This window comes from Sturnira hondurensis, unplaced genomic scaffold (assembly GCF_014824575.4).
Source record: "Sturnira hondurensis isolate 20B ecotype Veracruz unplaced genomic scaffold, ASM1482457v3 Scaffold0003874, whole genome shotgun sequence".
NCBI classification, from domain to species: Eukaryota; Metazoa; Chordata; class Mammalia; order Chiroptera; family Phyllostomidae; genus Sturnira; species Sturnira hondurensis.
The window spans coordinates 2,300,176-2,371,128 of NW_028076505.1; the positions used below are offsets into that span (position 1 = coordinate 2,300,176).

At 54.0% G+C, this 70,953-nt stretch overlaps 1 long non-coding RNA gene across 1 annotated transcript; it reads left to right on the forward strand.

Annotated features, from left to right (window-relative positions):
• The first annotated feature begins 29,505 nt into the window (after positions 1-29,505).
• On the forward strand, positions 29,506-32,436 carry LOC118984901 (uncharacterized). Its single transcript, XR_005066009.1, has 3 exons — positions 29,506-29,939; positions 30,216-30,290; positions 32,239-32,436. It is a non-coding gene; the product is annotated as an uncharacterized LOC118984901 (long non-coding RNA).
• The last annotated feature ends 38,517 nt before the right edge of the window (positions 32,437-70,953 follow it).

The following is a 70,953-nucleotide window of genomic DNA, read 5'->3' on the forward strand; positions in this document are numbered from 1 at the left end:
GACTTTGGTGAAAAGGAAAGGAACTATTTATTCAAGAGCTATACAGGTTTAGAGCAATGGCAGAATGTCGCCGTTAAAATCCCAAAGTCCCTTTAAAACACACACACAGTCCTGCCTTCCCCACTTTGCCCAACCAGGCCAGTCAGGGGTGCCCGATCTCAGGAAAAGAGGTCTGTGGCTCCTCCCAGCAAGCCGTGCTCCGCCGGGCAGGCCTCCCACAGTCCCCAGCACCATCAGCTGTGTCGCCACCACAGTCTCCAGTTCTTCATCCAAAAGCACGTGGCACCCCCTTATGGCCCACCAATGAGGGTCCTTTCACCCCTTTTTTCCTGCTTGGACTCGTATTGTCCTCCTGCATAGCCCTGCATGGTCTCTCCCGCGTTCTTCCAAACCTCCAAGAGAGAGCTCTGCGTGGCTGCTTCATCTTGCTTTCCTGCTTCCTGAGCCCCGTGGTCAAGGGAGCCCCCTCTCTGCTCCCAAGACTGTGTGGTTAATGCCCAGCATGGCTGCTGCACCTGGGTTCCAACCCCGGCTCTAGTCTTCCTCTGTAACCCCATTTCCGACTCCTCCCACAGTTGGCTACACCTGGCAGCCCTCCCGCATTTTTCAGCCTTTCCTGCTACCGTAGTTTGTCCCGACGGGCGACCCTGTGGTGTGGGGCGAACCATCTCCAAACTCTCCGGTGGGCACTGTAACCAGGGGGCGCTGTTTCCCAGTTACATCACCGGTCAAAGTCAAGCCCATCTCCCTAGCTAGCCTGCTGTTGCTATGCAAAATAACTGGTTTTGAATATCAGATATGAAGCTGGTCTGCTGTTACTGATATGCAAAATAACTCTCAATGGCCCTGCCAGCCAGGCCTATGGGGGATATCCTATATTTCCACACACTCCAAGTTCTGGACCCCATTACAAATGCCCCCTTTGGGGAACCCTGGGGCCTCCCAGCCTACACCCCATTACAAATGGACTGAAGCATCAGCAGATTTTGGTATTTGCAGGGGTCCTGGAACCAATCCCCCATAGAAACCGAGGGGCGAAGTTTTGGGGGGAGTCAGAAGTTGTACTTGGATTTTCGACTAGGCAGGGGGTTGACACCCTAGCCCCAGTGTTGTTCAAGGCTCAACTTTTCTCCAGTGCTGTGCGCTTATGGTCAGCATCGCAAGGAATATTCTTGTCCGTTCATCTTGAAGCCCTTAAGTAACTTTTCTGTAGAATGGATTCCAGGAACCGGGCTGTCCCGCCGGAGGGTATGGATGTACTTAACTTTGAGGGAAATAGAAACATCACCCAGAAAGGGGCTCCCACGCCCATCCCCTCACACCGAGTGGTACCTGAGAGGCTAACTGTAGGTCCCAGGGCACCAGGAGCACCAGATGGAGAGTTTCCAGGGGTTAGGGCGCCCCCCAGAGGCTTTCTGGAGGAGGTGGGCTATAGGTCTGCGGGAGTACAGGGGGGTTCATGTAACGACTATTAAGATGAAAATAGAATGTTAATAGCCATTTATTCATAACAGCCCCAAACTGCAAACAATCCAAAATGGCATTAACAATAGAATGGATACATGTGGGAATAGGCACCTGGTGGAATATTACACAGCCCCCAAAAGGAACGGCGTACCGCCACACATAACATCGCGAAGGGATGGGGGCGCAGGGGCAATTCTGAGGGCTGGCAAGGTCCTGGCGCCTGTGCGCCTCCCCCAACCTGAGCTTCCCCCCTCACTTTCCTCCTTTCTACTCCCTTGCTTTGGGCGGGAATAACTTCCTGGTCATAATTAGTACCTAAGTGCACCTCCCTAAAAAGCAAGACTTCTTTTTCTTTTAGCGGGTGTTTTTTTTCTTTCTTTCTTAAGGCAACGTGGATGGACTCCCACAGCAGTGGCCGGGTGATGTGAACTTGTGCTGCTCTGCGCTTTTTCATTCTGTGCATGTTCCTCTGTGTATGTCGTACTTCTCAGTAAAGAAAGTCCTCCAGCTTTAAAAACCTGAAAACCACTGCTTTAGCCCCACTAATTATACTATATCTACAGTATATGNCATAACATCGCGAAGGGATGGGGGCGCAGGGGCAATTCTGAGGGCTGGCAAGGTCCTGGCGCCTGTGCGCCTCCCCCAACCTGAGCTTCCCCCCTCACTTTCCTCCTTTCTACTCCCTTGCTTTGGGCGGGAATAACTTCCTGGTCATAATTAGTACCTAAGTGCACCTCCCTAAAAAGCAAGACTTCTTTTTCTTTTAGCGGGTGTTTTTTTTTTTCTTTCTTAAGGCAACGTGGATGGACTCCCACAGCAGTGGCCGGGTGATGTGAACTTGCGCTGCTCTGCGCTTTTTCATTCTGTGCATGTCCCTCGGTGTATGTCGTACTTCTCAGTAAAGAAAGTCCTCCAGCTTTAAAAACCTGAAAACCACTGCTTTAGCCCCACTAATTATACTATATCTACAGTATATGCAATACATAGTGTACCTATGTAAGTGGGTGTGTATATAAATATATATATACACATACACAGAGAAAGGAACGGAGACAAGCATATATATATATATATATATATATATATATATATATATATATATATACTGGTAAATACCTATGTCTATGGGATATCTCTATTTCTATACTGTATATGACAATGAAAAGAAACAACAAAATGGAGAAACGCTCTCACACGTGTGGACACGGTGGGTGCTCCGCTTTCAGGGCCCTGGGTCGGGCCGCCTGACCCTGTGTTCGGCCCCAGTGAGTCAGCTCTGCGGTGCCCAGCCCGGCAAGCACAGCCGTGACCTACAGCTAATCTCCCTGAGAAGCCGCTCACCAGCCGCTCACCCGTAAAAGCCCTCGAGTGACTCAGGATGCTCCTCGCAGGCCTCCGGAGACGTTCGTGAGGCAGCGTGTCTGCCTCCTGTTCTCAGGCCCTCTAAGAAATGATGAGCAATCCAGGCAGCTACGATGAAAAAGAAATAAAAGTGTTTCCATGCCCCAGCGTTCCTGACGGAGCACGAGGGCGTGGAGGTTGTGTTGACAGGATCTGTGCTGTTTTGTTCCTAGGGGTTTAACCTTGTCGCTCAATCCTCAGTGCAAATCCTGGCCTCGCTACAGCCGCCGCTGGAGAGTGAGTACGGCCACTCCATAGCCTCGTGCGAGCTGCTGACGGGCCAAAATGCTTTGCCCTAAAAGCTGGGATTTCATTGCGGGCTTAGAGCTCCCTCCTTCCCCCTACAAAGGCGTTAGACCCTAGGGCTGCTTCGTTGCAAAGTACCTCAGAGTGGGTGGCTTAAAGGAACAGATACTGATTCTGTCTGGGTCTGGAGGCCAGAGTCCAGAACCAGGGAGCAGGCAGGGATGGTTCCTTCTGGAGGCCTCGGCGGAGAGGGGGCGGTGGGATGTGCTCCTGTCTCGGTCCCAGTTTCTGGTGGCTGCCAGCTGTTCTCGGCATTTCTTGGCTGGTAGAGACATCCCTCCAGCCTCTGTCCCCGCCTTCACATGGCAGTGCCCCGATGTCTCTGTCCAAATTTCCTTCTTTTTGGGAGGACACCAATTTTATTGGACTTAGGAGCCACCCTAATCCAGCCTGACCTCATCTTACTTCAATGACCTCTGCAAAGACCCTATTATTTCCAAATAAGGTCACATTCACAGGTTAGGGGGGGTAAGACGTGGACATATCTTCAGGGGACACCAACCCATATCTTCGGGAGGGGCCAATAAGGGATAGCTGAGCTGCTGGCCTGGAGCACGTGGCAGGGAGGCCCGTGTTCCGTGGCGTCAAAAAGGCATCTCTGAGCGTCAAGGGAGCTTCAGCTTCCCAGGCAGCCTCTCTGGCCCCGAGAGTGCAGAGCTGGCTGGGACAGAGGCCCGAGGAGGCCCAGGTTGTGTGTGGCCACACAGCTCCACACGGGGAGGAGCCCAGCAGAGGAGGACAGCAGCCTGCACGGTCCCCGTCCTTGAGCAAAATGCAAAGTTGCGCTGCAGGCTCAGCGCCCTGTGTGGTTGAAGGGGTCCGTGGTCCCAGGACCGTCAGGGTGGGTCTCACCTCAAGCTTGCCACGGTGTGCTGCCGAAATACGGGTGGGCCTGCAGTCAGGAGCTCATCTAGGTTTGTAGGTCTGTGTGGTTTGTGGGGCCTCTGTAAGGCAACAAAAACAACAAGGATTAAATCAAAATTAGGTACAAATATGAATTCCTTTTAAGAATGCTAACAAATCTCAAGAAATTATGAGAGCTGTAGAAATTCAGGTGACTTCTGTGTGCAATCTCTTTAGGCAATTTACCAGAAATGCTTCCATAAATTGCATTCTGCCTTCTCCTCTGCACCTGCAATTCTCTGTAGCTCCCAGCTCTGCGCACCCCCGGGGCCTGCAGACGAGGGCCCCGGGGCTCACCCTCATTCGTCCCCAGGTAAGCCTCTCTCTGCCTGGAAAGGAGGTGTGCTTTCAGGCCCTCCAGGCAGGAAGGGAGCAGAGGGGCGGGGTGGGTACCAGACTCTCACAGCAGGAAGGAGCAGCACTCTGGCTCGGCCTGGAGGTTGGAGGCAGCCGAAGCCTGGGAGCCAGGCTGCCTCCGGCCCTGTTCCTCCTTCGCCTTCCAGCCTCTGCCTGGTTCCCAGGCACCCGACGCTGCAGAACCAACTACCAGGGAAGGGGGCTCGCAATTAGTGCCCTCTTCCCCCTCACCCCCCAAATTCCCAGAACTTCCCTGGCAGCTCGTAAAGTCATGACACGGCTTGAAAGGCATGTTCTGGGCACCCCTGTTTTATACCCCTTCTACGATGGGGCTATAATCACACCCCACTGCTGTAAGTCAGCCAGATGGAAGGTGCCAGAGAGCAGACCGGTGTGGTTGGGCCCCCTGTCGTCAGGGCAGAGCCAGGCCCCAGCTGGATCCTCCCAAGCACAGCCAACCTGGCAGGGGCCAGCTGGCCTGATTTGGGGGGCAGAGGGGAGCACGGCTGGAGGTCAGGGGAGTAGGAAGGCCTTGCTGCCCCAGTTCTCAGCCCTCCCCTCCCTCATTCATTTATCTCCCCAGGGCTCCTAAGGTAGCGGGTTGGCCCCAAAGTCCCAATGGGCTGCTTACGTAAGACATGGTGGCAGGGGTGTACCTTCTACACACCCCATATTTAAGCTTAGCCCTTCGCAGCATGTCACTTATTGATCTGCTGCTACAGTGGGGATTTTGGCAGAATCCCAAATCTCCTTATGTCCCAGAATCCTGTTCATTTGTCCATCCATCCATCCACACATTACCCATCCATTACCCAATCCTTATTCATTACCCATCACCCATTCATCATCTATTTACCACCCATCATTTGCCCATCATCTCTCCATCCATTTCTTTATCCAGCCATCACCTATTTGTCTACTTATCATTCATCCACCATCATCTGTTCACTTAGCCACTATCTGTTCATCGTTCACCACCCACCGGGCTCGCAGAAAGCGCCGAGCATCTGCTCAAGGGCCAGGGCCTGTGCTTGTCCCTGGAGCTACAAAGGGTTTTGAGGCCAGAGTCCTGCTACCACAGAGCCTTTGGTTCACTGAGGAAGCAGACTGAGCACGTTCAACGGGTGTTATCTGCAGTTGTGGGTAAAAGCAGTGTCACAAGCGTGGCACAGCTGGTGAGCTGCCACCTCCACCTTCATTCTCTTGCTCTTAGGCCTGTTTCTCAACAGCGCTGCACTCAAGGTAGGGAGCACCCCTCCACCCTGCTGCCCCCTCCCTGCTCCAAAGCCTGGGAACCTGCTGGAGGAACGGCTCACCTCACACCCTCGGGGGCCGGGGCATTGGCAGCCTGCCTCTGCCAGTCTCCACAGGACTTCCCCTGAGGCCACGGCAGCTCAAGAATGCTCTGCATTCTTCTCATTTCAATAAAGGCACGAAGGGTACTTCTGAAGCTAGGAAACAAGAAATCACGCCCTTTCAGGTACATTCCTGGCTTTGGTGTTGGGGATCGTGGGCGTATGGAGGGAGGGAGCTAGCTTATTTGGGAGTTCACCTCTTTGACTCAGCCTGAGACATGCTACTGCCACCTGCCTGGGAGACCCCTCAGCCAGGGCTTGGTGATGACAAGGAGCATGGTTAAGCATTGGAGGGAGGGAGGTGCGAGGGCAGGCTAAGATGAGGGGAGCTCACCGGAGCAGTAGGAAGGGTGACACGGGGTGCTGAGGCCCAGAGGGGCAAGGTGGCAGGAGGCCCCCTGTAGTAACGGGGCGGGCAGAGGATGAGCCAGTCAGCCCTGCAGGTCCTCTGAGGCCCCCCGGTGCCTGACGCAGTGTTTTCTTCCGCCCAAGGATACACCTTGGCCTCCAAATTCTGAATTGTATCTGTCTCACTTCCAGCCTTGACACACCGAGTGACTTAGGAGGTGTCACCTGCTTCCCACCCGCCAAGTCAGGGCGTCCTCCCCTTGCGTCGTGAGAACCAGGGACTTACTAATTCTTATGAGTACATGGCCGGGTGCTCTCTGAGAGCTTGAGCAAGGCTCTCCCAGGAGGCAGATGTTAACAGAGGGACCAGCTCCCTTAGGCGCTCAGGAGCAGCCGAGACCCTGGGCGAGTCCCTCCATTTCTCCCGTCCCATCACCTTCCCTATCAAACGGTCATGGTGATGGGAGTACCTCCCGCAGTGGGATGTCCTGCAGCTTCACAGTCAGCGGAAGGCTTTGAGCTCCCAGGGGGAAGGCGCCGAGGAGCTAGCGCCGAGCTGTTATTAGAAGTAATCAGGCCTGCGATCGGGTAACCCGTCAAAGCCTCCTGCCTCAGTCCGCTTCACCCAGGGCCTCCGTCTCCCCTCCATGTCTTCTCTCTACTCACCTGGCGAAGGCTCCCCCTTGCCTGCCGCCCCATCCCTTTCTCACCCTGTCTCACCTGCATGTCATTCTCACACTTGCCCTCCCAGTTTAAGACCAACCCCTCTCACCACCAAGCACTCTGCCCCCAAACAACCCCGTACAAGTAGAACCCCAGAGAAGTGGAGCTGACAGGGACCCAGGGAGCACTGGGTCCACATCTCACACCACAGAGGTGGGATCAGCCGGGTGGCTCTTCCGTTAGTCTTTCGGGTGGTCCCCAGTGTGGCCGCATCGAGCTGGCGAGTCGGCTGGAGGCTGGCCAGGGTGGGGTGCCAGATGGGTGGGCGCCTCGCCCACCATGTGGTCCCAGGGCTCTGCCCCTTCCATGCCCTACTGGGAGTTTCTGTACATAACTCTCGGGAAGACTAGCCAGCCTGCTTCTCTGGGGGCTCAGAGGTCGGTCGGGTGTGCGAGAGCAGAGGCTGCCACAATCTTCTTAAGGCTTAGGCCCACAAATGGCCACTTCTGTCACATTCTACGATTAAAGTGCGTGAAGGACCAGCCAGATTCCAAAGGAGGGGACTTTGCAGGGGCTTGGCCATGAACGCTGCAAGGTGTGGTCCATGGGGAGCCACAAAAGCAACGGGTGGCTCACAGCAAAGGGACTCACAGAAGGCACAGACCACCGGCAGCAGCCTGACCTGGGTGGGCCCCTGGTAGAAAGGCAAGTCACCAGGTCTTCCAGGCCTGCACTGGGCCTCAGGGCCTGGTGCCAGGAAGTGGCAGGTGTGCTGGCCCTCCACTTGATTTAGGAGGACCACTGCAGTTTGAGAACAAAACACCCAGGGCCTGGGGTGGCTGAAAGGGCTGCAGCCATGGGGGGTTTGAGTAGAGAGCTAGAAAGAAAGTCACTTCTACCGAAGGGTAAAGGCACGGGAGAGGCCAGAACAGGGGCAGGTGAGAGGGATGGGGACTCAGACCAGGCAATGAGAGATGGTGAGATGAGAGGGGGTCTGCATCTGGCTGAAGGTGGAGCCGGCAGGATTCCCCACTCGTTGGGTGTAGGCTACAGAAGGCAGGAGGGGTCTACAGGCAGGGCCCTGCTCTGGTGCCCCAGAGGCGAGGGACAGTGAAAAGACCAGGTCATGCAGCAGAGTGACTGTCATTTTCAAAAAGCTGTGATGCTCTGGGTGGTGTGCTACCCCCCTGCTTCCTCTCAACTTGAACTAGAGGTATGGGCTTGCTGTGTGCCGAGTCAGGGAAGAAGCGAGTTTGGGGTACAGCAGGTAATGAGGAGTTCAGATTATACCCATTAAACATGACATTCTCATAAGTCATGGGACACACATACAGGACACAAATTTGGGGGGGTCTATCCTGGAGAGAGAGAGATGCTGGAGTCACACGAAGATGTGCAAAGTTCTGAGATGCATGAATCTGCTAGGGAGTGGTCCTAGAGAAGACAAGAAGGGAGCTGATGTGAGGTGGGTAAACCAGGAGATGGAGAAGGCGTGGCCCCTGGGGTGGAAGGAGAACAGAGAATGATACCCTTGATGAAGTCGATGAAGTCGAGGGTGTGTTTTTTTTAGATTTTAGATTTTTATTTATTTTTTAGAGAGTGGGGAAAGGAGGGAGAAAGAGAGGGAGAGAAACATCAATGTGTGGTTGCCTCTTGAGCGCCCCCTACTGGAGACCTGGCCTGAAACCCAGGCATGTGACTGACTAGGAATTGAACCGGTGACCCTTTGGTTTGCAAGCCTGCTCTCAAACTACGGAGCCATACCAGCCAGGCGGTGAAGCAGAATTTTTAAAAAGTCAAAAGATGACTCTTGTACACAGTCAGCATCTGTCAATCATTTATTGATCTCAATAACAAGGAGTCAGCAGGGCAGTCAAACAGGTCCCAAAACGATAGAAAAAATGAAAGACCACAGCATCTGAAAGGAGGTGTGTTGCCGTACTGCAGAGGGCTCCCAATGCAACCGACTGTTCCCCGTGGGTGGTCTGTGGGTCAATAAACTGCTACCATCTCTACAGGCTGAAATGCAGTTGTGTTGTGCCACCAGACAGAATCACCTGCATCACCATCGCTTTCCTGCAAGTTCATAGGAACCCAGCGGAGCTGTCAGCCCCTCCAACTGACAGAGAATAGCACAAAAGGCACGTGCCCATGGGGTGCGGGTGGTCTCCAGCGTGTTTCAGGGTGGCCCTCTTGCGGAGCTGTGAGACCACTCTCCACCCTGTTAGACCAGGAGCAGCTTACCTACCCTTCAGCCTGGGAGCTCCTGGGGGCAGCACAGAGGGACCACCAAAGCTTCCCTGAGGGGCCTGGCTTTCTAGGAGGGATGGTTGGGTCTGAACCAGCCAGACTCAGAAGAAAAGGATTTTTCTCCTGGAATAGTGTTTAAGGAATTTTATCAAAAAGGCACATTTTCCACTCAAACCGCAGGGCAACTCTCCAATGACCGCAGAATTAACTCAGATGAGAGGTGAGATCTCTGCGGGTGACCTCAGGTGGCCTGCCTGGCCTGCGGGCTGTGGTCTGAGGGCAGAGATGACAGGAAAACCGTCAAGGGGAGACCTGGGACGTCCTTGGGGCAGTTTTTGTGACAAAAAGACCATTGGTGGTTTGTTTTGTTTTTTTAATTCAAGATTACTATCAAGTGCATTGTTTCACATTTTCATAACCAGTTCTCCTGGGTTTTAAAGTTCAACCTACAAATCAAATTATTTTGTTACAAATTCAGGAAATGCATCATCACTTTTAAGGAGGCTTAGCTCGATTTGCGTTTGAACGACCCAGCCTGAACTACCGAACTCCCTGAGCTGCCAGCCGCCTCCCAAACCCGGCAGAACTTTAGCCTCTCAAACTGCAAGTGGGATACATCGACCATCTCACTGCACATGGCGCAAAGGAGCCAATCTTCCCAGGAACTGAAGTCTTGCCAGGTCTGCCCCCAGTACTGTATATAAATTTAGTAAAATACGCCGACACTTTTCCACTTAAATCCCAGGTCTAACATCAAATACTCAATAACACAATTTAAACCCAAATCCCCAGGGTCATCCGATGGGCCTCACAATGGGCCACATTCTCTTAATTCTTCAAACACTTTATAGGCCAAAGGTGCCTGGTATTTTTACTGTAAACTTAATCTGCCAAAATGGACATTTGTGGTTGATGTACTCATCATTTACATATTTAATTCTAAGCCTTCCCAGTATTTAAAAAAAAAAAAGCTCTTGTCAAACAAGAAAAATGTACCTTCGGAGGCAGCCTCTGCTCCCCCTTGAGAAGTTGCTCATCCACCGGAGACTCTCAGCGTGGAGCCCAGACCCTCCCGGAGACGTGGGCAGCCCTGTGGAGCTCTTCGGGTGGTGGCACCCGCGGGTGGGCGGCCTCGGACCCCTGCATTCTCCTCGAGCCCCACTCCTGCCCGGCTGGAGCCGGCACCGCCCCTGTGGTGGTTCCCCCACTGTCTCTTGCCTTCTCCCTCCTGTGTCGTCACCCCTCTCCACTTTCTGGCTGGACATACAGCCATGCAGATGGCCTCCCCACCCCCACTCCCTGCGACAAAGGCCTGGCCATGGAAGGAAGGGGGAGTGGAACGGGCAACGTCCAGATCGTTCCTTTCCGGGAGCTGGAGCCGCCAGCTGGACCCCAGGGTGGAGGCCACAGGCTGAGCAAGCCAGACCCAGACATCCCTCTGACCGGACTCAGCCAGTCGGCTCACTTCCTCACCTTGCTGTCTAGCAGGGCCACGACAGGTGTGGGTATCAAAATGGTGTCCCCAGGGATCCAGCACATCTTTCTAGCTGTCTGGCTTCACATTGACAACAGTAAAGTCACATTGTCAACAGGGTCAGTGGGTGCAAACCCAGGTAAAGCGATGCCAAGGTGGAGTGACGGATTGGTGGACATCCGAGGCCAGGAGATGGGGACCAACAGGGTCTGCAGTGGGAGCAGCAGAGAAGTGTCTGCTATTGGGGACAACAAACAACTGACCATCCGGAGAAAGTGTGGGGGTAAGAGAGGACTGCGATAGGAAACCCCAGCGCCAAGGAGAAAGACCCCTGGAGCCCGGGCTCCTCTGCTCGCCCTCCGACCAGCAGAGTTCCCAGCACACGAGGGCAGAGCCACCGCGCTCTGCGCTGCAGGTGGGAGAATTATTCACACACGGAGGCGCTTTTCGTTGTTATGGGGTCCTGGACCTAGCTCAGCCTCAATACTGAATGTGCTTCCGAAATTCCTGTTTTTCAAAAGTCCCGAGTTAAGGAACCTCACTCAGGAATTGTTCAAATAAAATGGCTTTACTTAAACGGATAGAATCATGGACGTGTGAGGGAAACATCGATGGTTTGGGCGCCTATTACACGCGCCCAACAGGGTGGAGCCTGGCCTGCAGCCCAGGCATGTACCCCGACCAGGAATGGAACCGGCGGCCCCTTCGGTTGGCAGGACGACACTCAACCCGCTGAGCCACACCAGCCGAGGTCGGGGGCTATTTAATAAGAAAAAATGTTCATGATCTATGAAAACAATTACTTTATGTACAGCATGATCCCAGTTTTGTATGAACATTTATTTGTAGTTTTTAAAAGCTAAATTTTAAGCAACAACAACAGCAAAAAGATTCAGCAATAACAATTAATTATAAGCCCTGGCTGGTGTGGCTCAATGGACTAAGCACTGACCTGAACCTAAAGGTCATGGGTTCAACTCCCAGTCAGGGCACATGCCTGGGTTGTAGGCCAGGTCCCCAGTAGGGGGCAAACAAGGACAACCACACATTGCTGTTACTCTCCCTCTCTTTCTCCCTCCCTTCCCCTCTCTAAAAATAAATAAAATATATTTTTTAAAGACTATACAATTAAAAAGAAAAACAGTTTGAATCCAGGTTCACCCAAGGAGATTCCCTTGATTCCTGTGGAGACAGCTCCCTGCTCTGTGGAATGAATGGCTTAGAAACCGGCAGAGCCGCGGGGGGAGGGGGGGCAGGGCCCCCCCCCATGCAGTTTGCTCAGCCAGCCTGCAGGCCCCACAGGGAGCAAGCACTTCAAGGCTCCTGACTACAGAACTTACAGGAAGTGTGCTGTTCCCCCCATTCAGCACCTGCAGAAGGAAAGAATGTCTCATGTGCATTCAGGAAATATGGAAAATTTCCCCCTGACTCAGGCATTTCATATTCACTTGACCTTAAGCAAGTTACTTAATCTCAGTTTAGGGAAATGAGGTAACGCAACTTTGCTCCCAACTCCCAGGATGACTGGGAGGATGGAAAGATGGGAGGTGAGTGCAGGCTGTTTGCCGGTGTCGGGTAGGAAGCTCTCTTCTGCAGCTTTGCCACGGCTGGGTCTGTCACTGCCTGGGATGTTTGCCCCCACTGTGTGTCCTCATGGGGTGTTTGCCCCCACTGTGCATGCTCATGGGCTGTTTGCCCCCACTGTGTGTCCTCACCTCAGACTCTGATGTTACCCTGTTAGAGGGGAAAATCCAGTTATTACTGTGTTTTCTAAAAAATGAGCCCTGGCTGGTGTGGCTCAGTGGATTGAGCACTGGCCTGAGAACCAAAAGGTCACTGGTTCGATTCCCAGCCAGCACACACGCCTGGGTTGTGGGTCAGGACCCTGGTTGGCAACACGTGAGAGACAACCAATTGATGTTTCTCTCACACACCAATATTTCTCTCCCTCTCTTTCTCCCTCCCTCCCCTCTCTCTAAAAATAAATAAATAAAATCTTAAAAAAACAAAACACCTGCTCATCACACTGACACCAGTCAGCAAGGGCCCATGACTCCATGTAAACCTCACAAATTGATTTTTGATTATGCACCCCGGCCAGGCCCCAATTCAACTCCCCATGAGGAGGTGCGTGCGGGTGCTTCCCAGGTGCAAACAACACTGTAAATGGAGCCACTTTAAAGCAGCGCTGGAGCTGCTGACCCAGAGGGACGGCCCCGCAGGGCCGATGCCTCAAACCTCTGGAACGGGGCAAAGTCCCCTTGGGCTGAGCCTGAGCCACCCTGTGACCTGAAGGTAACAAGGAAGCAGCTACGATGCTGACTGGACTGAGGATCGCAGGACTGAAAACTAAAAACAGGGTTTAGAATTAGCATCCCTACGTCATGTCGTCTGCACCGATAGAAGCGTCTTCCTTCCACGGACATCCCCTTTCTCCCCCAAACCCCTGGCCTCTGTCTCCTAATCCGAGCACCCTTCAGGCTTCTCCCCGAGTCACTGCTCTCCAAGTAGCTGTGCTCACTGATCTCAAATGAATGCTTCTTGCCTCTCCCTTTGAAAGGCCCTTTTACTTGTGGGTTGACCTGTGTCTGCCTTCTCCACGGGGTGCCCGTGGTCGAGCAGGTGGGTGGGACAGGCGCAGCACCTTCCTTGGGTGTTGCTTAGCTGCGCGAGCACGCATCTCCATGGTACACACAAAACACAAATACACTCTCCCTCTGTTCCTTTCTCGTCTGTTCCTCAGACTGGCAACTCCTACCACTGACCACTGGGGCACATCCAAGAAAGGCCCCGCTCAGAGGGGCACCAAGCTCAGCTTCAGCTCTGCTATCGGCATCTTGACTTTCTTAACACTTTTGGATCAAGGAGCACTGCATTTTTATTCCGTGCCAGGCCCTGCAAATTCTGTAGGTGGCCGCCTGCCACCCCCTTCGGCTAGGCACCGCGCGTCGATTTTGCCGTAAACTGTACAAGCCTGAGGTGCGCCTTAAGGAAGACCCTTAGAGCAGCAGAGGAGGTCACAGAAGAACACCCAAGCCAGCAGAGAAACAGGTTGGGAGCACACGGATGGCGCCTTTGTCCCTGCACCCCTCCTTCCTAATCCCAGGAAGGGACAGGGAGTTGCACCCTTCTTTGCAAAAAGCCGAGGAGAAACAGCTCTGCAGTCCACTGAGACCCCCCCGGCCGCAGTTCTGAAGTCCAAGGGGTACACACGCCTGTTCCACGTTGATCTCAAAATACGAAACAACATCAAATCTGTGTTCTTCCTCCCCGCCGTGAGTGGTCTCCAGCTGTCAGCCAGGGAGTGGAGGTGCGGGGGCAGTGAGCAGTTCAGGGCTTCATGGAGCTTGGCTGCGGCGTCCCAGAGGCTGCTCCCCCAGCCTGGGGCTCTGGCCAGGGCAGAGCCTCTCCGGGAGGCACCTTCTAGAAACTGAGGGTCTCAGAGAAGATCTCTTCCTGGTAAACATCTCACCAATTTATAAAACAGTGATTCTGAAGGAAAGAGAAATAAAATGGTCATGACTCTTCCTCGTTGTTTCCTAACAGACCCACAGACCAAGCAATTAAAATCAGATCTGATGATCACAGACCCAGGGTGCTGTCTCTGATTTACAGGTGAAGAAAGAGAGGACCAACCAGAGAGGTGGAACAAGTTACTTAAGACCACACAGCCCACAGCAGCACTGGGGCTGGAATCCAGTTCTTCAAGATCTCGGGCCTCAGGCACAGTAGTCAGCTGGGTGGGGAGGGGAGGGTCAGAGCCAGGCACTGCACCAGACCCAGTGGCAGGCTCCAGAGACTTGCTGGGGGTGACCCCTCAGGCCGGCTGCCCAGTCCTGGGGGGGCCAGGCCCCACCCCTGTCAGGGTTAAGAGGCAGGGGGCAGCAGGTCAAGAACAGAACACAGTCTGGGTTGGACTTGAGGATCAGTGTCTGTCAGTGTGTTAGTGCTGAGGTTTTATTATGGGTTTTTTTTCATTTTTTTTATTAGACATCATTTTTTAAATAGTTATTGATACACCGTTCACATGCCGTACGCTTTACCCATGTAAAGTACATGATTCGGTGGCTTTTGGCATATTCACAGCTTTGTGGTCATTACCACTATCAATACTGGAATAGTCCCGTCACCTCAGTAGGAAGCCCCGCACCCCAACCCCACCGTCTCCTCACACACGCCTGGGCAGCCACTGACCTACTTTCTATCTCCATGAATTTGTATATTTTTTACATTCCACGTAGATGTGGCCTTCTGTGACTGCTTGCTTTCACTGAGCATGACGTCCTCAAAGCCCATCCATGCTGTAATGTGTGTCAAAATGTCAGCCCTTTCTGGATAACCACCCCCCCAGTGGCTGGACCACCGTATGTCCACTCCCTCCTATGTCCACTCCCTCCTATGGCTACCCACCCTGTGTCTACTGCAGCCCATGGCTATGTCCCATGGACCCATGGACGGATGTCCTGCTTCTCCCAAGTCCAGGCAGCTCACCCAGGGGAGCTTCCCCCCGGCACTGTCTCTGAGTGCCAGGCAGTTCTCTGGGATGCTGGAATGACCCAGCTCTCGGACTCTGGGGGTCTTCTCCAGGACTCACCTACAGAGTCTCACTGGAGGGCCACCTGACATTTCTGTCTACCTTAGATACCTCTAGTGACAAGGGATCTGCCGTGCCCCGTGGCCCAAACGACAGGGCTGCTTACACTTGGCCTAGACCCGCTGCAGCCTTTCTTTACCCTGGCCTTGCTGTCCACCGGCAGCCTTCTACCCCACTTCCCCGGAGGTGTCCCAGGGCACAGAAGGAGTTGTCCCCAAGCCCAGAGGGCCAGTCCAGCACTGTGCTATTGTTTCCACGGCAGGGAGGCCAGGCAATGGCATGTCCTTTACTTTGGAGGAACAGTCCATGGTTCCAGTCACTCTAAAAAACACACCAACGTGACAGGCCCCTGGAACCTTCCCCGTGTTCGCCGCTTTGGGAGGCCTGTGTCTCGTCCAGGCACCTGGAGTACTTGTCACTTCCTCCCCTCGGGCCCAGTCAGCGTGCTCTCCCTGCTAAGCCCCAGGCCAGGTCCTCAGGCTCTGTCACCCCAGAGAAGACTCTCTCTAGACATGTCCCCACGTTGGCCTTCAGTGCCACCTTTTGCTTTAAATTGCTGATTAATAACAACGAGATGATGAGTTTTCTTTCCTTTTTTAAAAGATTATCTATTTATTTATTTATGGAGAGAGAGGAGGGGAGTGAGAAAGAGGGAGAAACATCGGTGTGTGGTTGCCTCTCTCACACCCTCTATCGGAGGCCTGGCTCACAATCCAGGCACGTGCCCTGACTGGGAATTGAACCGGCAACCCTTTGGTTCTCAGGCAAGCACTCAATTCACGGAACCAGCCAGGCATGACTTTTTTTTTGCAGCTGTTACTGCCCACACCCAGTCTTTCCAGTGACCACACGGCCCCCAGACACCTTGATACCTGGCCACATTCCATCCTCGGCACAGCTATCAATATTCCAGACCACACATGCTGGGGTCCTCACTGCCGCCCTGTGGGGGACCCCACCCGGGAGTCTCACTTCTCTGGGGCCAGAGCCTAGGCACGACCCAGGGACACGCTTTGGTGGGGGGAGTGTGCTGTGGGAACCGCTGTGGGCAGCGAGCAGGAGGATGGGGGAAGGGAAGGGACCTGAGAGAGGAGTGAGGAAGGTCACTCCTCAGCCTTGCCCTCCTGGAGGCAAGGGGCGGTCGGTTTTAGTGCTGGCCAGCCAGTGCCGGGCTGTGGGCGGCTGGGAGAGGGAGTTTCATCTCCGGGAAGGACCGGACCTCCTGAGCGTCTGGGCCAGGCACACCTGGCTCAGGGACTCCAGTCTGCAACCTCAGCCAGACACTGTCACGTGTCCTTCTATTTGGCAGCCACTGGCATCACCTTGACTGTGCCAACACTCTGGGGCACACACGTGGTTAATCGGCAGAGCTACCTGAGACGCTCTCTGCGCTTTTTAAAGTTGTTTTTTACAATTAAAAAAAATTCAGAAGCAATGTGCATCTGCTTTTAGAAGTTGAAGCATCCAAGAATACATAAAACCACAGAGGTAAAGCCTCTGATGGCGTGCCTGCTGCTGCCACCCCCCTCGGTGAGCTGTCCCCTGGCTGCCCTCCGACCAGGGTCTGTGCAGGCACACGTGCCCGTGGACGTGGAGTCATTTTTGGTTTTCATTTCCCAAAACCGGACTCAGGCTGCCCCTACTGTTCTGCCATTGGCCTTTTCTCTTACCCACAGCACATTCTTCGTAAAAGGGCCCGGTGCCCAGTGGACCCCCCCTTAGCCGCCATGGCAGGGCCTTGCTGACGGCTCCCACCAGTGACCCCAGGTCTTAGTCTCCATCCCAGGTCCGGCGTCCCAGGATGGACCCGGCACCTGCAATTGCTGGGGGTTTTCCAGGTGAGCCTCAAGATCAGCTGGTTGAGGTCCACCCAGAGAGAATGTCCTCGCCTCCCTCTTGTCCTCCTCCCGTGCCCATCAGCATGTGACAAATGTCATAATGAAACCAAACCCAAGTTCAGCTGCCTGCCAGAGTGAAAGGCAAGCTTGTGAAGTAGGTGCTGGCGAGAAGGAAAGTGGTTTATTCAAGTGCCAGGACTTGAGAAGACGGAGGACTCGTGCCCTCAAAGCTCCTCTTCACATCTCAGCGCAGACAGGGGTGTTATAAGGAGGGGGAGGGGCTGTGGACCAGCAGGCAGTGTCCTTGCTGGTCCGGACGACGTGGATATTTAACGTCAGCATCCTGGAACTGGTCCGTGTCAGCTGAATTCCTGCAGCTGGGCGATCTCGTCACCCACAGTCGTGCTCAAGGTCGTTTCCTGTATAAGCAGGAACCAGGGCTGCTGGCACCGGCCATATGCTCATAAAGAAACTGTCCATGTGTAAGTTCTTTTTATCAGTGTGTGAGTACATCTTTTTGTAATTCTATGTCATGGTAAGTCAGAGTAGCATAAAGTTTTTATTTCCTGTTACAATAACAGCCAGAACTCGGTCACACGGACGGGGCTAGAGAGGAACCTCTGTTGGAGGGCGGAGTGAGGTGCCCAGAGTGCACAACCTCCGGGCTCAAGGTCTCCACACCGTGGGCTTGGAGAGGGTGGTTTCTCCGTTCCTTCAGACAATGCCGGGTGACCTCAGACAGTACCGTAGGGCGGAAGGCCAGTCCGCAGGCAGGGAGCTCGGGCCTGGGTCTGAGCAGAGGACTGGATGTCTGGCTCTCGGGGTTCCTGGCCCCGTCTGTAGAACGGCCGCCTCCACTGAGGCGCGCAGAGGATTGGGGGCTGTCTCTTATTCTCCCCGAGCCTCATGACTCATGACAAAACCTTGCCCTGCATTTTGTGGCCCCACCAAAGCCCCAAGAAAAAATGTGTGTACAAAGGGCCTTCTTTGAAACTCTCCCCTCCTTCCAAGGAGAAAAGCTGAAGTACAAAGAGGGACCTGAAGTGTCCCCTTGTCAGAAGCCTGATACGGGACTGGAATGTTGGCCGGAGCCCAGGAATTCAACAAGAGGAGCCCTCCAAGGGACACGACCTCATGAACCCTTCACCCACAGTCTGACCGGAACCCCTCCTCTCTGGTCCGACTCTCCCTGCTGGGCCTGGAGCCTCTTCCCCGAATTTGCAGCTGCCCGGGAGCCAGGTCTCTGAGGTCAGGGAGCGAGTGCGGTGGTCGGGGCGGCAGGCATCCTGCAGGCCTGACTGTGAATCCACCAACCCCAGTCTCAGGTCCATGGGCAGGATTGTTCCTCCAAATCTCCTTATCTGTCACCTGGGATCATATTGGACTTTTTGGAAAAAGTAGCTTCAGAATTAGGGAATGTTTGTAAGAGTTAGGACAGCACCCAAGGAGAGGGGAATGTCCAAGAAAAGGGCAGAAGGACTGGAGGGAGGGAGGGAGGGAAAACAAGCTTTTCCCTGAGGTCAGGGTGTCAACAGGAAGAAGCAGCTGCCTGGGTGTTCAGTGGCCACAAGCCCTCCAGCCCTGTCCCCTGACATTCTGTCCCGGTCTCCACGGTAGCCTGGATACCTCAGGTACATCACTCCATTTCCAAGAAAGACCCGTGAGATTTGACCCCGCTCTTGAACTTTCCTGTCCGTGCACCCTAGCAATGACCCCTGGCCTTTGTGAGGAGCCTGGTGTGTTCTAGGGACCCAAAGCCACACACAGACGTGGGCGTCTCCTCGGGAGCCACACCTGGAACCGGACACGGTCCTGACCCAGGTCCCCTCGCTCGCCCGGGGCCAGGGCCAGGTGTGAAAGGGCTGCTCCAGGTGGGGTCCCTGGCTCAGAGAGGGGGCGGGAGAGGCCTGCTGCCCGTGGCCTGAAGCCGAGACATCTGGAGCTGAGTGACCGGACCCCTGCAAAGACACTGGTCTTCTTGTCGGGGAAGAGCACATGGCCCCCCTTGTGCCAACGGGGTGTGTTCTTCCTGCCACCAACATTTCCTGTGGACGCACAGGCAACGCAACCGCCAGGCTCCGCTCACACTGCAGAGCCGGACAAAGCGCATTCACGTCCCTTCTGCGTGAGATGAACAGACACATGGGGTGGAAGTGCTTGTCACTAACAGGGTGTCTGTCGCCCACTGACCTCCAAGTCCTCCTGCTCACTCTTCTACACTCAAAGTAAAGACATTTTTTCTCTTAATTAGAGAGATTGATGTGTGTTCTCTGAAATCTGCTGAGGCCGCTGCGGGTGGAATTGCTCCAGGGGACACTGTGGCGCCCATGGGAAGGACTGCCTCACTCTGGGAGACTCTATGCACGCAGGGCATTTCTGCTTGTCCAGCAAGTGTGCAAGAGTGCACTTAGATCATGCACGGCCAGCTCCCGAAGCTGGCACTTCACCCACAGCCTGGCTTCTCGGCCTTTCTGGAGCTGCCCGAAGGCTCAAACGATTTGCCAGAGAAGCAGCATGTGTCCAATCAGAGGCGGTGAGGAGAGGCTTGCACTCTCTCCGGCTCTGTAACTCTCCTCCAGCAAGAGGGCCCTGTGGCCCCTGCACCCTCAGCCATGACCATGGTGACTTCATCAAGGGAAGGCACTGGATCCTGCTAATGGGGCCCCACAGGTTCACACTGTGGAATAAACAGCCCAGACCAAAGATTTTCAAAGCCAGCTCTCAACAGGGCATTTAAAGTTGGGTCTGTCTGGGTCACGGTCAACCACTCCCACCCCAAGCCGTGCCTTCTCCTTCCTGGCTGGCCCACCAGGGCTCTTGCTGGTTTGCTCTCAGCAGGGTTCAGCAAACAGGTCCGGAGTGGCCAGATGCTAAGTACCCACGGGAACCCCCACAACCCCTCGGCTCCGCCGCAGCCACCGTTGTGGGGAGAAAGCAGAGCCAGCCCTAGACAATGCTCGAGACACGGCTGTGCTGGGTTCCAATAAACTTGGGTACAAAATGGGTCATGTCCACCCTGCTGTGTGGGCTCTGGATGGGAGAAGGACCTGCCTTGGGTTGGTCACCTCGCCGGCCTGGGCCTTTATTTCCTCCTGTGCAGACGATACTGTGGGCAAGCTCTGAGGGAGGGCGAGCTGGGGGAGGAGCTGTGTCTGGGGGTGGGGCGGGGAGTCGCCACATCTGCTGTCCCCCACACTGGATGCCCCACCCCCCACCCTGCCGGCTTGCCGGAGCCAGGGGCCCAGTGTTCTGGTTTATGGGGCCATCCAGCCTGCCTTGTCTTGTTGGGACCTGGGGATAATAACACTTACCTCACAGGGAAGGTGTGGGCATTCATGACTTCATGCTGCCGAGTGCCCGGTGTGGGTTTGTGGGTCTGTGGCCCTGCGTGGGGAGCCCAGCATGTAAGGACGCAGGGACACAGCCCCTCTGAATGACTCCCATGGGCAGGCAGGAGCCGGCGGCCTGAGGCCGACCAGCCTCATCCCCTGAGGCCGAACATGGGCCAGTGAGGTTTCTGGCCTTGAGAGTTGGCTCCGGCTCCTCTGCCCTTGGGGCTTTCAGACACCTGTTATCTCCAGCCCCATCCAGAACTTTCCCCTCATGCAGCCGCCAATGCTCAGGCCTGGGAGCACTTATTCAGCTGGACAACAGCCCACCAGGCGGACACGTGAGAGTCCAGGCCTGAGGTTCTGGGGAGCAAGCTCGGCACCCACCTTCCCAGCCTTGTCCTCACCACATGCAGGAGCCCTGGGACATCCTGCTGCCCCTCGGTCTCAGGTCTGGAGAGCACAGGACAGCAGGAAGCTGGCCCTTGCACTCTGAGACCACTGTTTATGGTGCTCCGGACTGTCCTCGATGAAAGGAGTGTTCCCAGTGCCTTAAAGTGACCCAGGAGGGACAGTCCCAGCTCCCCAGGACTCTCATGACCTGCTGGGGCCCAGGACTGTCAGTTTTCAGTCTCTCTCAGGCACTGTCCCATCGCCGAACAATGGAGCTTCCGTGAAAGAAAATGGAGGCTCCCAGATTTCTGCGGGGATGTCTTTCTGCTCTCTGCCCTCCTGGGGCACGGTCTGCAGGGCACAGACCGAGATCCATGGCCGTCCTGGCAGGGACTCCTGTGTCGGTCACCTTGGGCTGCCACAGGCTGGGCCGCTTAAACTGCAGCTGATGTTCTCGCCATTCTGGAGGCTGGAAGTCCAGGCCAAAGGCGTCAGGAGGGCTCGTTCCTTGCGGGGCCTCGCCCCTGGGCTTGTGGACAGCTGTCCCCTCCCTGTGTCCTCACGGGGTTGTTCGTCTCTGTGTGTCTGTGTCCTCATCTCTCTTCTTGTAAGGGCACCAATGGGATCAAATTAGGGCTCTAGGGTCTCATTTTAACTTTATTGCCTCTCTAAAAGGCCCCATCACTAGCCCTGGCTGGGTTGCTCAGCTGCTTAGAGTATCGCCCCGATGCACCCAGGTTGCAGGTTCAATCCCCAGGTCAGGGCACATACGAAATACAACCAGGTGGAACAACAAATTGATGTTTCTCTCTCCCCTCTCTCTCTCCTTCCTCCCCACTCTGAAGTCAACATAAATAAATATAACCCCATCTCCAAACACAGTCACATTCTGAGGTACTGGGGGTCAGGACTCCAACATGTGATTTTCCAGGGATACAATTCAGCCCATAACACTCCCCTCAGAACCTCGACACACCCCTCAGAGAGGGACCTCCCCCACTTTCTCCCACCCAGAAAACCACCCAGGCCTGTACCTATGAGGGTGCCCATGAGCGACTGGGCGTGAGGGAGACGCTGCTGGGCACTGCAGACCCGGAGGGCTGTCGGGCAGGATGCGCTCCCTGAGACCTCTGTTCTGCCTGCTCTCCCCACCCCACTCCTGCCCCAGCACAGTTGTGTCCGCCCCTCGATGCTTGTTGAGTATTGATGCTCGATACTCTGAGCCGCCACCCGCTGGGGAACAGGGAGGATCCTCAGACCCCCATACACTACAGCCACAGCCTCCCCTCAGGAGCCCTCATTACTGTGCCCTTTCTCTGTCTCCCCAGTAAGACTCCGGATTGGGGGGCCTCGGGGTTGCATTGTATAGTTCTCCACAAGTCCCCCAAAGTAGTAGCCAGTGGCAATATGTGGGCTGCTGGCTTTTGTCCATTGTCGCTCAGGTCCAGGGTGGTGAGCCGGAAACCCAGCACCTCTTTCTCCCCAAGAGAAAGCTGGAGAAAGTGAGAACTTATGCCATGTGACAGGGAGAGTGCAACATTTTCAGTGCCAGCAACCCTCTGAAAGCTGCAAGGACTCCCCCGGGGTCAGACCTGGGGAAAGGCCGGCACTGGCAGAGACGAGGGCGAGGGGTGGCAGCTGCCCAGGCCAGGGGCTGGGAATCAACTGTGGGGAAATCGCTCCCTGTCTTTCCTTCTTTTCTCCTCCTTGATGAGACAAGATTGAAAGTGGCCTTGAAACGAGAGCAGGCAGCTCCTAAAGTCTAGTTCCTCCAGAGTCACTTTATCTTCTTAAAAACCCCAGCATTTATCTAGGGTGGAACGCCTGCTCTGAGTGGGTTCACAAAACGGCTCAGCCTCTGGCTGTCACGAGCCTTGGGGCTCCAGCAGCGGGGCTGAGGGTCAAGGACAGTTGGTGGGGAGGTGGGGGGGGGGAGTAAATCTCTGACTCAGCTGACGGACACACCATCCTCTCCACCTCCTCCTCTAGACCACCGCTTCTTTGGGGATGGGAAGACGTCCAACCAAATCCTCACCCCAGACAGGGGGAGGCAACGGGAAGACAGGCCAGTCCCATGGGGCACCTGGGCCTGGAATCAGGAGTAAAGAGACAATTCGTGCCCAGCCAAGCACCAACTGGGCCAGTGCAGAACCCAGGACCAGTCCAAAAGGCACGCCAACTCCAGGTAAGACAGGGCCAGTGCTCACAGGTGGTGGCCAGCTGTCTCTCCAACACAGACGCCCTACCACCTGTCTGTCGGGAGGACCCATCCTCCTGGTTCTGATGGTCTTATAATTAGGCCCTTGCTGTGAGGCCGGTGTTTTATTATAATGACAACTTGGATTTATGAAGCATCTACCTGCAAGGAATGCAGGCTGCTCACAGAACTTTCCTTAGTTCTGGGGCCAAACCCCGGTGGGGTCTGCCTTGGGGCAGGGAGGGGTTAATTGGCCATTAATATGAATGTAAATGAGGCCCGGTCACCCCGGGCAGGAAGGGGTTAAAGCCAAAGACTGGAGCTTAGCTTTCTTTGTCCCATGTGGTTGGTCCTAGGCTGGCTGTGACACCCACTGAGGTTTCTGAAGAAGGCAGGAAATACCTTGGCAAAGGAGGGTGCCCATGGGCACCCCAGAGCACCCAAGAAAATGAAGCTGTGGCAGCTGACAGACCCCGTTTCTGAGACTGGCCCTGGGGGCTCCTGGGCCAGTCTGCCCGCCAGGAGTGTGGTCACTGGGGGAGCGTTGATGTTAGTCCTGGCTTCTCTGTCCTCCTGGGCGTGGTCTATCCACGTCCAGAAGGCCACCTGCAGCAACAGGGCATTTGCCACATGGGAGAATGGGGAGAACGGGAAGAGCACATGACCCCAGTGGGCCAGGACAAAGACAGACGGTGATGCTGGTAAGAGCATCGGTGCGTCTCCTGGAGAAAATCCTCTCCAGCAATAAAGTGACAGGTGGGTCTCCTTTTGCCTCTGACCCTGGATGACACGTGTACAAAACGAAGGTGGGAGGCCAGTTCCTGGCTGTAGCTCCTTTCCCTTCCAAGGTGGGGACATGGCCACTGTGGTCGAGTCTTCCACGTGAGCCTGGCCCCATGTAAGCCCCTGCCCGTGGGCATCACCCATACTCTGCGGCCCCTCCATGGTGCTGTTCCGACCACAGATGCACCAGGCTGCCGAGGGCTGCCTCAGAGAACTGGCCCACACGGAAGCCACTGGAACCACAGGGGTGGGGAGAAGGTCACTGAACATATTCGGTCAGGAGACAGGGCTTGCCACAAGCCAGCACATGACCTCAGATAAGGGAATTCACCTCTCTGGCCATCGGAGTGAAGGGCTTATGCCCTGACTGGGGACCCCACCTCCCACTCTCTGCCATGAGTGCCTGGACAAATGGCTAACTCCAGGTCCAGAGCAGGAATGGCACCAGATGGGCCCGTCCCTTCTGATTGGGCCAGAAAGCAAGGGTGCTGTCAGGCCAGGTCAGGAGGACGAAGGGGCCACCAGGAAAGGGCATCGTCAGCCAAGGATGGGACAATCGACAGAGTGAAATGCACCCAGGCACAACGGGCTCCAGGCAGGAAACCCCCTTCCGTCCTGGGGCTGCCGGGGACAGGGGGGGTTGACATTGCCCCTCCTATGGTCCTGCAGGAGCCGGAACCAGAAAGCTACCCGGCCCCCAGCTGGCCAGGTCGGTGGGCAGCAGCCCGAAAGGACAGGTTGGGTGCTGCGGGGGCGCCCGTTCAGGACATGGAGGCTTGGTCCCGCCTTGGCCCTTACGGAGAGCTGTCGGGTCTCGTCCCCACGGGTCCTTATGTCCTTTACTGTGTAACTGCAACCGTTTGTTTCCCATCATTTTGGAAATTATTTTAAAGATTTTATTTATTTATTTTTAGAGAGAGGGAAAGAGAGGGAGAGAAACATCAATGTGGGGCTGCTTCTCACATGCCCCCGGACTGGGGACTGGGCAACCCAGGCGTGTTGCAGGGAATCAAACCGTCAACCCTTTGGTTCGAAGTCCGATGCTAAATCCACTGAGCCACACGAGCCGGGGCTATTCTTTGTATTTCTAATAAACCCTTTGGGCCACAACTAACTAAAAAATAATAATAAAGTGATATGTTACATCAAAAAGATGATTAGATTTCTGTTTCTCAAGAGAGTTGATGTGAATGCCCAACTTGCACAAAATATTTGTCCGAATTTATGACCCACAGTGTGGGCAGTGACGTCCTGGAGCGTGCGAAAGCTGGAAGACACGGATCTGCCTAATAAACCAGTGTTTACGGCAAAGCCGGGGTCTCCTTGAAGACCATGGAAAGACAAAGACGGACACGCACCTGCGTTTGGCTGCCACTCTGTGAAGATAATGACTTTGTATTTAGTCCAGATGACAACTCTAATTTCGTTCGTTTTCAAGCTTCCCTGTGCCCTGGCGAGATGAAGAGATAGCTATTACTACGTTGGCCGTGCGGGCAGATAGGTTTCACAAACAGTTGGACGATGCCAGTTTAATGTGTTACCAGATAGTTCAGATAGAAAAGCCAATTAAGTTAATTTGAATAATTATTTAATGTTTGCTCCAATTGCTAAATAAAAGTGAAGCTTTTAACATTTATGCTGTTGAAGGTGTGTCGCTTGATGTTTTTAAAAATGCAAAATGCAAGTGTAAATTCAGTTACATATTTACCATTGATAATATCGTTTGTTTTTGTGGTGCTAATATAAATACGAATGTCCTACAGCATCGTCGCAAAAATGCGCTGTCATTAAATTACACAAGCGTGGAGCAGAAACAGCGCCGTAATTACCTGTAGTGAATGTGTAATTCCAAAATGAGCCTTAACAGACTGCAATTTATCTCTAATTGAAATAAAAGCTGCAGATATCAAAACTTACAAATATTTTTACGCATCGAGTTAGAGTAACTCTCTAACAAATATTTTTACCCATAGAGAGTTAGAGTAACTGAACCCCGAAACTTCTGGGATGAAGCTCACATAGATTACGAAAAGACCTACTCCATCAGGGCAGTGCGTGCCTTCCTCCCCGGAGGTCCACCATTAGTCAGGTCATAGCGACACATGGCCTTTGAAACAGCGGTTTGCGAAGCAGTTTGAATTACTCATGATGGCACTGGATTTGCGTGCATGTCTTCTAGACTCGGGTTGCATTTTGGTCAAACTAGCCAACAAATAGCTAGCCCAACCCTTCTTCTTTGGGAACATTTGGCAAACGTTTGCAGTTGTGGAAAACAAGATCATAAGCTGAAAAGAACGTTTAAATCTATAGCTAGGAAAGGAAGAGCTGAGTGAGTCACATGACGCCTGCCCAAACAGTGTGTGGGAACAAGTGGAATTCTGAAATGGCTCCTTGGAATATCCCCATTTATGGGTGGATTTTTAGTAGAGCTCATATTTTAATTGGATGGATATTTTATATCTATATTTACATGCATTTATAAATTTATACCTCATATATATATATATATATATGAGGTATCAGAGTAGAATAAAATTAAGTAGGTAGGCCTATGATTTTCAGCATATAAATTTAACAAAGCATTTCAAAACTCATCGTGAAAAAAGTGCCTATTGGACACATTTCCCCTTATAAAAACATTTATGGAAGAAAGATTCGCCGGATGGAAGCCCAGACACAGACCCTGTGAAAGCATCTGGGCTGAGTCATCGAGACTTTTCTGACAAAAACCACGAGACCGTCCCTCCAGCAGCAGGGCCTCCAGAGGCAGCGGGCAGCGTGCACAGGCCGCCTGCGCTCCTGAAAACAGCAGGCTCCCGGAGAAAGCTCCAGCAAACTCCAATCATTCGTCACTACATGCCTTCTTCGAGAAGTCAAAGACTCCAGGCAGCTTTGTGAAAAATTAGAAGTAGCAAGGCAATTCTGAAAATAATACACGGCTCTGAAAAATTCCACTGAGGCAGCAATTCAAGCAAGCAAGGTTAAAACTGATGAAAAGATGTGAATATTTATCAATAGGTTGTTTTTAATGTCTAGATAAGTAATGCAGAGAAGGCTTTTTTGGCTTCAAGGTAACAAATGTTATTTTTATTTTGTAGAAAGTATTTCCTTTCTACAGGAGAGGAAGTACTCTGTATTTCCTGTAAGTACAGTTTTCACTTTATTAGAAAGACAGTTACATAGCACCATTGTATTTTCCCCTGTCTTTATAAGCTAAGTTTTCTTGTAGAACAAATTTATTTTCCCCCGGCTTTATTGAGTTATGATTTACACCCAATTAAATCCACGCATTCTGAGTGTGCAGTTTGGTGAGCTGGGCAATTGTAAACATCACGCGGCCGCTGCCACAGGCAGACAGAGGACTACCCACCCCCATCCCGCTCCTGGGGTTTCCTGAGTTGCTTGCATTCCTCTCCTGAGCCCTGCCCCTAAGGACCACTCACTTTGGCTGCATTTAAACAAATATTTGAACCACTTTATTGAGGTATAATTGCCAGTAGTAGTCTGAACCTGGGGAAAGTACGTGTTTTTGACACACATACACGCAGTTGACACTGTCACCCCGGTCAGGAGAGTAACCGTGTCATAGTCATTCTCCCATTGAGGGTAGACATGGTGTGTCCATCCATGTGGCCTGGGGATGAGTGGTTTCTGCTCTTGGCGATCACAAGAGAAGCTGCTGTAAACATCTGAGCAAAAGTCTTCAGGGGACATGTGCCCTCATTTCTCTCGGTCAACACCTAGCAGGGGAGTGACTGGCTCATGTTGTAGGTGTAGGTTCAGCTCTTAAAGAAACCCTCACATGGTTTTCCAAAGGGGTTGTGCCGCTTCAGATTCCTGAGAGCAGTGCGTGAGAGTTCTGGTTCTTGAGCATCCTTGCCAGCCCTCGGCATGGCCATTCAAAACAGGAACTCAAAGCAAACGAGACAGAGGTGTGCGCAAGTGATCAGTTCTGTCCCACGAGACCCAGAGACCTAGTGGGGGCTTCTGGGAGAATATGTCCCTCATTCTTAAAAAGGGACACAGGATGGAGATTTCCTCTTCCACTCTGAACATTATTATCTGCGCCTGATGCTGGGAGCAGAGGCAGCTGTCGGGGCAACAGGAGAGAGAATCTGCTAAAAAGGACAAGCCAGACGCAGGGGCAGGAGGGTGGCAGAGGGAACCCAGTCCGTGTGGATGTTACTGAGCCAGTGAAGTGACCATCCTACTTCGAGACTGAGTTATGCAATAGCCCAATTTTCCCTCTTTGCGTAAGCAGTAAAACATGTTTCCTAGTGTTAAGCCACTTCCTGCTGGGTGTTTCTCATGCACATTATTAACTCACCCCATTCGGCACTTAATGCATCTCGTGCATTCGGGGGTCTTTGAGGGTCTTTGTCCCAGTACTTCGTACATGACCACAGGTCTTCTTTCTATCCCCCTCCTAACTCCTCGGAGATGCTGAACATATATTTATCCCACCAGCATCTACTTAAACTTATTTATTCACATCTATGTCCAAAGTCCCAGCCCCACAGCCAGGCCCTTCCCAGACACACACTCTAGGAGCAAGAGGAACCGTGCACACAGGTGTGACCACCAAGAATCCAATACAAAGTTGTCTCTCCAGGGAAACTGAGTGCTGGGTTTCCACAGGGGCAGAGCCTGACAGAAGGCTTCCTGGAGGAGGTGGCCTACAGACTGGGCTGGTTGTGCCTCAGTGAGTGGAAATAAGAATGAAGGTGGGTGTTGAAAGCTCCCAGGGTAATTGAAGCAAAACAAAGCATTTTTTAAAGATTTTATTTTTAGTCGGGGGAGAGAAACATCAATGTGTGGCTGCTTCCTGCACGTCCCCTACTGGGGACCTGGCCCACAACCCACGCATGAGCCCTACTGGGGATCAAACTGGCAAAGCTTTGGTTCACAGGCCGGCAGCCAATTCACTGAGCCACACCAACCAGGGCACAAAACAAAGTCTTAAAGGAAGAAAACTCCACTTCCTTAAGGTCATGTTGGCCCAAGTAAAAATTTCACACGAGGAAGAAGTCTGGAAACATGGAAACTCAGACTGGGGAGGCCCTTCTGGGCCTCTGCAAGGGGATGTCAACTTCATCAGCCACATGGAGAAGAAGAGATGCGATGAATGGAGTGTCAAGTCCTTCACTGTAGGAATAACACGCTGTACTCCAGGGTGGCAGTCTGCCCGGGGCTCGGGCCTGGACTCCTGGCTTCCCGTCCAGGGCTCCGGTTCATCGGCCAGGCCACACATGGCCACCTCCAGGTGAGCGTGGAGACGACACCTCCCAGGACCCAGAGCAAAATGAGGATTCCCGTTTCCTGGTGACAAACAACTAAGGTCCCTCTCACCTCTGTATAGTGGAGATAACCCCCGACTTTAATAGGAATTCGAAAGACTGAATAATTAAATTGTTAAAAGTCTAATACACAGTAATAGCTCAGGAAATGGTGTCTATTCTTCTTGCAAGATCTGATCAGCTGATTGGGGAAAAGGTCACTCTTTCGGGCAGCACTCACTTATTAAAGGCGAAACACTCATTAAATCCGATTTAAAAACCGTCCCTGCCCCTCCCCCTCCCCCCTCCCCCCACCCACATACATGCATTCTCTCTCAAGTGAGCTTCTGCTGAGAACCCTCGCTCACCCACCAGCTAACCAAGTGAGGGCAATCCATTTAAGGGCCAGTTTGTAATTTACTGTAAGGAACTCGCTGCACCAGCTCTAGGCATTGATGAGCCCCCAGGGAAGCAAGGTCATGGGGAAGGCGGCGGGCCATGGGCCCAGGGGTCCACTGGGTCACAGACAGGGCAGAAGGGCCAGGGCCCTATCTGGGGAGGGGGCGTGCTCCAGAGCACCCTCCATGTGGAGAATCAGTCACCAAGCCTGTGACCTACCCAGCAACCCAGTGGGGACCCTGTGTGCTGACAGAGGAGGGTCATGGTAGGTATCGGGTCCCCTCTGTAGAGCTACCCCGAAGGCCTCTGCTGTCCCTCTGAACCAACAGTCACTCAAAACAAGAATCTCACAGCAACTGTGTTTTGACCCGCTGGGATGTTCCGTGTGTCTGGCAGTCTTCCAGAAGGGGCTCTACTGTCGTGCGTCATCGATGGCACAGCTCCCAGTTCACATGTTCTTCAGAGGAGGATGGGGAACGCAAGCAGGTTCCTGGAGCCCTGGAGACTGGGAGGGAGGGAGAGGCCAACGTGTGCTCACGTGGCCGGGGGGCCCTTTGATCACAAGCGCACGGATTAGGAGCAGGTTACGTTAACTGCTAGATGGTGAGCTCATCTTTGTGTCTTCGGGTTATTCTCCGGTGGTTTGGCAAAGATTAAAATGATTCTCCCTAATACAGTCTGGGGACAGGAGCCTGATGGGAGAGCTCTGGATCAAAGGCAGTTGGACCTCCTGGCACCAATATGGATTTCTGAGTCTCCGACTGCATTAATGACTGCACAGAGAAGCCGGAGGAAGGAAGGAAGGAAGGGTAGGGGGCGGGAGGGGATGGAGAGAGCAGGAAGAGAGTCGGTCCACGCGATTGAGTGTTTCTCTTCTAGGCGCTGGCTGAGGGCAAGAACCCTGCCCTTAAGCAACTAATTGCCTGCTACCAGAAGAAAAGCAAAAACGTCCAGGTAAGTATAATGCAGGAAAAGGACTCTGAATGTCCAAGAGGAAGCAGAGATGGGGCGATGGCATTTAAAAAGGAAAAGCTTGTAGTGTTTAGTGACACCTGACAGTTACTGCGCCTGTCTGTACTCAGTACCACCCAAACACCCTCCAAACACCCGTACCAGGTGAGCATTTGCTGTAAAATAAAGCAGATGAGTGAGGCCAAGTAACTCTTGCAGAGCCAACCAAGTCTATGGTGGCTCCCCATGCCCCCACTACCAGCCTCCTTTCCTCTCTCCCACTGAGCCCTGGTCTCCTATGTGACAAGGAGGGTGCCTGGCCAGGCAGGTGCACTCTGGGTGGGAGAATCGTTACCTCCACTGGTTACGTCCCAGGCCAGTGAAGGAGGTTGATTTTGAGTTGGGCTTGAGGATGAGAAAGTGGTCAGCATGTTGTACCCAAGGCTTTACGGATAGTGGAGTCTGCGAAATATCCCAGTCGAGAACTACCATGAAGTAAGTCAGAGGTAGGAGATGAATGTATTTCTCATGGGCCCCACTTGACACTTGCACTGTGTCAGGGTTTCTTTCTCTTCCCTTTTTCCATTTTTCTTAAAATTCATGGGGATCAATAGGAGGAAGGCAGCCCTGCTTCTAGACATCCAATTCTCACAGCCCAAGAGGTAGACTAGGCAGGAAACCATCAAGGTGGTATCCAGGGCAACAGAAGGTAATTGAACACCAGCCACGTGCTTGGGCCTGCTAGAGTGAGCAGAAATCAAACATGTCAGAAAGACATGGCATACATGCCCAGACCCCTATCCCTGGCTCTCATTATCAATTAGGCTGCATTGGGCTGCAAGTAACAGAATAGCCCATCAACTGTGCCTTCAGCAAATGGGGGCTGTCTTTCTCCCAGCACAAGAGAAAGTGTGTCTTGAATCAGTCACCAAGAAAGAATCAGTCACCAAGCCTGTGACCTACCCAGCTGTGGTGACTGATTCGCCACACAACAGAAAGACTGCAAGTGTGTCCCTCTGAAATCTCCTGAGGTTCATCTCTTTGAAGCCAGCATGTCAGCAGTTCTCAGCTCTTTTCTCAAGGTCACGAGGTAGCTGCTGCAGAGTTGTGGTCAAGTTCCCTCTGGTCCCAAGGGAGGCTGGCCCAGGGAGTGAGCATTTAGCTCTCCATCCTCAGAGTGGAGGCAGGCATCCCACAGTCACTCTGAGCACCTAAAGGGTCCCAATGTGCAGCTTCTGCAAGACAAGCATGGTCCAGAGCCCACCTGGGACTCTGGGAGAGCAGGCATGTTCTCCCAGAGGCCCTGCTCTGGCCTCCCCACCTGCAGCATGACTCACCTGGGTCTTGTCACAGCCTGCCCTGGCTGTGAGCACGGTGTGTTTGCTTCCTCCCTGGAGAACTGCCAGCCTGGATTTTTTATGAGCCCAATGTACACATGGACAGGGTTCTGATGAAGGCCACTGAGGGGACAGCCTGTCCATAACCCCACACCCAAGTACAGGGTGCCAGGGCCTCAGATGAGGGCCACAGGCCTTCCTCAGAAGAAGAGGAGGGGGTAGGAGGGATTTGACAGACACTTCTCTGCGACAGCCAGAAGTGGCCAGAGCAATCCACTCCTGCTGCCCACTGTTTCCAGGTGCCTAACCCTGACTTCAGTCTCTGGGAGGTAAGGGCGGGGAGTGCTGGGCAGGGGCAAGGGCACGTGTTCCCAGCACACAGCTCAGGCCTGACCGGAAGGAACAAGAGCCCAGACTGGGGTTATATTCCAGTTCCTGGCCAAGACAAGGAAGTTAACCTCTCCATGCCTCAGTTTCCCCTCTGATCAAGAGGTGGTTGTGAGGGTTAAGTGCAGCGATCCCTGTGTAGTAGGTTACTTGCAAAAACAGCCACCATTGTCCCCCTCTGACCCACGCCCCTTTGCAACGTGACTTTGCCGCTTCTCTTCCCTGAGGTGGAATCTCTTCCACGTGCCTGGAACCTGGGTGCACCTGGGACTTCAGCTGGCCAATGGGATGCCACGCAGATGCCATTGTGCCAAGATAAGCCCTGCTGCATCTGCTGGTGGGGACACAAAATGGCAGAGCCCAGAGGCATGACATAACCGGCCCAGGGGATCAGTGGCGGAGGCCAGAGGGCTCGGCCCGCAGGACTGCCCAAGGCCAAAGGCCATACATACGTTCCCCACACGGGAACATCACCTGGAAGGGAAGTGGGCTCTCCAGAGGCATAAAGCGGTAATGTCAAGATCCTGTCCGTTGTGGTAGGATGTTCATGGGGAACTGAACTCTGAATCGGGGCAGGGGTGCACCTGCCCCACAGGTGTCTTTGGGTTACTCAGTGAGACCAGTGGCATTTGCAGGTGCAGCGCATTCAAGTGCACCAGAGCAGTGGAACTGAAGAAAGCCCCTTTCCAGCCCATGACCAGAGGGCTCATGGGGCCCGCAGGGGAGTTTGGTGTGGGCCGTGGCAGGCCTTCACTGGCTATCTTTATAAAAAGGATGGCTGGAGTGTTTCTAGGCTGTTTGCTTGGTTTGTTTTTAAGTCATCTCCCTATGCTCTGCACCAAAAAATGCTTTCTTTTTCGTTGGGGATGGAGGGGAGCTGAGGCCCTGCCCTTTCCTCTGGTCTTGGTAACCGGGGCTCGGTAAGTGGGGAGGTGGGTTGAGCCTGGAGGGGCGAGAAGCTCTGCAGCCCAGCACCCAGCCTGGTGCTCCAGGCTCTGCAGCAGCTTTCAGGCTAGAGCCTGGGCATCAGGGATATGGACCACTAGATAGTGCTACCGGGTCTGGCACGAATAACGCCCCTGTGTTATTACCAAGTCATAAGCATGTAATTCTGTAACGTAACACTATCACGCTCGAGCACGCCATATGACATTTTAGGTGAAGTGTTCAAATTAAAACTATAAATCATTACACCCATATTATTACCCTACCAACCACACTCAGGCAGACATTATTTCTGCCAGACCCTGTATTTTGTCCTTAAAAATCATCCAGTAGCCAAAATGCTGAAGCAAAACCACATTGTCCATGCGGCTACCACTGCAAACCTCCTGCGTGTCTTTAAATTTTACTAACAGGTCCCGGAATGAAGCATAATGGGGAGCGTTACCAGGCACCTCCGTCAGCCCCAGGGACTCAGCGCCTCTCACCAGTGGGTCCCTGGGAGTCTCGTCTGCAGTGACGGGAGCTCTCTGGACCCACGTCAGTCTGCGGGCTTCTGCTTCCTCCCTGCCCTGCAAAGAACGTGACGGAACTGCATAGCCACCGATGATGATTTTGCTGGAGTCCATGACTCCTGCAGGAAGTGGGTGCTCACAGAGGTAGCAATAATTGAAGGAACCCCAGGCAAGTGTCATAATGCCCAGCTTGGAAGCCAGGCTACTGAGCCCCATCAGGGTCCGTGGACTTGGGGTGGGGCCCGAGAACTTGCATTCCCCACAAGTTCCAGGTGCTGCAGCTGCTGCTGGCTAGGGACCCCACTTGGAGAACCCCTGGCTTAGAGGGTGAAAGTGTTTCCAGTGCCAGCAGCCTGGCTGTGCAGTGTGACTCTTTGGGTAGCTGGGTTCTCAGTGAGGGACAAGCCCCTCAGGCTCTCTCTGCCTCAGTTTCCTCACTGTGAAACTGAGAGAATATTAATGCCCACCCCACATAGCAAATGACACATCAGCGTTATTTAAAATGTAATTAAGTACAGTAGGAAGGGAAGAAGCAGAGCTCTGCCACCCTGAGCGTCCTTCCTTGCCTTCTGTTCCTCACCCACTGGGCTGGAGTAAGGAGGACCCCAGCCCCATCCCAGGAACTGGCCATAGGCACAGGCCCTGGCTCCCCTAGGCGAGAAGATCTCAAAGTCAAATTTAGACGCCCAGGCCAGGGTTCAGTCACCTGCACTTACAGAACCGGGAGAGCCAGTTCCCCTGCGTGCAGAATAAGCACTGGGCACCGAAAGGTGGGGAAGGCAGGAGAAGAAAGCCCTGTGGAGGAATCTGAGCGAGCCCAGGGCAGCTAGGAGGAAGTGCTTTGTGGTGCACTCCGTCTGTTTGCTGGAGTTTTCTGAAGAGTCGAGGGTCCCACACCTGTACCTCTCCCATGTGCCCTGGGCACTCCCACGCCCCCTTCCCAGAAGTCTCCGCTCTCAGGCTCAGGGTCCAATGCAAGGCCAGGTGGTCGACCTCCCCCAGGGACAGCTGCACGCGCTTTGCTGGCGGCCCTCTCCCTGGAGAAACGAAGCCCCTTCCTTTCTGTGTGCCCGGGGCTTTGGGGACACAGCCTGGCACCCAGAGCTTTCTGGTACCTCTCTCTCCCTTCGTCCTTCCTCCTCGAAACCCCCACCAGAGCCGCTGGAGAACTCTCTGGAACCGAGATCCCGTAGCCACCATCGTCATTGTTCGATGCTCTCCAGATGGCTCCTCATAAGCAGCCCGACCCTCCCACCTCCTCTCGCACCACTCCGTCCCCATCTCCCTCTGCCTGGGGGCCATCAAGCCTTGGGGCAGTTCCCACCTCCACGCCTTTGCACCTGCGGTCCCCTTCTGCACCCGCCCACACACCAACTCCCGAGGCCAGCCTCCCGGTGAGCCGGCTTCAGGGAACTCTGACGGTCACGCTCATCTCTGCACCACCAGCCTGCGCCGGGGCTTCTCCCGTTCACGTCACTGTGCCCTGGCCTACTTTGGACAGTGGCCTGCTCTCACATCTGGACCCCTCCCTGTGCCACAAAAGGAGAAGCCTCCACAGCGAGCCTCCTGTTCGCCACCCAGGCAGGGTCTGAAACTCGAGCTGCATCTGGTGTGGCCAACTCGCCCCTGCGCTGCTGGGCTCTGGGCTCTGGGCTCTGCGACCCCGTTCCACCTCATCAACAAGCCGGGGCAAGTTCGTGCAGCTCTCAGAGCCTCTGATGGCTTGTTTGCAAAACGGGGCTAACCTCTGACTCAGAACATCCAGAACAGCCCGGCGCGGGCACGCCCACCCAAGACGGAGGCCGAACGAGGGCCCCGAGTTTGCTGAGGAAAACCAGCGCCAGGCAGCCGAGGTGATGAGCCGCTCCCCGTTTTGCTGGCAGACAGGCCACCTAACAGAAGCACAGAGAGGGTGGGCTGTGCATTTCCACAGCCCAGGGCAGCCCTGCTGGCTCACAGGCCCCTACCTAGCCAGTGCTCGCTGCGTCTGTTCTAGAACATTCCTTTCTCTTGCCTACTCATCAGGAGGCATCTGGACCTGCCCTCCACACTAGAAGGTTCTTGGTTTGGATATGCTAACGCCATATCGGCACATCCAGGCTGCCGAAGGAGGCAGGAGCCATTGGGACAGGCCTGGGTTTTGCCGAAAGGTGACTGACCTTGGCCTGTTCTTCTTGATGACCGGGGGAGGGGGGGTGGATAGGACATGCGTCTCTTGTCCACCCTCTTCCCCCTGTGTTGTCTTCAGAAGGCACACAATACTGGCCAGTGGACTGAGTTAAAAATGGATCCATGAGGGACAGGGGAGGGGGTGGCCGTAGGGGACAGAAACTGTCCTCACCTGGCTGCCCACTGAGTTACCAGACAACACCCTGCCTCCGTGGAAGGGCTGGTGCGGCCTTGCTCGTCTGTGGTCCCTGAAGACTCTGGAGCTATATTTGGGGGCGGAGATCTAACAGCCCACAGACACACATCTAACACACACACACCACCCACAGGCATATGCATGCACACATACAAACACATGTGGTGTGCATAACATACACAAGCACGCATACATGTGCATGCACATACTGCACACATGTTGTAACCCCAAACAATAGCACATCAGGTTTTACCTTTTTTTGCTTCAGATTCTCACAGAATGGAAGTTAGTTCAGGCTCAAGAATGCAAGACTGTAGGTAACTCATGGTCCACACACGTGCACATGAGCCCAAGTTTGTGTGTGTCCTTGACACTCAGAAACCCACAGAAAACAGTGGCAGAGAGGTCCTTTACCCTCCACCTATGTATGATTCTGAGGGTAAGAGAGAAAAACGGCCTTAAGCTGCAGTGGAGGTGAAACTGGAGCTCAGTGTGAGCTGTCCTTGCCCAAGGTCAATTTCTAAGACAGGAGGCCATGCATAAAAGCCCTTTGAGAACTGCCGGGCATGTCAGAGCCCAGCTGGTGCCTCCCTTGGGGACAGCTCTGGCCTCAGTCTGTGCCCAGCTGAGGGAACAGAGGAGAGAGGAGAGGGGGGTCTCTCCCCAAGGGCTTGAAGTGACCGCCACTGCCCCAGGAGTGTCAGGCCAGCTGCAGATGCCTTCCCCACCTGGGGGTGTGGACCTTGAGATCAGCTGCTGGCCAGCCCACACCGGCTGTGCGGGTTTGGGCCAGTCTCCAAACCTCCCCCAGTTAGTTCCCTCATCTTCAAAACTGGGGTGCTACCGGTTGCTTAATGATTATGAAGACAGGGAGAGTGTTTGGGAAGCCCTGGATATGCTGCATGGTTTAAAATAAGTGTGCAACAGGTGTGGGCAACAGGGCGAGACACGCCGAATAGCCAGGAGCCAGCGTACTTGGGCAAGAAAGAATCGTTCTTGTTTAGAAAAACCCATCCTTAAAACGGCACCTGAGGACCTGGATGCCCATAGAGAAGAGGGCAGTTCCCCCGACAAGGAGAAGTGGGTAAGAGGAGGGGAGGAGGGACAGAGAGGGCGCAGTCGGGGGGACTCACCTGTGAGGTTCCCCAGAATGTAACACTCCCTGGGTGGCGGACCCCACCAATGTTCCTCTAACCATGGACAAGTGCAAACAAGGAAACACAAAATCTCCCCCCAACAGATAACTCCTACCGACACTTCTAAAAATAAAGGCATTTACTGGTAAAGGATCCAAACAGCACAGGAAGGTACAAAATAAAGAGAGAGGAATTCTTCTGCCCCGGCTCCATGACATTTCTCATGTAATCTCTGCTCCCGAGACAGCAGGGGGCCACTGGCCTGGCTTGCATCTCCAGTTGCTGGGACAGCAACCTGGGGTCCCCAAGCCCACCCTGGAGCTCAGCCACCTCTCCACCCGGGAACAGTACGAGGTTCCCAGGCTGCTGTAACAAACACCACACACTCTCGGGCTTAGAAGAGCAAAGATGTATTCCCTCCCAGGTTTAGAGGCCAGAAGTCCACGGTGAGTCGTAAGGCGCTGAAATCAAGGCAACAGCAGGGACGGCTCCTTCTGGAGACTCCAGCAGAGGATGCCTGGTTCCTTATCCAGCTGCTGGTGTCTGCCCATGCCCTTGGCTGGTGGCCCCGTCACTGCAGTCTCTGCCTCCCTGGTCCCACGGCTGCCTCATCTTCTCTAGTCAAGTCTCCCTCCGCTTCCTTCTCCTGAGGATGCTTGTGATGGCGTTCAGGGCCCATCTGGATAATCCAGGAGCATGTTCCCCTCTCGTGGTCTTTAACATAATCACACATGCAAAATCCTTTCTTTGCCATACGAACTCACGTTCACAGGTTCCAGAAGTTAGAACAAAGTGGTCCTTGGGCACCACTGTTCAGGCTACCACAGGGACCACGCCCGAGTCAGGGGAGGGAGGGGCTCGTTAAGGGGCTTAGCCCAGTGGTGCCAGATCAACTGTGTGTTCAGTTCTGACCCACCTTCTTATTTTTATTTTATTATTACGTTGTATTGTGTTTATTGATTTGAGAGAGAGAGAGAAACATCAGTGTGAGAGAGAAGCATCCATTGGTTGCCCCCCATAGGAGCCCCAACCAGGGATCAGACTCGCAACCTAGGGATGTACCCTGACTGGGAATAGAACTCCCAACCTTTTGGTGTATGAGGCAATGCTCCAACCATCTGAGCCACATTGGCGAGGGCCTGATCCACCTTCTTCGTGAGAAGCCCCATCTGGTACATGACCTAGCACACGTCTCCTGCAATGTTCCCAGTGCTGGTAACTCTGCCAGGAACCGCAGCTTTGGCAGAGCTAGACTCCCTGGTCCCCCAGTGTTCACGGGACACTTCACGCCTTTCTAGGCAGTGCGGCCAGCCCTGGGCCCCAGGCCTGCAGCATTTCGCCACTTCCCAGCACATGCCCTGAATGACAACTCCTTCCCACCTACCCCCCCACACTTCCGATGGCCCTCCACCAGCTGGCCCTGCCTCTTGCTTTGCTCAGCTGCCAGAGTGGCCCCCAACACCTCCCTGGGACCCCATATTACCAACCACAGGGTTGCCCCGGCGTCTTTCTCTCTTTTGCACCTGGACGCTCCTTCCTACACACCTGGCGTCTTGGTGGGACCTGGGATCCACCCCCGGTCTAACACCTGCAGTCCTGGCTAAGCTCACATTAGGACCAGGAGGGGAGATGGTGATGGAAGCAAAGGCAACCGTGAGAATGGCTCATGGCCAGGAAGACTGCGTGGGGTCTCTGCTCGCTGGCTGCACGCTCGTCTATAGGGGACCAGCCTCGGTCCCCAGGGCAGGAGCGACAGCACAGACCTCCCCAATGAAAGCCCACCCCTGTGTTCACAGCCATCAGCCAGCACCTGGGAACCCCCACGACGGGCCCTGAGAGCCTCAGAGCAGATACGCAGGCCAACTGTCTGGGTCTCTCCTCTGTAATTAGCAGCTGCCAGTGGGCAGTTGGTTTGGATGTTAACTAGCTTCCACAGGTGCAGAGCCACGCCCCTGACCCCAAGCACCCCCTCGTTGGCCAGCAACCATGACCGCTTCCCGAAGGGGGAGAACACCTGTGTCAGCTGTCGGGCAGATCCTCAGTCCACGGGCTCCTGCGTCTGCACACCGTCTCAGACCACGGACTGTTCCTGGGGCAGCGGAGGGGTTTTCTGTTCTGGGGGAGGCCGTGTTTGTAATACACATGCCTCGTTTTATTGTGATTCACTTTGTAGCTCTTAGCAGATAATGTGGTGGTGGTGTTGTTTTTTACATTTCATTCACATTTATTTTTCGCTTTTAGTGTGCTCACAGAAAATTAGAACCGCTTCAGATAACGTGTGTTTGACCAGACCCCCGCCGGCGGAGTGGTCAGGACTCACTGAAGGCTAGGGGGGCAGTTACCGTCTTTCAGCATCGAAGTGTTTTTAAATTAAGGTAGGTGCATTGTTTTGTTTTAGACATAACGCTAGTGCACACTTAAGAGAAGACAGCATTATGTAAACAAAACTTGCCTACACTCTGGGAAACCAAAGCTTCCCGTGACTTGATTTATTGTGATATTCGCTCCTTTGCAGTGGTCTGGGACGGGACCCACAACATCTCCAAGGCCTGCCTGCATTTTCTGTTTGTCGTCTACCGAATGCCCGTGACCACCTCTCTCCTGGCCGTGCCCTAGCCAGGCTCCTCTGAGTTCTCCTCTCCTCTAGGCCCCAACCTCGGCCTGTACGAACTTGAACGAGCACTAGCATGGCTTCTAACAGCCCAAGGCCACATCCCTGGGACTGCCTGGCCCCTGTCCAGTGCCTGCCAGGGGAAACTCAGGGCTGCCGAAAGCACAGTCTGTTCCAGCCCACACTCGAGACAGCGCCCCTCTCAGAGCAGAGATGTTTCCCACGGGCCAGCCCCCCTCGTCCGTCTATCATCTTTCACTCCCCTCACTCCACTGAGCTCCGCTCACTGTCTCCTGTCCCTTCCTTCTCCCTTCAAAATGCCTAGTCACCTCGCTACACATCGAAGCCAGGGAATCCAATCCCCTGAATTCGGCTCTGCCGGGCTCTCTTCCCTAGGCACCAGTGTTGAATTCTGTCCGTCCCACTGTAGTGGGTGCCCCACTTTGTTTATTGTTGATGCGCACGACAGTGAGTCACCACTAGTGTGTGTGGGGGGGGGGGGGAACTTGAAGGCGGGAGCGTGGCTTTTTGTGGCTAATTCCCCGTGTCTGACACAGGGCCTGTGATGGCAAAAGGAGGGAGGAAAACACCAAGAGCATTACATATTCTAAAAATTAAATAAGAATTGAAAACGGCACGTGCCTTGGAGCCAACACCTCTAACCATCTTCCCAGCTCCTGGGCCCAAAGCAGTAACCGGGACTGAGCACTAGGTTCGCTGTGCCGCCCTCTGATCTGAAGCCCCCAGGGAGCTGTGAGGGCAGCCCAGCCTGCGGCCCAGGGCCCTACACCCAGAGCCAGGCTCTGCGCTGGANTCCCCTGAATTCGGCTCTGCCGGGCTCTCTTCCCTAGGCAGCAGTGTTGAATTCTGTCTGTCCCACTGTAGTGGGTGCCCCGCTTTGTTTATTGTTGATGCGCACGACAGTGAGTCACCACTGGTGTGGGGGGGGGGGGGGGGGGGAACTTGAGGGCGGGAGCGTGGCTTTTTGTGGCTAATTCCCCGTGTCTGACACAGGGCCTGTGATGGCAAAAGGAGAGAGAAAAACACCAAGAGCATTACATATTCTAAAAATTAAATAAGAATTGAAAACGGCACGTGCCTTGGAGCCAACACCTCTAACCATCTTCCCAACTCCTGGGCCCAAAGCAGTAACCGGGACCGAGCACTAGGTTCGCTGTGCCGCCCTCCGATCTGAAGCCCCCAGAGAGCTGTGAGGGCAGCCCAGCCTGCGGCCTGCGGCCCTACACCCAGAGCCAGGCTCTGCGCTGGAGGCAGAGAGCCCGGGTTCAAAGTCTGGCTGTGTGCGAACTCCCTGCACCTCAGCCTTCTCACCCGTAAATGGGGATAATCGAGGCCACGCAGCTAAGGGCCACCCTGAGGATCCAGGGGCTGCTCTTCGGCTGGGTTTTCCGCCGAGAGCCTCGGCTCTGGCACTGCCACCCCTCCTCCCCACCCCTAGGGGCAGACGCCCCCTGAATAGCCCCGTTTTAAGAGCCCCGAGTGGCCCATGTAGTGGAGACACGTGGGCAAGGGTGTCTGAATGTTAAATGATTTTTTTAAAAAAAAGGTCAAGCCAAGGAAAGATGGCCAGGGCGTGGCTGGCCCATAGGAACTCCACTTGGACACAGCCAACCCGACACTTGCTGCCACCAGCCTGGCCTGCCAGAGGGTCCCTGCCCTTCTGAAGCATGTGGCCGCAGCCAAAGCCTGGGAGGGCCTGGGAGAGGAGAAAATGGCTGGTGTCTGAGGTGCCACCTGGGCAGGCCGGCTGCCCCTCGTGCTGGGCAGGGCAGCTTCCCCTGGCAAAGCTAAAGACAGGTCGCACCTGGAGTGACAGGAGTCAATGGAGAAAAATAATAATAACTCTCCTGTTACATTCAATGAGGATGGAATGTCCCCTGATCACCTTCATCACCACTAATATCACCACGTCTAGGTTTGAAGGAGGAGCTAACGTTAGTCAGGAGGGGTCCCACTGAGGAGCTTTTCCCCTAAAACTTCTGCTTTCCTCTTGTTTTCTTTCTCACTGTTGAAAACAGTATTATATTAGTAGGTAGGGCAGCCTCATAACTGACAGCCGGCATTATTGTCACACCCGAGACATTGGCAGGCGAGCCACCGAGGTCATTATGGGGGTCAGGCCTTGTTCCCTTACCCCCGACGTAGGGAGTATGAACGGACCAGGGTGAATGCACCCTCCTTCTGGGGGAAACGCCCGCAGGGTGCGTGACCACAGCTGCGCCTGCTCAGAAGCGCATGTTTCTCACCAAGTTGGACACAGCTGCTCCTGCCGCCCACACGGGGTCCCTGGGGAGGAGGCCCCGTCCCGCCGCCGTCCTGGAAAGCCTGACGCAGGTCCACGAGGACAGGGCGGCAGGCACCGGGAGAGAACACCCACAGACCTGCCAGGAACCACCCTCCCCACTGCACACCTGAACCGGCTGCCACAGCCCACCTGCAGACGCCGGCCCTCGGGCCCTGGGGTCCACTCTGGGCCCTCGGCCCTGCTGGGTGGGGAACGCACAGAGAGGCGGCTCTTTCTGTTGCCCCGGGCCGGCACTTTCTGTTTGGATTCCCCTCTAGAAACAGTGTGCCTCTGCCTTCTGACTTCGATGTTGTCTTTCACCAGATGACACAGGGACTCTTCTGACCCAAGTTTCCACCTTTTAAAAGCTGTTCCTGAGACCCACGGGTGCAACCAGACACCCCCAAGTCTGACTTTGGGGGTCTGGTAGACAGAGTAATGACACCCCCCAGAGGGGCCAGCTCCCTAACCCCTGGACTTGTGGCTATACCCCTTACACAGCAACGGGGACTTTACAGGTGGGGTGCAATCAAGACCCTGGAGCTGCAAGATTTTCCTGGATTACCCAGGCGGGCCCAATGTCATCCCAGGGAACCTTCTAAGAGGGAGGCCGAAGGTCAAGGTTACAAGCAGGCCCTGGGACCATCCAATCAGAAAATGGAGTGATGCGGCCAGGAGCCTCTAGCACCTGGAAGAGGCCGGATGCTCCCCTGGGGCTTCCAAAGGGAAGCAGCCCGGCCCGCACCCCCCACTTCAGCACTGTAAGACCCTTTGTGGACTTCTGTCTTCCCAAACTGTAAGAAGATAAGTTCGTGTCACCTGAAGCCACTGAATTTGTGGTATTCTGGGACAGCGGCCACAGGAAACGGCAGGGGTCTGCTAGAGGCCGAGTTTCCCGCACGGGCAAGTGGGGCCCACAGTGAGACGGGAATCCCCTCAACCCAGGTTTGAAGCTGTGTTTTCCCCTTGGTGACAACAAAGTCGTAGACGGGGTACTGTACCCTCTCACACTGGGGCCTCCCTCACTTAACCACATGGAGCTTCGGTGCCTGCTCCGGGGCTCCTGGCAGGAGAGAAGTTCAGATGGGAGGCGATGCCTCCCCCGGGGCGGGGTTTGCTGAAAACAGGGGGACTCCAAGAGGGGACACAGTCTATGAGAGTCCCTCAAAATCCAGCAACAAAATCCGGCAACCTCGGACAGGCCTCACCCACACCAAAAAGTTCAAAGGGACCTGCCTGGGCTGTGACAAGAATTTCACACCCGCATACCATTTTCACACAGAAATTTCCACTGCCTCACCCACCCACCCACTGGAGGGCAGCAGGGAAACCGGTGACCCCTCCTCTCACAGCTGGGGCAGCTGGGGTCCGGAGGAGCTCTGCCACTCAGCCAGGCCACTGGCAGGGGTGTGGGAACCTCCGTTGTCCTGGGAGCAGCCTCAGGACACAAAACCAGCAGCGTCAGGGACCTGCCTGCCAGGCCCTCCCAGCCTGGCCCCAGGTGGAGGCGCGGTGCCCTGGGGTCTTGCCTTCTGGGCTCTTTCCGCTTCTTCCCTTACCCCACCCCTCGGGCCAGTGCTGGCTGCTTCCTTCCTCCCCCACGTGGGCGGACAACCACTATTGATCTTCACTCGCCCCAGCAGCGCCCACTTGCCTATGCAGCCACTTTCAAAATTCCTTTCCCAGGCTCAGCCCTTGCCTGGAGCCATGGCCTTGCCAGGGAGGTTGATGGATGAGGGGAACAGTGAGTAACAACTGCATGCCTTTCCTCGGCCCTCCAAGTCTCAGCCTGCGGCCTCCTTCCAGTCCACACGGGCCCTGGAGCGCAGGCACTGGGACCAGGCTGGTTGTAGCAGCCAGGGAAGTGCCTGATGGGCAACGGCCGAGACTTGGACACAGCTTCGGACCCACAGCCCAGCTTGCAGAAGCTCCTCTGTATTCTGCTGCCAAACCATTGGCTTCTTTCGACTCCCAGTTGCAGCCTTTCCGGCCCCTGCTGCTCGGCCTGTCTGTTGAGCAGTCGCCAATGGAAACCACACGTGCGGAATGTGGACATCTTCAAATCCTCTCATTTCTCAGAGGTGTCTCTCGCTCTAAAGCAGGACAGCAGGGACCGTCCATGCCCTGATGATAATGAAGTGACTGTTTCCACTGCTATGGGAATAAACGAGGACCACCCCAACGAAAACAAGCCCAGGCCGCCTGTTACACAAGGGGACAGGCGTCCATTGCTTGTGTCGGTGGAGACTCAGAGGCAGGCAGGGGACTGGGAAAGAGATGGGGGAGCAGCCAGAAGCCTTCCGGGGCCCCCAAGCCAGGCGGCCTCACAGGGAAGCTGGGCAGGCTAACCAGAAGAGGGGCATCCTGTGTCACTGGTTAGGGGGACTTATTTGACTTTCCGTAATTGGTCCTTGGGAGTGAGAATAAAAATTAGCAAAGCTGGTGCTCCCTGACCAAGTAAGCTCCAGAGGCTGCGGGCCAATCTGTTGTCGTGTACCCTCTGGCCATTGTCTACGTGGGGGAGAAAAAACTTCTCCTCTGCCCTCTCCGGTTCTGTCTCTGGGGCCTGCAGCTGAAACTGAGAAAAGCCATTACCCAGAGAAAATGGCGTATTAAATATGCATCCTATTGAAGCCAACAAAAGAAGTAGTTGGCTCACTCAGTGGTTAAAGGCATATACCCCTAACTTAGTGGGGAAAAGGGAGGGGGAAGAGATGGTTTTTCATGGGTTTCTTTATCTACGAGATAAACAAATAGGTGTCTTCAGGAAAGACAAAGACGTTTCTTGGAGAAGAGATGGAAGAAAATGTGCAACGTTGTTCCTCTCAACTGGTATGAGTGGATTTTCTTCTGTCTTCCTCGGGACCCAGAGAGAGAATTTATGGCCACCCCATTTCCCAGAAGTTGCTGCTTTTAGTCAGATAAAGGACGTTTCAAAGTGGCTTTTTTTTTCTGCATCTGTTGAATCTCAAATATCTTGGGCTTCAAATAATCTTTATGACAACTCTGGGCATCAGAGCGGGTCCCCCACCTGTACAAGCAGGCGCTCACCGCTCTCAGGGGAGAGGGAAGCGCCTCACCCAAGCTGCCCCTCTGGTCTGACTCTGGGGTCCTTCCCACCGGGTCACCCCACTCCCAGAGGGGGTACCTGGGATTGGGTAAAGATGACCTAACAGAAGAGAATCCTACCCATCCACCCACCTACCCACCCATCCATCTGTCCAGCCATGCATCCACTCATGCATCCAGCCATGCATCCAGCCATGCATCCAGCCATGCATCCACTCATGCATCCACCCATGCATCCAGCCATGCATCCAGCCATGCATCCACCCACAACATAATTTAGCAGGAATCATGTTTGATGCTCAGACTCTAAAGCTCGTTCTAACACAGTCCTTCATTTTAAGCTGTCCACACTCGAGTCCAGCGGAAGACAGAATCATAAAGAATTTTTGATAGTTATAATATAGATAAATGGAGTTATAATAGATATGAAATTCCAACAGTCTATTGGGTGAGTGATCTGTCCATCCATGTGCACCCCAGAACAGAATGTTGCCAGCACACTCACGGAGTGGCGAGGAACTGTCACCGAGCTAGTGACGCGGGAGCATGTTACCTTCTCACACACTGGGGTTTGTACTGTCCAAATGGTCTGCCCTCAGAATTTATCGTTTTCACAATAGGAGTGGAGCTTAAAAAGCACTTCGATATTTCCTTATTGCTCAAAGTCTGGTTGGTCCTTGTGCCCCTTCTGCACCTGAACTAACCCACCTTCCACCACTGCCTTGCCCAAGACTTCCACCCCCACCCCGCCCCAGAAATCCAGGGCTCCTCAAACCCTCAGCCCTTGTTCACCTTGAATTCTGTCTACAGTGGTCTCACCTCCATCTTTGCTGGGAAAATTTCCCCTATTTCTCAAAACCCAGTTTAAACATCGTCCTGCTTGAATCTCACAGCACTGTCAGTCTGCTTCTAAGATTTTGTTGGTACTTCCCAAGCTCTTCAAAAATGTGCATAATATTTCCACGTGGAAGCACCACAACTTGTATCATCAATCCTTGGTTTGAGAGTACAGCCGTTAATTTGTCCCAGAACTCAGGACGAGCACTGAATGAGGGAGCATCTTCTCCTGCTGGGCGGTGTCGTAACTCACACAAGTTCTAGCGAGTGTGGTGAGTCCCGAGCAAGTGCCGAGTGCTGAAACATTTTTTTCCCTTCCAAATGCAATGAGTACAGGGTTTGATGAGTTTTGAAGCCGACAAGTAGTGAGATAGGACTGTATTGAGGTTGTTTCCAACAACTGTATTATAAAGAACGCTTTGATAAACCTTCTCATTCACAATTGTGTATCATTGCTCCACTTCCATATGTTGACTTTCTCTAGGTCAGAGGGTGAGAATGTGTTTTGAGGCTCTTCCTAGATTTTTTCAGGAACATGGTGTAAAACCTGCACCCCACACTGGGGTGTGGGGCACGCCTCCCTGCCCCCAGCCTCACCAGGATGGAGCAACATCATTTCAAAGAATATGCGGTTCGATAGCTAAAGATGCCACTTCTTCATTGCTTTGATTTGCATTTCACTGACTGTTGGTGAGACTGAGTTTATAAAAATTAGTGTATTGTTAAAAGTTCATCTCTACAGCGCAGTGGTTAAAGCCTTCAGAATCCAGAATAAGCTCAAATCTTGGCTCTGTGGATTACAACTTGGAGACTTGAGGGAGAATCTGTAACCCATCTGGCGCTCTGCGTCCATCGGCAAACAGGGGGGTCAGGCAGCACCCGCCCCGCCCCCCCGCCCGCAGAGCCATTGGGAGACCCATCTGGGACCCGGATGCTCCATAAACAGGACTCTCCCAATTACTGGGGTTCTTAGACCTTAATGCTTCCTGCTCAAATAGTCTATGAACAGTTTTTGACCATTTTTTGGCTGAAGCGAATTTCTCATGTTAATTTATAAGAGCATTCAGGAATTCATCCCTTTGCTTACCCATGCTTATGCAGATGACCTTTTTAACATTTACCCCTCACTTTGCATTGTTTCTGCTCCAGATTTTTATTTTATGCAGACAAACATACCCACCGGTTTATGATTCCTTCCAGTAGGTTTAGGCCAACGATTTGTTCCCAGAACTGAGGTCAATTAAATACTTTCCTCCCCATTTTTTAAAAATAATTTGACTCTTCCATTTATCAAACTGACATTAACCAGAGGGGAGGTAGGAGGGGATAAGGGGGAGAAAGGAGGAGAAGGGCTTTTCAGGAACATCCATAAAGGACACATGGACAGAGCCTGGAGGGGGTGGGATCGAGGGTAGGAGGTGGGGATGGCTGGGGTGGGGGCAAAATGGAGACAACTGTACTTGAACAATAATAAAAAAATTTTAAATTAAAAAAACTGTTTATCTCATTCAGTAGGAAGTTAGAAGGAGTGAGTTACTAACTCATTCGAATTAGCAGGAAAGGTCTAACCTGATCTGTTCGTAGCACCATTTGGAGAATCGTTCTCCTCGAAGGATCTAAAACAGGAGGTCACATAACGAGGTGTGTTTGGGGTAGTTTTGCTGGCTCCAGGGTGGCAGGAAGAACAGTAGGAAGCTCTACGGGGCCAGTATGAACTCCGTGCTTACTGTGTACGGGGCTCCAATCAAGCCCTCTGCATATGCTGACTCATTCAAGCCTCATACCCACCCGATGAGGAAACCGAGGCATAACATGGAGTTTACGTAACTTTCCCAAGGTCAGCGCTGCAGTGGAGCCCAGATGAAGGGTTGAAGAGACCAGCTTAGCGAAAAAGCAAAGGTCCGATTCTTGTGTGTCTAGAATTCCTCATCTGCAGATAAATAAACCGTAATTCCCATTTTACTTGCCTTACCATATGGCCGAGGGGAAAGTCTGAGGTCACGATATGCTCCCGTTGTCTAAATGGGACAACGCTCTTCACACCTGGGGGAGGAGTCTATTTCTTGTTCCTCCTTTTCCGGTAACTTCCCTCTTCTCTGGACTGGAAGAGAAGGTGTGCGGGCCTGGGGTTCCTGTCCACAGGGCTTCCATTCGTCCCTTACAGAGGACTCCCCTTTCCTTGTCTATGCCTGACAGAAGGATGGGGGGTGTCTCCCACCCAGGCAGGAGGCAGTGGCCACTGACCCACCTCCCTCGCCTCGGACCCAGGCCTTGTTCTGTTAGCCTGTCTTAGCGGATTGCAGGCAGACCTTCACCTTCAGGCATGCCGCCTGACTCGCATTTCCTGCTGCGGGAGACACTTGTTCCATGACATCATCTCACTTTTCTGTCAATAAAGCCATGCATACCTGCTCCTCCACCCACCTCCTTCCCCACCACCTTCCCCTCCGCCCCCAGCCAGGCTGGCTTTGTCCTGGGACAAAAATCAGGTCAGCACATTGGTGAGGCGGAGTCGCCCTCTGAGGGGCCAAGATGAAAGGCCCTGGAGAGTCACAGAGCTGTCATTGTCTTTGGGGTTTGACATCTGAAGCCCTCCGTCCCTCGGGGAGGAGGCGGGGTGCAGGAGCACCCACGGGTCGGAGCGCCTTAGCCGCTGCAAGTTGGCAGAGCAGAGGCAAGCTCCCCACCCTTCACCCCTGCCCCGAGCCTTGGGCCTCAGCTTGAGAAAACTGCCCCCACCCTTGGGTCCTTCAGCACCTTCAAGGCACCCGTTCTCTGCACAGCAGGAGCTCCAGTAGTTGCCACTCTGGGATCAGGTCGTGGCAACGGTCCATAGCAACAGTGAGCCTTCACCTTAAAATGGGGAGGGTTCCTTCCCTGCAGGTTGCCACGGGGGCACACGACAGAGCGGCGCTGATGCAGAGATGGCTTCTGCAGAGGGTGGCTTCAGTCCTCAGGACATGCCGCAGCCAACAGGACTTGCCATGTGGCCAGCCCTGGCCTCCTCCTGGGGGATGCTCCAGCAGGCGTGGGGACCAGTCAGGCAGGTCTGCAGGAAGCTGAGTGCGTTTGGATCACCAGGCTGGTCCGCAGCCTGCTGGCACCACACCCCATGCGTCAGCCTCCAGGAGGCACACTGACCTGTTCTGCTGTGTTTCCTACCATTTTGTCCACAAGGTACCTGGGGCGTAGGCGGCGCCCAGAGCAGACCTGCCTTGTGGGAAGAACCCCGTAGTCCCCTACCCCCTCGGCAGTGACTCCACACAGGATGCTCGCCCATCGCAGCACCAGCTCAGGGCACTCACTCATTTTGTTCTCACCGAACTCTGCAAGGTCTGAATGTGCTCAGCAGACAAGAATTGTGTGTCCACTGTCTGGGAAGTGCAGCATTCTTTTGAGAATGAAGGCACCCTCTGACCCGAGGGGAGCCCCCACCTCAAATAATGGCTCTGGAAGCACTGGGATAACTTAGACCATGCTTGGCCAGACACTACAGAGGACACAGGCTGCCTGCCCGCAAGGAGAATGCCATCAGCGGGAGGGCTGGGCCATCACGGAGCATGAACTGTGTGCCGGGCATGTCCCCAACACGGAGCACAGGAGCCTGAGTGGAGCCAGGAGGAGGGTTCTGACTTGACAACTATGTCAAAGGCACATCATGTGAGAATCAAACATGAGGAAAAGCACTCAGGGTCCTCCAAGAGAGCGTGGGTTGGGTGGATGGTGTGGATGGGAAAGCAGAGAAGAAAAGGACTTTTTCAAGTTTGGTGACAAGAGAAGAGAGACCATGACAGGAGTATAGCTTCAAGGGACAGCTCATTGAAGGAAGAAGGTTTTCAAGGTGCGGATGCCCTGGTGGCGTGAGGGTGGAACCAGTGAAGAGTGTATCAAATTGTGTCCCCCTGAAAGCTATGTCCACCTGCTGACCTCCTTCACGCCCTTGAATGTGACCTTATGGGGAAGAAGGTTCTTGGCAGATGTCATCCACCAAGGTCAAGGTTTAGTGTGGGCCCCAAATCCAACATGACTGGTATCTATAAATGGAAAAGGAAATCCAGACACAAACGTGTGCACACACACAGGTGGGACGAGGGGAAGAGACACGCAGGCAGAAGGCCGTGTGAAGACAGGGACAGAGGGGCAGGAAGCCATCTCCAAGCCAAGGAGTGCCAGCAGCCACCAGACGCTCGGGAAGAGGAATGGAAAGGTCTCCCCAGAGCCTTCAGAAGGAGCAGGGCCCCGCCAGCACCTTGATTTCGGGTTTCTGGCCCCCAGAACCATGAGCGCATAGCACTCTGCTGTAGAAGCCCCCGGGTTGTAGAATTTGCTATAACAGCCACAGTATACCAAGGCAGGGGGTAAACCGCTCAGTTCCAATTTCTTGGAGCTGGACACAAAATTAGACGGGACATGTGGTCTGAGCAGAGGGGTGAGTCTGCCCGAGAGCAGGCCACCCTTCCCTTCCAACCCCTGAGGCTGACGGGACTCTGAGGAATCCCTCTGGGGGCCTGGCTGCAGGAGCACAGCCCACCCAACACCCAAAGGAGGCCTGTGGCCGTATCTGAACAGACAGGAAATGACAAGCCAGACCCATCTTATGGCGGGAGAAAGTCCCCAAACCCCTTTGCTCCGTAAATGACAACATGTGGGTCCCACTGGGAAAGAAAACAAAAGCCTGCAGAAGACAGTAGGAAAAGGAGAGGAACAGTCCCCCTTTCTCCCACTGTCTGTGTCACCAGTCCTACCTGCTGGAACCTCTCACCTGTTAATTGGCGGCTGGCTGTGTAGCAATAAATCCACCTGCACCCGCTCATAAACCTGCCAAAGGCAAGGGATGACTCTGACTTAGTCACGTATGCCTGTGCTCAGACTTGAGCCTGCTCAGTGACCAAGGCCGGTGGAGCCACCGGACACAGCAAAAAAACAAGAACTCGGGCCGGGTCCCACAGGCCACGCACTGGGCGTGGGTTTCTAAAGTCAACTCCACAGCAATACCCACGTGCTTGTGCTGATTTTCTCTGGAGAAGAGAGCAAAACTTTCAGGCTATTACTTCTTCCTTTTTCGATTGAATGTTATAACATTGTTTAAAAAGTCAAACAGCCTGGCAAGGTTTGTGATAAACAGAGGTTGTTACTGCTTCCCTTTCCAGCTCCAAGTCCCTCTCCCTAGAGTTATTACCTCCTTTCAAGTCTCTTGGTTTTTAGTGGCCCCTCCACATTTTAACAAACATAATAATCCTATAATTTCTGGGATTTCTTAAATCTCACCTACACCACAACCCCCAGTCTCAACTTCCTTCACCCAACCCCCCGTCTTCACAATTTAGTTACATCACAGTCTTTGGCCACATCAACAATTAATGTTGACATTGTTATGACTCTCTAAATGTTCTTGCAATTAAGCCACTTAGAGTGCTAAGACTGTCTTTCCTTTCTTGTGCAACTTTTTGTTTTTCCTGGAGTTAACTGTTGCCTCCTTTTTTCAAGCACTTATGTCTTTCTCTTCCCGGGTTTACTTCTTTGCTCAGGTAAAGCAAGTTCCCCAGTAACTTCTTAAGAAAAGATGCATGTGAGGTACAATTTTTAAGTCTCACGTATCTTTAAACATCTTTGTTCCACCCATTTATTGATGGTTTGTATACATAAAGAACCGCAGATAAAACTTTTTTTTTTTTTAGAATTTTGAAGGCATTTCTGATCCTTTGACTTTATCCTGTTGTTTTCCTCTATGAATATTTAGGGTCTTCTTTTTAAGCCCCAGTGGTTTTAAATTTTGAAATTTGATAATAGATAAAAGAAGGGGGAAAATAAATGATAAGGAAGAAGGAACGGCTCCAACATCAGGAGCCACATCGTCCCGTGATCTCCGGCAGACTCCCACCTGCATGGGGTTGTGTGGGCATCTCTAAGAACAGAGGTGCTAGGAAGCACGTTACCTGGGAACACTGCTGCCCCAACCAAACTGGGGCCTGTCCGTAAGGAAGAAGGGAGAAAGGATGTGGGGAGGCCACTAGAACTGTCTGTCACAGGCAGTTAGACCCGTCCGTCCACATTTTTGCGGACACCTCTTGCCTGTTGCTGTCTCCTTCTCTTTGTTCTTCTGGGTGGACTTCTTACTCTTCCCGTGCTGACATTTCAGAGGATGTTTTAAAGGAGTAGAAATAGTGAATATATTCAACCTACCAGTTTTAACCTGAAGTCCCAGGAAAGCCAAGGACCATTGAGTTAACTTACTTCCTTATGGATGGGGACATTTCATAGTTTGAGTTGAGGGGAGGAGAAATCTGGCCTAGTTGCTTTGGGTTTTATCCCTCCTCTCGCTACATTGCTATGAAGGACAAGAGCCTTCATCTTTGAAATGAAGAGACTGGGTCAAGAAAGCATTTCCCATGATATACTCCCACAGAGGGGAAATGGCGGATGGAAATGACAGATGGAAATGACAGATGGAAATGACAGATGGAAAGCACAGAAGCCCACGGAAAGATACCCGATCAATAATCAGAGGAATGAAATTAAAAGTACAATAAGATACCACTGCACACCCACTAGGGTGGCTAAAACAATCACAACGACAACAATAATCTCACAGTACCAAGTACTGGCAAGGACGCAGAACCAATGAAGCATCAATCACTGGGCGGCCACTTCGGAAAACAGGTCGACAGTTTCTTACCAAGTTAAACAAACATTTATCGCAGGATCCAGCCATTTCCCCAAGAAGCGAAAACTAATGTTTACACCCAAACCTGTATACAAAGTCATGGCAGTCTTATTCATAATCACCCCAAACCAAAGACAGCCCAAATGTCCATCAGCTGGTAGATGAATAGACAAACGCATAGGACACCAACAGTGGATGTCACTCAGCAATAGGAGGGAACACGCTGTGACACAGGCAGCCACACGGGTGGGCTCCGATGTACTCCGCTGAGTGGAGGAAGCCAGCCACAGAGAGCTGCGGCTACACCATTCCAATGTGCTGAGATTCTGGAAAAGGCCAAAGGGTGGCTTCCGGGGCTGAGGAGGGAGGACATGACCCCGAAGGGTGATGGGGAGTGGTCTGGGGGTGATATATATGTCCTCTGACTTGGCTGTGACAGTGGATACACAGATCTGTGCCTTTGTCAAAACTCATAGGACTGTACACTAGAGAGGAGGAGTTGTACTGTAGGTCAATGATATTCAATAAACTTGACTTTTAAACATAAATTGCAGTTGAGCAGGTCTGAGAAGTGTTACACCCATGTCCCTGTGTATGGAGCCCCTGAGCACAAGAGCAGAATGAAGGCCCTGAGGAGCTCTGTGGGCCACTTTCCAAGGGGATTCGTCCCCCAAGCCTCTCCTCAACAGGCACACGCTGACAGACCTCAAGCCCGATGACTGTGAACCCCGCAGTCCAGGTAGTCTGTGACCTTCAGGTGGGCTGGGATGATGTCCTTCCTCCCTGACGGCGACTCGGGCAAGTGGTGATCAGGCTTGGCACTTAGGTTCCTCTGCAGAGGGCCGCCCTCTGCCACTCTGAGAGACAGACGTGGGTCTTCTCCAGCCCAGGATGAGAGGGAAGAGGGCAGGCCACGTGTGCGTCCACACCCTCTGGGAAAGGGCAGCTGTCCCAGGGGAGGGCTGCGGAGCTCCAGGCCTGGAGATGGTGCCATTCCTACGCTCAGAGTCTGATGCCAGCCAGGGGACCCCAACCCCCAGCATTAAGGGGCACGCTGGTTGGCCACTTTCTCATGGGCTAAGTAGCATGTATCCATTTCACAAGGCCCCTTTGAAGGAGCTGTGACATCTTCTCCACGTGTAGGGGGTGTGGCAAAGCCACGATTCCGACATACTTCCTTCAGCCCCTCAACCCTGGCCAAGGGCAGAGTCCAGGCCTCGAGAAGGCCTCCTGGGGGGTCAGCACCCAGCACCAGATAGAACAGAACAAGGTTTGGACCCCTTGCCCTGCGGAATCTGCCCCTGTTCACATCCCATGTCAGCGCCCTTCCAGGTGTTTCCCAAGCACAGTTACAGGGGGATGACTCAGCCCACACGGGAAACATTCACACGGGTTCCGGCTGCCAAGGAAGGTGCCAGCCGCAGAGTGGGTGCTGTTTCCTCACTGGAGGCTTCCAGGAGAGGCTTGGCGCCTCCCCCAACCCACATGGAATCAGCCCCGGGGGCTCCTGCTGGCCAGTCCAGCTGCTAAAAATAGTTCCGGCCTGCAGCCAAAGTCAATACCATCCCATCTGCCACGGCAGGCATCAGCACAGGTTGACAGTGAATCGCTGACTTTCCCGTGGAAGTCAGAGGGATGCGCTCAGAGCCGGAGGGTGGCTGCTGGGCTTCCCCGCGTGGTTTCCAAGTGCTTGTCCCTGGCGGGTGAGCCACCCCCGTGGTCACACTCAGCCCCAGGAGAGGAGCTACCCTCACACCTGTTTGAAAATGCCTTAACATTGAAATTCACGTATTTCTTGTTTCTGAAAAGACCAAGCTGGTGACATTATAGACAAAGCGCATCTACGAGCATGGCCTACACAGGGGTTCTTCGTTGGTCAAATTCCCAGCAAGCAAACCTTTTAAGTCCTGAAAATATACCCAGATTCTCAAAATTTGGGCTGGTGGGCAACTGCTTCATAAACTAGAACAGATAATTGGGTATAGTATTCCCCCTTTTCAAGGTAGTATTTGAAAAGGCGTTTCTAGCCCCCACGCCTGGTGAGTTAGCACCCCATCTTTGTTTCCCCGCACTGCCTTATTGAGGAAGGCACCGCAAAACAGGACCTGGAAGGACAGGCACGCACTCTCGCAGCTCCAGGGACTGGGACTCCCAAAGCTGGTGCTGGTGGGCCGGGCACTCCCTGACTGCTTTGGGGGAGGGTCCCTGGCGTCTTCATCACATTCTGTGGCTTAGAGATATAACTGCAGGCACCTGGCCGCTCTCTTCTCCCGTGTCTTCCCTTCACCCTGTGCAGGCCTGCCTCTGTCCAAACTTCCCCTTTGCCTGGGAATGCCAGTCACGCTGGGTTAGGACCTCCCTTCTGACTTGGATTGCCCTTGATCACCTGCGTACAGACTCTGTCTCCAAATAAGGCCACATTCTGAGGTCCCAGAGGGTCAGAACCCTAATATATCTTTTTTGGAGGAGGGCACATTAGTCAACCCTCAGCACTGCCCAGGTCCTAACAGCAGTAGAGGAGAGAACAGGGAGGGAAGAGCCGTGGGAAGACAGAGAAGCCCTGTCTACTCCAGACTCGCCTGGTTCATTTCTGTTGTGTGTGTCAATGAAACATGCTGGGCAGACAGGGCACAGGGCATTACAATGCAAAGTTACAGCACGAAGTCTCCACGGGGCCAGCCTACAGAGGGAACAGCGCTAAGTGAAGGAGAGCTGACTCCTTTCTGTGATTTGTCTGGAAGGCAGTTCACATCTGACCTCAGCCCAGCGTCTCTCTGTCTGGGTCAAGTTCTAAGTGGAGGTCACTGAGCAGGTCACTGAGGTCTCAGCAGGTCACTGAGCCCGGAATGGAAGTCGTGGCCGACGGACTCCCCGGCACACGGAAAGTCGGCGCACCTGCGTTTCCCAGGCTGCCCCGTCAGCTAGCAGTGGCTGAGCTGGGGCAACGGGGGTGCTGGCCAGAGCTGGAGGGCAGAAGAAGGAGGAAGTGCTCCCCGAACTTCACCCCGACCACACAGGCCTCATTCTGTCCTTTTGAAATGTGCGGGTGGAGGGTATCTGGACTCTCGGCCCCTGGTAACGCTCTTCCCTCCGTCTAGAAGATGGTGTCGAGGGGTGACTGCGAGACTCAGCCTGGCCAGTGAGAACTAAGGTCTCTGAGGGCTTCTGGATAAGGTAGGATTCTGTGATTTAAGAGCTATGGTGAGAGAAGCCCCTTTGCTGCATTGGATGTCGTCCTGAAAGGGTGTGATGCCTGGAGCCCCTGTGGCCGTTCTGCCACTGTGGAAAATCACACCAACTCGATGCCCAGCCTCCAGACTTCATGAGGACATTGAAAGTATTGCTTTAGCCCCCGAGAGACAGAAATTTTATTATTTGTGGTCAAAATCATCCTAACCATAGCACCCTATGACCAGAGTCATTCTGCTTATTGACGAAAGGTCAGGAGGCCAGACGGCATGTTCTTGCTCTCTGCACTTAGGCATTCTGGGTAGAATTTGGCTCTAAGACCTCACCTGACACCTTCAGACCAAGGTGCTATAAACGAAAACTTTGTCCCTTGAAATGTCCTCACCTTCCCATTCCCATGGGGCCAGAACCTTTCGTTTGTGAAATAAGTCCTGGTTGCCACAGAGACCAGGACACCTGCAGTGGAGGCAGGGCTTTCCGTGGGGTCAAAGGTTCAGTCCTGGAGGCCAGGGGCGGGGAGGCAGACTCACGGGGCCCTTCTCTTTAATGCCCGATTATTATTGTTTGCACACCATGGTCTCGTCGCTGACCTTTCCCCCAGTAGCAGGGCCAAGGGCCTGCCCAAGACCACCTTTCTTGTCTTCACAGCTCTTTCCCTTTGTCTCCCTGTATGTCTCAGCAGGGGAGCCTGCAGGCACACCCGACTGGAGGCCCGGGGCTCAGAGGTGACGCCGATCCGCTGGTTGGCACTCCCAGGAGCACACAGTGGCACCTGAGGGAAAGCCTGCACCTAGCTGCCCCCACTGGGCGACTGTACCTGGGCAGCAGGGCCAGAGGTGCACATACCAGTTCCACTTCTAGAACTCTTGGACCTGCTGGCTCCGGGCAACGCGGCAGGCAGCGGGGAAGAGGCACTTACGAGGCCCCCCCAGAGTGAGTGCCCTGCTCACCTCGCTCTTATTACCTGTCCATCCAGCCACTTCCTTTGCCGCTCAGCACAGGTTCATCAAGCACCTGCCATTTCTCCGCTCATGGGTGGCAGGCAGAGTGAGGGCCCCTGGGATGATGACATCCCCAACCTTGACCCTGTGTGTCCCACTTAAATGGCAACAGGGACCTGCAGTGGTGGTTCAGGTGGGGACCTTGAACTGGGGGGATTATGCCACAGTAGCCCCGCCAGGCTGATGTCACCACAGGGTCCTTCCGAGAGGGCCACGGGGGGTCAGAAGAGGAGTCCCCCCGGCACAAGGAAAGCAGAGGTTGGAGTGACGGATGCAGGTAGCGGCTTTAGGATGGAAAGGAGCAGGCGAGGCCCCTACAGTTGGGGAACCCAAAGGAAGAATCCATCTTTAGACAACCCCCAGGAGGAGCCAGCCCTGCTGACTCCCTGAATGTACCCCCGTGGGACACGGGGGAGAAGCCCATTTCAGACTCCTGACCAGACCTGTAAGAAGGTAAATGCTGTGGTTTTAAGTCACTACTGTGATGATGTGGTTCAGCCGCCTCAGGAAACCAGCCGTGTCCTCTACCTTTCTTGTCCCAAGCACACACTTGGCCTGGCCCTCCTCCTGCTGGCTCCGGCTTCCCTCCTCGAAGCTTCTCGGGCTCTCCTTTCACAAGGTGGCCTCTGAGAACGGGGGATCCAGTCTGAGGGGCAGATAGGCCCTTGCAGGCTCCTGCTCTGACGGTCTGGATTTACCATGGGGACTCAGAGGCTGAGAAAGGCCTCGTGCAGCCTGAGGGTAGACACCAACTTTGCTCCCCAAGGTCTGCCTCTCAGACCCCACTCCAGGAATCGGGCTCCACTCATGCCCCTTCCCACTGGGGAGCCCCTTTGTAAAGATCAAGAGCGTAGCAGGCTCTTTGGACGCCACGAATAATCCAGTATGGATTCCCTTCTCAGCCCTGGCATGTGTCAGAGCTGTGTCAAGACTGAGCAAACACCCTGAAGAGGGGCCTGGAAAGCCCCAGACCACAAGCCTGGACACCTGGGTAAGGACTCCATCTGGATGCCCACAGGAGTGGGACCTCCACCCTGGAGGGCTGGAGGAACTCAGAGCTCGGACCACCGGCCACTCAGGCCCAGCCGCACCACAGATGGCACACAGGCCCCCAGGGGACTTCCACTCCACCAGACCTGTGCTACCCCTGTGTCCACCAGGCTCGAGACCGACACCTGCCTCTCCACCTGCGGTCACCAACAGAGGCGGGACTTTGAGCCCGATGCCTGTCCTGCACACTTCTACTGTGTGTGGGTAACATGCGTGTGACTATTGGCGTACTGCAGGGGTGGCTCCCCTAATAAACCTGGCACTATGGAAAGACTCAGCGTGTAAGTGGTTCCTTTCGGGAACACTCCCCCAACACCGCGTGGGTGGCCTGTACTTTGAAACTCACTATTGTGGGAAGGAGGGGAACCCAGTCATTGCCCGGGAACTGCGGGTCTGTCCCATGTCGCTCAGTCTATACATTCCCTGGGAACACAAGTTTGCTGGGGCTGCCGTAACAAGGGCCAAGGGCTGGGGGCTTAAATACAGACATGTGTTCTGTCACTGTCTGGAGGCCAGAAGTCTGAGGTCAAGGTCATGGGGTTGGCTCCTGGAGGCTCTGAGAGGAAATCTATTCTGGGCCCCTGTCTCAGCTTCTGGCAGCTCCTGGCACTCCGTGGTGTTCCTTGGCTTGTAGACATGTCGCCCCAATCCCTGCCTCCGTCTCCCCGGGACGTCCCTCCTGCGTGACTGTCTCCCTGCTTCCTTGTTATCTGCTGGTCTCCGCCTGCCTTCCACAAGGACACCAGTCATTGGGTTCAGGCATGATCTTGTCTCTAGATCCTGAAGTTGATTTTTAATTAAAGAATTTAAATTTTAATTAAAAAGTTAATGAGCAGCATCACGGAGAACATTTTAGTATAAGGCAATATTTGGGGCACACTGACATTAAAGAACTCCTTCTGTGTTTAGGTGACACCCCAGAGTGACCGGGCACCCTGCATTCTTCTCTGTCCTATATTCCACTCGCCGAACCTGCAGGCAGCTCCGACAAGCCCAAGGTGCTCGGCACCCTTGTAGCCTCCATCGATCGGGACTGGCAGTGTCACACCTCCTGCTACTCGCACATACCGGCCAGGCACACAGGACATACCAGCAGCCGGATGTGAACAACGGCATCTGAGAGTGATAGCTGGCAGGTGACAGGTGGCCTGAGCTCCACTCTGGCTCTTCCAGAAGACAGTCTTGATCTTGGGCCTCAGCCTTTCCACCCTCAGGCCTCAGCTGTACCACCTGTAAAGTGGGATGCCAGGGCCCTCCCAGTGCTGGCACCCCACGCTCTCATCCACATTTAGTCAGGTGCTGCCGTCCGGCCGCAGCAGGGTCCAGGGGTCCCTCTAGGTGAGGATAGGCGTCGGCGCTGGGTAACAGGCAACTACACAGCTCAAAGGTAGGTGAAGCTCTGTTCCGTTTATTGCAAGTACAAGCAGGTTTTTAATATTTTCATTAACATCTACAGGTGCATAGTATAATCAGTTGAACAGAAAAAATCAATATACTATCTGATATCATCATATCCTACAGCTGCTTAATCAGGTCAGGGAAGGAGGTGTTATTTTGGGGAAAGGCCAAGGTGATATTGTCCTCAGCCTGACTTAGTTGCTGTTCAGCTCTGAGAATGGTCAGCATTTCTAGGAGATTCAGAAAAGTAGAGGTTAGAGCACCTAGAGACAGCAAGATTAAAATCAACACCACATACCCATTCATGCCACGTCCGCCANAGGGCCCTCCCAGTGCTGGCACCCCACGCTCTCATCCACATTTAGTCAGGTGCTGCCGTCCGGCCGCAGCAGGGTCCAGGGGTCCCTCTAGGTGAGGATAGGCGTCGGTGCTGGGTAACAGGCAACTACACAGCTCAAAGGTAGGTGAAGCTCTGTTCCGTTTATTGCAAGTACAAGCAGGTTTTTAATATTTTCATTAACATCTACAGGTACATAGTATAATCAGTTGAACAGAAAAAATCAATATACTATCTGATATCATCATATCCTACAGCTGCTTAATCAGGTCAGGGAAGGAGGTGTTATTTTAGGGAAAGGCCAAGGTGGTATTGTTCTCAGCCTGACCTAGTTGCTGTTCAGCTCTGAGAATGGTCAGCATTTTTAGGAGATTCCAAATTATCAGAAAGGTAGAGGTTAGAGCACCAAGAGACAGCAAGATTAAAATCAACACCACATATCTATTTATGCCCCATCTGCCAGGCCGGAACACGCTTCTCTGAAGTCGTCCTCCCCATGCTCGGACTTTGTCAGACAGCATGGTTGGCAGTGGGACTGGACGTGGAAGTCAGGTGCTATTCTGATGGGGGAGGGGTGCAAGCAATGAGAGGCACCTCTTGGGAAGGTCAAGCTGTACACCCGGGGCAGGGGTAGGGGTGTGCAGCCCAGGATGGCGAGCCTTGAGCCCACCTGCAGGGACAAAGTGGAGACAATAGCCCCTCCAGAACCAGGTGTGCCCCTCCCTGAGGGCTGGAGGCCAGAAGGCCAGTGAGGCCCAGAGCAGAGCCCTGAGGTCTCCCTTGTCAGCCGAAGGATGCGAAGGTTGGGGTTGAAGGCCAGGGGTATCCCAGGAAATGCTCCAAAGAGGTGGCTGACTGTGGGCTGAGACCTGGTGGGAAGGACAGAGGGCAAAAGTCAAGTTCTGGAAGCGGTTAAGGGGCAGAGAGGCAGGGTCAGGGGAGGTGGAGAGGCACTGCAGTCGGTTGTGGGAGACCCTGTGTCAGAGGTGGAGGCAGGGAAGGGAAAGGCCACTGTGGGAAAGTGGGTGGCGGGGGCAAAGTTTAACCCCTCGCCAGTACGGGCTATCCTGAATGCCAGGTCCCCAACACCAAGGCCTCTGTCCATGTGCAGGAGGAAGGCGGGGCCCAGGTCCCCAGGCTGTCCCGGCTCTTTGGTGAACCCGGACGGGATGCCCACCTCCCCCTCATCCCCTGGGAGTGGTGGCATGGGCTCAGCGTTAACAAAGAAGGTCCGGGCGCATGGGCCCCGGCTTGAGCAAACCTGAAAGCTTCCATCCAGGGGCGGTGGGACCACAGCCCTTCCCCTAGGCTGAAGGTGGAGGGAGAGGCCAGCTGTGAAGGCAATAAGGAGGCCACCTGTAAGGTGGAGGCCTCCCGACCCAGGAAGGCCGCCTTCAGGTCGGCCCAGGTGACAATTTCCTGTGGCAGGTCCCAACAGGCTGCCACTGGCGTTGATAAATGAAGGAAAAATGTGCCCAGATAAGTAGACGCTGTTCTGGTGACCGGCCAGCCTCAGTGTTGCATGGTTGACTGTGTTAACTATTTCCCTCCCAGCATCTCCTCCCTGGATCAGAGACATGGCCCGGCACCCACGGGGCCCCTTGGTCCCCTGAGTTTACCAGGATGCTAAGTGGGGACAATGACACTCATCCAACTGCAAGGGGGGCTCCCTAAGACCCTGGGTCGAGTAACTCGGATGACCCGTGGGGCCGATCAGGGAAGGATAAGGTGGCTGAGCCTCGGTGCCCAGGCATCCGGTCAGCCGTTATTCTGGCTGTTACCAGAGGGTGTTTGGGTTGAGGTTAACATTTAAAACATGGAACTCCGAGTAAGGCAGTTTCTGACCTGCTGCCCTCGGACAAGTCATGAAACCTGAAAATGGATGGGGTACAAAGTTTTGTAAACTATAAAAACCTGCTGGTGACATATGACCAAAGGGACTGCCAACAGGGACTCCTGTGAGTCCACGCAGACCATGCTCCCGACAGCCAGAAGTGGGAACACCCAAACGTCCCTCACGGCATGGATGGATAAACACAGGCAGCTCACCCACCCAGGGGAATAGTATTCAGCCATCAAAAGGGAAGCCGCACTGGTGCGTGCTACAATGCGGGTGGCCCTCCGAGTCGCTGCTCGGTGAGAGGTGACACACACAATAGGTAGCCTACTGCATGATCTCATTTGTGTGGAGTGTCCAGAACAGGCAGGTCCATGCGGCAGGCAGACTGGTGGTCGCCGGAAGGTGGGGGGCAGAGGGAGAAGGGAAAGCTGATTCATGGGTGCAGGGTTTTACTTTGGGGGGATGGAAATGCCATGGAGTTTAGACAGAGGGGCTCGCACGGCTTTGCAAATGTACTGAATGCTGAGGGCTGTGCTTTTAAAAATACCTATTTTATATTGTGTACCTGTCACCTCAGTACGTGGTTTTCAAAAATTGGCTCCCCGGCCAAAGCGAATGCTACGACTTCCAGACCTGAAGTGGTAACCAAACAGCCGCCCATTCACTCATTCACTCGTTCGTGTTGCTCTGCTCCAGGCCTGCTACCGTGGCGAGGGGGCAGCTCTCCCCCCAAATCCAGCCTGTGCGTTCCCACTTCTCAGGGTGGTTTCTGTGTTTTGATTTGCCAAACCTCCTGTGGGTGCAGGAGAGTCATGGAACCCAGCTGTGTGGTATGAAGGAGTCAGACTAAAGCGTTCATTCTTTCACTCATTCATTCTTTCATTCATTCATTCGTCACTTCCATAGTGTGTCCATCAGTGTTTCTGGCACAGGGCCACATTCCCATCCAGCAGCACGGGTCATTTCCTGTCATCTTGTTCATAGAGGGCATTGCCACCAAAGCCCACTGCCTTCTCCGTCCCTCTGTGAGGGATGGTGGGTGATGGAGGGAGCCGGCCTCAAGGAGAGTGAAGGGGAGAAAGCCCAGAGGTCCCCAGCCTGGGAAGCCAGTGTTCCCGTGGCCACTCGGGGACAGCGCTGGGAGGTGGAGCAAACAGGCCAGACCCGAGACTGAGACCCCCTTGCAACAGCCCCCAAGGTGATGAAGGTCCCGTGAAAGGCAATGGAAGGTGTGCTCCATTCACCTTAGCAGGCTGGGCAACACCCAGCAGGCCAGGCCTCAGACGGCGTGGTCAGAGGTGGGGCCCCATCGCCTTCCCCTGCCCACCAAGACCCCGAGAAATAGTCGTGTTTGCCCACACACAGGGGCAGTGAGAGGCAGCCTGGTTAGGGCCTCAGAGGGAGGTCAAGATTCAAGCTTCCTGAGGCCAGAGGCGGAGGCCCCTGCTTCCTTGGAACCCTAATCTGGAGTCTGGGTGGAGGGCAGGGAGCTGGAGGAACAGGTTGCTAGGGAAGCCCCACCCAGTTACTCAGAGGCAAGTAAACATGGATTATTCCCACTCGGGGCTAAAGGAACCTTCCCTGGTGATGCCACCGTCCCAGGAAGCCACCGTGGGCCTCTGACGTTCATCGGCATGGAAAAAGAAATCCGCGCAGAGAGATTACTAAACCAATCGATCAGTTCTAAATCAATGGAGCAGGTCTTGGGGGTCATTGAAGGTGTACATCCAGCCGTGAAAGTCTCAGCACCCAACCCGGTCACCTGCCCAGGAATGTTGAACTGATGTTGAAACACAAGGCCGCTGCCCTGGAAAGTGAAGGCAGAGCCTGGCGATTCCTGGAACCGGGCATCCCTCAGAGGGAGGGGTCTCCCACCATCACACCCTCCCTGCCCCTCATTTTCTATCCCATCCGCAGTCAAACAAGGGGAGGCAGTACTTTCAGTCTCTTGTATTGTGTCTGCTCTTTAATCAAACCAGCAAGAATATGTGGTGAAAACAGTCAGAAACTCGAGAAATCGGAAGATGGCCGTTTCCGGCCCTCTCGGCTCAGGGGGCGGGGACGGCCACCCACTCTCACCCAGCGGGGTGGCCACACTGCCAGCCTGCAGCCCTTGCCCCTCATGTCCACCCAGCACGTGCATGCGCTGCTGTCTGTCCGCTTCTTCTGGTAATGTTTTAGGTATTAATTTCCAACTGTGGAGCACGGAGACTTAGCTCTTCCACAAAACCCCCACCCACACCCACGGCCACTCAGCCCAGTTACGTCATCGTTGACAAAGGAATCAAAATTCGCTGTTGGTACATCGCTGTGACTCGGTCGGCGTGGTCAGGCCCAGCCCGGACCTGGGCGGACAAACGTGAGCACTTTCCTACTGGACAGCCAGAAATGTCACGTAGAATGCGAGGATTCTTCTAGATGACCAGCTACACGCACCAGGAGAAGCGGGACCGACATCTCCAGCCACCAAAAGGGAAGGGAGAAGCGAAGGCCAGCCTGGGGCACACGGGGCTTCAGACTGGGAGACTGCGTGGCGCTGTCCCCGGGCACCGGGGGTGGCCACCCAGGGGCAGGAGATAAGGCCAGGGTCAGAGAACTGTATGGGACACCCAACTGGGGTCTTCTTCTGCTAGTAGGTAGATATGTTCCCTCAGGCGGCCCTTCAGGGGTGCAAGGGAACAGTCCACCAGCAGACAGAGTAAACAGAGAAGTAAGTCCCTCAAGAATCCCTGCTGACCGGAAGGTCAGATAGTGGCTTAAACAGGCAGGTGTGAGGGGAAAACCACATCACACAGAACACGCTCTGGGGAAGGGCCAAAACCAACCCCTCAAAATCGGGGACCACAATGTTTGCCTCGATCGCTTCTACTCATCCCGTACTGGACAAGTTCTCGGGCATGCGGTAAGGCAGAAAAAATAAAGGAAAGGTATAGGGATGGAAATANAAACAGAGAAGTAAGTCCCTCAAGAATCCCTGCTGACCGGAAGGTCAGATAGTGGCTTAAACAGGCAGGTGTGAGGGGAAAACCACATCACACAGAACACGCTCTGGGGAAGGGCCAAAACCAACCCCTCAAAATTGGGGACCACAATGTTTGCCTCGATCGCTTCTACTAATCCCGTACTGGACAAGTCCTCGGGCGTACGGTAAGGCAGAAAAAATAAAGGAAAGGTATAGGGATGGAAATAAAGTAAAATAAAGTGATCACAGGTATAAAATGAGGACTTAAACACAGATGCTCCTTGGGGGAAGAAGGCGGATGCAGAAGCAAGGAAGCGGAACTTTCAGAAATGAAAACGACAGTGAGCGAAATGATAGTCTCGCCGGCAGGTCGACGGCAAAGTAGACACAGCCTCGCGGTCCCAGGGTCAGCTCCACCAGCAACTAGGTGAGCCAGGTCCTACTTCAAGGTCAAGTAGGTGGAAGGTAGCACGGGGAGATCAACAGACGGGAATCTGAGCAGGAAGTTGAGAACTGAAGAAGGACATTAGAAGGAGTTCAAGAGTTTTAGAAATCACTTTCTCAGAATGTGGGTGGCGTCACTGTCTGGTCTCCCAGGTTCTCCTTGGCAGAGCTTGGTCTGCGGCCTTAGACTTAGAAGCCCACCCACACCCCCGGAAGCTTTAGGGCCACCTCTCCATCCTGTTCTGACATTCCAGGGCACTGACCCCCAGTCCTGGCACACGCGGTGGCCTTCTCTGTCTGTGACTTGTGTCCTTTCATTTGGGGATGTCACCTTCTTTCTCTGTTTCTGGAACTCTTAGCATTGGGATGCTGAGCCCCATGGAATGATTCTGACCTTTCTCTCCTTCTTTAAGGAGCTTCATTTCTCTCATGTTAAACAATTTCTGATTTCTGTTCTCTAAATGTTCACACACAAACACACACACACTCCTCTTCTGGTTTCCATTTATTGAAAACCTCCTCTTTTCTCTGAGATGAGTGTAGATTTTTCACACTTGTCTCCTGATCCATACACGAGCTCCATTTTCTCTGATTTTTCTCTCTGCTCATTGGGTTGGTTGGGGATGGTGTCTTTGTCTTTCACGCGTGGGGCATTCTTTGTGTCTCCTGGGCTCACTGTTTATCTCCCAGGCATGAGCTGCTAGCAGGAGTTTGGAAGCCCCATGTGCAGGGGTGAGGCTCCTCAGGGGGCGGCCGTCACGGCAGGATGAAGGGGCGCGGGACCTTTCGGGTCAGGCTGCAGACGTCTTCCTGTTTGGAGGCTCTGGGTGTAGAGAGAAGGGAGAGGCTGCAGGGCTGGGAGTGGCTCAGCTCTCACCTTTAGGTACGAGGGGGCACCCTCCAAGCCCAGAATTTATTTATTAAAAATTGTGTATTTATTCTTATGTGTTTAAACTTCAGTCACCTTCAAAGTGCTCTCCCTGTGATGCATACTCCCACTGAGAGGTTTTTTCCACTGCTCGAAACAGTTTTTGAACTTGTCGATTTTGATGCCTTCTAGTGCTTCTGCTGTTTTCGTTTCACCTCTTCCAAGTCGGCAAAATGTTTGCCTTTGAGGACTTTTTTTTATTGGGGGAAGCAAAAGAAAGTCATCTGGGGCAAGGTCAGGTGAACAGGGAGGATGGAGCTGAGGGGTGATGCCATTTTTAGTAAAAACCTGCTGAACACTCAGCGTGGTGTGGACAGGTGTGCTCGTAAATCACCCGTAACGAAATGGGCAAACACTGTGAAAAAGTCTTCCAAAAAAATTCACTGGAGCCACATGCAGCCTCTCACAACAATGCCAGCTGGTCCGCTGGCACAAGGGGGGTTCCTAGAACACTCTCCCAGCGGGGGAAGCCTGTACTACCAGGGGACTGCCCTCCAGAAGATAATCCTAGTTTTTCGGGGTCCCCCACCTCGATTCCTCCTGCTGAGCTCCTTCCCCACCCCCACACTTGGAGTCACGGGGTCCAGGCCCAGCCGATTCAAGCCTGGCCATCTCGGATGGAGTGCGAGCAGGGCAGGTGCAGCTGCCGCCGGGCGGGAGAGGCCCGGGTCTCCCTGCTCCTGGCGGAGACGCCCGGCAGTCCCACGTCTCTCCCGTCTTCTCTCCCTTTGAGGCCTTCACCCCTGAAGATTCACATCATTATTGTCAGATCTGACCGTCACAAACTCACTCTGTCAAACGGTTGTTAATGTCCCCAAAGCTTGTGCCCACGGTCTGTGCTCCTCTTGCCGTGAATCAGGGAAGAAGTCACTGACCACATGGCCAGCAGACTGAGTCACACCATCTTGCCACGTGTCAGCCAGGCCCTGGCTGGCCCCTGGGTGGCCACTTCCAGAAACAGCCCCATCGAACCTAGAAAAGCTTCACCCCATGGACCAGGTGGGCCTGTCACAGCACAACTCTGCCCGGTCCCTGGATAAAGGGAGACCCCAGGAAGCCACCTTCTGCCATTGGTACGGAAGGTGTTTGCAAGTGCCTCCCTTGGGACACGTCCTCTGTCCCCTCCCTCCCTTCCTCCTCCAGACCCTTCCACTCCAGGCAGAATGAAAGGCTTTGCTCCTCTGTTGACTAGTCCCATCCACCTGGAAAGACCGTCTCAGCCTCGTGTTTGGGCATCTGGTGTCTGGGCTCCTCATGCCCTGGCTCCTCGTGCTGGGGCACATCACCAGCATGGGGTCCTCCAGCATCATCCCAATCACTTCCCTCCCCGCCCCCTGAAGGCCAAGACGGGGTCTCGTGTGCTCTGTGCCCTTCCCCATGCCACCTGGGCAGCTTTGGCATGGTGAGTCCTTCCCCCTCCATCAGCTGTGTCCCTGGGAGGCGCAGGAGAGGCAGGGAGGCTGGTTGGCCCCCATTCCTTAGGAGACTGTGGTCAGCCTGTCTCCCCACAGCCACCCAGGGAGGACGAGAAGACAAAGGAGGTCCCACGGCCACCACAGCCGCGGAGGAGGCAGCTGCCGCCCCAGAGTCAGCTTTCTCCTGGAGCTGGGGCCACCTCCCCCCTGGCCTCACCACAGTTCCGCTGGGCGCCACCTCACCTGGGTCTTGTTTTTCCAGTGGCACAGCTGGGTACAGACGGTGTCACAAGGAGGAAGACACCCTCAGGGAGACCAAATTCTTTTTGGTTGCCACAGAGGGACAGAGGCTTGTTGAAACCTCCAGGCTCCGTTCCAAGTGGCGGAATCCAATCCAGATGCTGTCATACAAAATGTGGGGTCCCCCAGGCACCCTGGGCCCACACCCCCTGGGCAGCACCACTCCCACCCTGGGGAGTCTCACGGAAGAGCCACGCGTGCTATGTGTCCGTCCTTCAACCACACACAGTCCCGCTTGTGAGGGGAGGAGGGGCGTCTCCTGTCCTGCAGGCTGCTTACCTACTGTGCGCTTCCTCACCCTCATCCGGCATCTGAACTCGCTCTTTTGAATCTGAGCTTCCCTCCTTCAGTGCATTTACCACCTAGACGTCAGCACTTGCCCCTGGCCAGGCAGACCGCTCGCGCTGTGCTGACCCTTTCATCGCAGGCACCCGGCAGCTGCAGAGGGCTCTTCCTTCCTGCAGTGGCTGGAGGTGGTCACCCCAGCGAGGCGGCTGTTCCGAACCAGCCTTTCTCCATTATTTGGGGGCTCCATCCCTTTCAGTTATGTGGGTGCTTCCTTAGGTGTCCCCATTGGCTTAGGAACAGGTGGGTGCCACTCTCCTTGGCGGGGACCCCAGCTCCGTGCAAGCACCCCAGCTCTGTGCAGGGAGCCCAGCTGTGCGCCTCCTCTCTCAGGAGGAGCTCAGTGACTGAAGACGATCTTTCTCACTCCAAGGTTGGTTTCTGGGCTCCACTGGGCGCCAGAACAGGGTTCTTCTCCCAGTTCTGATACATCTTACAGGGGGGCGGGCAGGTTCTCTCTCTGACGCACCCACTGTGTCTTCAAAGTCACCTGCCAATATCTCCACTGTTGGGCTGACAGAACACCCACCCTTCACCCAGAGGGGCACTGCGGGCCAGGGATTCCTCTGTCCGTGTCCCTGAGAAAACACAGACGCACATTCCACACACAACACCTTCAGGTTGTCCTGGCTCTTCTGTGGCCTCTCCAGACAGGCCCCGTGTGGCTGTAACTACCGACCCCCTGCCCCCTTTTCCAGTAAGAGCACCCTGATTTTCCTTTAGGAAGCTACCACCCCCCACAGTCAGGGAGAATGAACTGGCTTGACCCAGCTTGGTCAACCAGAACATTTTCTTCCCACAAATGATTTTGGGAGAGAGTAGAGCCAGGCAGATGGTCAGCCACATGGCATCCATCCCAATGGTCATATGTTATAAAATGTATCATTATCAAAAGCACCTCTGAACGCAAAATATAATGCCCATTTCAATTGTAAGATGCCATAATTTTCAGGGCTAAAAGAAAAGTATCAAAGCATCTATGAATTGTGTTTAATGTAGGGTTTTGGAAGGGGAAAAAAGCTCTCTTTCTACTGGGATCCTCGAGCTGAGGTTACTGAAGCTTGGAGGGGTCAGGGCTGTTTTTCTAGCAAAGGGGCCCGCCCAGTAGTGAAATCAACATTGAGGAAAGGTAGCACTGTGTGGACACTTAGATCCAGCCATTCCTGACACTGTACATTTTTCTTTGCCATGGCTCACAGCAGTGACTAAGTATCATTGTGTGGAACAAACCACTCAGCCTGTGTCCCTCGTCCCTCCTTACTCCGTCACCATCGGTGCCACTGTCCCCCTGATCACAGTGTTGGTGCAGGGCCTTGGGTGGAGTTCCAAACCCCTGAGTTCACATGGCAACTAATCACCAAGGGGGTGGGGGAGGGACAGAGGAAGAGAAGGAGAAGGAGGATGGCAGGAAGGTGGTTAGAGGGAGGGAATGGAGGGAGAAGAGTAAGAGGAGGAAGAAAGTCCAGGATTAAGAGTCCAAGTTCTCCAGCACCTGGCCATTCAAACGTCGCAAGCTGCGAGGAGGCGAGGACTCCCTCTCCTCTAGTAGCAAGTGCTGCGATGCCTGCTTCCTTCCTGCTACAGAGCCAACGGGCCCGCCCACCACACCCATGCTTTTGAAATAAGCAGCTGAAGCCTGGCCCAGAGAAATGCCTACAGCAAACAAAGGCCCCGGAGAGCTGGAATCAGGTCCAGCGAACTGGAAGATGGTGACCCTTAGCTGCTCAGCACTGGGGAGTGCAGTGGCCAAGGGGTCAGCCAGCTGTTCGCTAAGGAAGCCCTGGGATACACAGGTGCCTGTGTGGCCAGTCCTCAAGGCGAGGGCATTGGGAGGCTGACTGGCCGGGACTTCAGGACTCTGCACCCGAATTCTTAAGATTTGTAGAACAGTCACAGAACCATGGCACCCGAAGGGACACACCATTCCCTGGTCAGGTGTCCACACTCTCTGCTCTTGGAGAGCATGGCTTCAGGTATGTGTCTCCTGAAGGCATTAGCAATAGTCACAAGGCACTGGAGCCCAGGGGCTGGCACCTCTCAGTTGGCTGGAGGCAAGATGGGTCTGAGCAACTCGCCGACCTGAGCTCTTTGTGCCCAGCTGGCGGAATGTGAACAGTGACAGGACTGAAGCCGAGGCGGAGGCCGAGACCTTGGCTGGTGTCCCCAACCAGACACCCTGGTCCGCAACCAGGGCCCATCTGGTCGTGCCCCCTTGTTCTGGCATCATTCCCTGGCTGCCGGACCGCAGTGAGCAAGATCACCCGTGGGTGCGCACGTCGGCACAGAAGGGTGCTCTCTGTGCCTGGTGGGCTCAGCCAGGGCCACCCCTCCTCCTGGGACCTGCTGTCTCCAGGTCTCAGAACTGCTGAAGGCTGGCATCTCTCTGACACGACCCAGGAGGGACCAGCTGAGGGTGTCCCGAGGACCCAGCCTCGGAGCCACAGCCCGCTCAGAACGTTTAAGACTCCCTTTGATTTCCTCCCAGGTACGAAGGGGCAGTTTTGACCTAAAGTAAAAGGTCCAGGAGAAAAGTTCATGCAGTCTTCAAGCCAGAGCACAGCTCCTGAATGGAAAAGCATGGAATAGGGCTCAGAGGGAAGGGGGAAAATAATGCCCAAGTTTTCTGGGAAAAATTGTAACCTTGTTAAACTCTATCTTGAGGGATAAAGGAAAATGTGGAAGTACCTGGTGGAAAAAAGGGAAAGATAAGCCAAATGGCAGTTTTAGTGAGAACAAGTTCTTGACTCCTGGCACAAAAGGCTTTAAAAAACAACCATCACTTCATAGGTCAGCGACTTTAACTGGCACACTGCTGGGCACAGGCTGGCTGAGCCCGCGTGTGTGGACATAGGCTGAGGCCCCCAGCACAGTAGCAGGGAGAGTCCTTGTACACAAGAGTGGACCAATTATGCACACAGGTTGAGGGTGCCAAGGATCAACCCTCTGTCAGCGGAAACACACAGAATATGCGTTAACTAGAATAACCCTGGGGAGTTAGACTGTGATTAGAGGCATCGGTGTGGTCCTTAATAAAAAAATGAGATGTGTACCTTCACACACATGCGAGTTACACACACTTCCCAGGTCTGTCTCATTGAGTCAGAAAGCACGAAATGCTCAAAGGTGGCAGGACTGCGGCAGAGGCACACAGGAGCCTACATGAAGGCAACCTGGCCACACTGGGGTCGCCTTGAACATCAAGATAATGGTAGCAATGGCGCTGAACCCACATTGATGTAAATACAGGCAGACCTCAGAGCCAATGTGGGTTCAGTTCCAGTGACTATGT